The following is a 72,089-nucleotide window of genomic DNA, read 5'->3' as shown; positions in this document are numbered from 1 at the left end:
AGGTTGACAAGATAATAAAATTAATGGGTAATACCCCCTCTTACAAATGTTTGAATTTGTATACGCCCACACTATTGTGGCATACAAAATTCACGGTGTTTGGAGGTGTTAGTGAATTTAAATGATATTGTTTGAGGAATCAATATTATTTTAAGTTCTAAAGTTTTGACCAAATATTTTGTGATTCTTAGGATTTCAAATGACTTTCAATCCTCTTGCTATTATATTGAAAGAGAACAAACTTACTGGTCCCAATTACATTAATTGGAAACAAAACTTGGACTGTCCTCGCAAAAGGGAGAACAATAAAGGTGTATCTTATTCATTAGTTGTTGAAACATGTTTAGCGGTGTTATCTACCGGTACCTGGTGTGTAGATACGAGAGCCACTAATCATGTCTACAATTCATTGCAGGGGTTCCAGGAAACTCGACAACTATATGAAGGGGAAATCATCGTCTACATGGGCAATGCCACAAAAGTGACGGCTATTACAGTGGAAGATGTTTATTTATCCTTTGATAGGAATAAAATATTGATTTTGAGAAATTATCTTTATGTACTAAGTTTTAGAAAGAATTAATTTCATTTTCTTAATTATTTAAGGATGGATATTCTGTTTCTGTTGATGACAAAGTAGTTGCCAAGAAAAATAGAGTGGTTATCTGTTCTGGTACATTGGCTGACAATTTGTATACTCTTAATCCAATATCTCCCACGATGCAACAAATGGAAATTGATAACTGATGTGCGTAAATATTATGATCATTTACGCAGGTTTTAGCGCACATTCACGTACTTTATTCATATATATTTGTTGCATGATTGCCTCTTTCATCTTTTGTTCGGATATCTGCTCTTTGTTTGGTTTGTGTTGACAGGGACGACTTTCGGAGCAAAAATGGCGATTATCTACGCACCGAAACAAGCCAAGGAACACGACCGTGCAACACACGGCCATGTGACTAGACAGAAGGGAGCAGCGAACAGACGTGCACCCTTGCACGGCCATGCGGCCATGGCAGAGGTGAAGCAGTACATGGTCGTGCACCCATGCACGATCGTGCGACTATGGCAGAGGCAAAGCAGCACACGGCCGTGCATCATTGCACGGCCGTGCCACCCCAGGCTGAGACAAAGGAATGCCCAGTTGTGCATCCTTGCACGGCCGTGCCTCAGGGAGCAGAAGCCAGAGACCACACGGTCATGCCAATCGTCACGACCGTGCAGCTTCACCAAAAGAGAGGATGGGTGTGGTCGTGCCACGGGCCGTGCGGCACCCATACCCTAGCTTATAAAAGGGTCAAGAAACCTATTCTTGAGGAGATCTTTGGTTCGGGACTTCGTCCCTCTCCTTGGGAAAGGGTTTTCTCCTTCGGGGGAAACCCTAGAGCTTCATCCACCGCCGTCCCTTGACGTTCCGTCTATCTCCAGAGCAAGGAGGCATCCCCAAGACATCAGAAATCTAGGCAAGCATCGCTTCTTCCCTTCCTTCTCATATCAGGGGTTGTAAGTATGTTCTTCATTATGTTTTGGGGTTGTTCTTCCCCCACATTGGAGTAGAAACCTTCTTCTAGGATTAGGGAGTATTTGTAATATAATGGAGATGCAAAACTATGTAGATTCGTCTTGTTTATATTCAATGACTTGTTAATGCTTTTGTTCATATTGATGAGTTGTGTGTGTGACTATGTATGCTTCGTTGATTGTTGTGGAGGATTGTTGATCATGCAAGGGGATGCCTTAGAGTGTATTGACCAAGGTACCCTCATGACAGGGGTAACCCTTTCCGGACGTCTAAGACGTTCCCTTGAAAGGAGAAACAATCCCTTAGGAATTGCTGCTCTCGTAGAGAGAGTGCTCTAGATCATATACCCGAGGGGCCCTAATGACAAGGGTAATCCATTCACAGACGTCTAGGACATTCTCTTGAAAGGAGAGGTAATTCCTCCATAAGGAAGTAGGAACCCGTACCATCTACCTTTATCTTTATTTCTATTTACTAGAAACAAACTCCTGTGATCTACCAAGGCGCCCTAGTGACAGGAGTTAACCGTTACAGGATTTCTCAGGGATCGTCTCTATTCGATACTTAGGGATATTGATTAATCTAACTTCCTACAAGAGCATGGACATTGAGGGTAGAAACTAGGCAATCTATATAATATCTCCTAGTATTACAATGAAACCGAAATCCTAGAATCCATCTCCCGAAGCTCAACTCCCTCCAAGATCAACTCTCTCTCTCCTCTCTCTTCTTCTCAACCTTCTTTCCCTCTCTTTAATCACACTCGGTAGTTCGCAAGCGCCAAAGTCAACTTTCGACCATCTAGATAACTTATTTTGCAACATCTCTAGTGCTTAATCAACAGTCCCTGTGGATTCGATATTTTTATTACTGACGACAAAACTGTACACTTGCAGTTGCGTAACAATAACACATCTTCTAATTCTAATAAGAGAAAGCAACCTTCGGAAATAAACCAAATATATCTTTGGCATCTAAGGTTTGGTCATATTAACTTGAGTAGGATTTAAAGGCTAATAGCCGATGGACCATTGGGTTCATTAGTGGTGGAAAATTTTCTAACCTGCGAATCTTGCTTGGAAGGACAAATGACCAAGAGACCTTTTAAAGCTAAGGGGTATAGAGACAAAGATGTGTTGGAATTGGTTCATTCTGATTTGTTTGTACCTATGACTATCTAGGCAAGAGGTGGTTTCGAATATTTTGTCTCTTTTATAGACGACTATTAGAGATACAGGTACATTTACTTGATGCGTCGCAAGTCTGAGTGCTTTTATAAGTTCAAAGAGTACAAGGCTGATGTGGAGAAACATCATGGTAAAAGTATCAAGACACTACAGTCTGATTGTGGTGGCGAGTACCTCTTAGGAGAGTTTAGGAGTTACTTATCAAAGGTCAGGATTCAATCCCAACTGTCTGCACCTAGTACACCCCCACAGAATAGTGTAGCGGAACGAAAGAATAGGACTCTTATGGAAATGATTAGATCAATAATGAGTTATTCAGAATTACTAAATTCATTTTAGGGATATACTCTAGAAACGACAGTGTACATTCTGAACTTGGTACATTCTAAGTTAGTACCCTCTACTTCCACAGAATTGTGGAATGGGCGTAAGGCTAGTTTGAAGAATATTCGGATTTAGGGTAGTCCAGCACATGTGTTGAAGGGAGACACTGATAAGTTGGAATCACGTACAGAAGTTCGCTTATTTGTGGGTTATCCTAAAGGAACGAAAGGTGGTTTATTTTATAGTCCTAAAGATCAGAAGGTCGTTGTTAGCACCAATGCCCGATTTTTAGAAGAGGACTATGTAATGAACCATAAGCCCATGAGTAAAATTGTTCTTGAAGAAATAAGAGAAGACACACCTATTTTAGTACCAACAGTACAAGATGAGATACCACAAGAAACTTCAACACGTGTCACAAATGATGCACAATTACAAGTAGTGTGTCGTCGTAGTGGGAGGGTTGTTAGGCAACCTAATAGATTCATGTTTTTGAGAGAATCTTCGGACTTGATCCCTGGTGAACATGAACCTGATCCCTGGACATATGTTGAAGCACTCCAAGATAAAGATGCAGCATCGGTCTATCTATGGACAGGTGCAAGCTTCGAGATCTTGGAACATCCGGTTTAATCTTATGGATTTATTCAGTGTCCAAATGAGTCTTGTGTATTAGTTATTACAGGTGATCAAAAGTAGATATGTGAGACTGGCCATGGTTTAGTTTCACAATGTTGTTTGACAAAGCATGTTTTCAGGATAAGTAAACAGTACCTTGCCAATGTTGGCCTCTAGATCAATGGAAAGGTGAGTACGTGGAAGGTGGATCTTATTTTCTTGTTCTGTTTTGTGTTACTAACGCTTGATTCATAGGTTGGAGGAAGGGATATAGTTCTTATCGATGCATTGTCAAGGTACATTCCTCTTGTTAACGACCGAACAACTATAATATTTGGTGCTGATGTAACACATCCTCATCCTGGGGAAGATTCTAGCCCTTTTATCGCAGTTGTAAGTAATTTTGTCAATCTTCATTTCTTGATCTATGTATATTTGCCTTGATGTATCCTTACTATCTTGATTATATTTGGTTTGTGAGGTTGTTGTGACTCAAGACTGGCTCGAGGTGACAAAACATGTTGGATTGGTCTGTTTAAGTTGACTGGATATGATTCACTGGTTGCAATCAAACACATTTAAGTGTTTGACCACCTTAAAGCCTCAAGTTTATGCCCAAATCTTACATCAATTTTTGAATTGATTTACTACATTGTTTCCTATGTTTATTGTTAGGAAGTACAAATATGTTCCATTTGGCATACTTATAAATATCAATTTGTTGTTGGATCCGTTTATATGATTCTTGAAAACTGATTACAAGATTTCTTATAAACTTATATCTTGATGTTTTTCAATTCGAGGAGTTGCTCTAATCCGTGTTATAAGTTTACTTTTGGAAATTTGATTGTTGCTTAACTATTCTTAGTTTCCATTTTGAAATGATCTCACAACTGCTTAATTTATTTTCAGGAAAATGAATACCTCTATAGAATGGGGATCCTCTGAGCATCAAGTCCAGGCTGGGGTGGAACTCTTGGACTTACTAAAAGTCTTGTAAAGAAAGTTGTGAGACTAGATGTTCCTGTTGACAAGTATCCAAGTGTATGTTTGTGTTTTCTTAGCTTCAACTAGTTAATCTCTCAACATTAAACTGCTAGTTTCATGCGTTTTAGTACAACTTTGTTGGCCGTTTACTGGGACCACGTGGGAACTCCTTAAAAAGAGTTGAAGCTTCAACTCAATGCAGGGTTTATATAGGAGGTCGAGGTTTAGTGAAGGATTCTATAATGGTATGTGGATATCATGTAATATTTATCTTAATGAAAAATGAGTATATTCCAATCTCCCAAACCTTTATGTATCATCCTCACTATTAACTTTTTAAGGCCTACCTATATAAAACATAGATCTTTGTCTTTATGTTTGAAGGTAAAATAATCCATGTTTTTGAATGTGATATGAGTTTCTCTTCTCTTGTTTTCTGCTAGAGTATGTTGTTCTTTGTACAAGTTACACCGACATTAAGTTAACCGTGCATTTTAGAACTTATGTAATTTTTGATATTAGCATCCTATAATATGTCCTAATGGATTGTTATTATCAACTCAAAAGCTAAGGTGCATTATTTCTTGTCTTAATACTCAAGTTTTCCCCCCCTTTTTTTGAACAGGAAGAAAGTTTACGGGATAAACCTGGATATAAACACTTAAACAAACTGCTGCACACACTATTGGAGGCAGAATTTACACTAGACATAATTGATGCTCGCTTAAACCAAGCTGTTGCCACCCTTGAAGATCTTCTGAAACCTGTGGTAACAAAATCTTTCACCTAGGTTGCATCCTCCGCGTTGTTCTACAAGATGTCGATGCGAACGTTATTATCGAAACATAGTCACCATTCAAACTCCAAATCTTGCAGGACGAGTCAATGGACTACTACAAAAAGCAATAGCTCAGGGACTTGGCCATGCTCAACGATACGTTGAGGGAAGAGAGTCCACAAATGAGCCCACAAACGTTCAGGGAGTTGGCCCACAGGAAACAATTGTAAATGGAGTTTATTTGTTTATTTGTATTGGGATAAATTTTATTTGAATATGAGACATGTTTCTTCTTTTATGATTATAATTCTTGTATAAGTAACATTTTGAATGACATTGATATGGGGAATAATCTTTCTTTTGTGATTATGAGCTTTTATTATATATTTATATTAAAATCTGATATATTGGTATTAAAAGACAATAGTTTAAAAGACAACGGTTTAAAATTATTATTATTGTTGTCTATCGCCCTCAAAGACAACGGTTAAAAACCATTGTTGTAGCCCCAAAACCCATTATAACTGGCAGCAACGTTATTAAAAGTGCTCTAAACAACAAAGGTTTTAAACTGTTGTCTTTCCATTCAAAGACAACAGTTTTAAATCGTTGCAAAACTATTGTCGTTTTATTCTGCGACAACAGTTTTAAACCATTGTCATAGCCCCCACTTTTAACAACACTGTCAATTACAACAGTTTTAAAGGGCCTATGACAACGGATAAAATCCATTGTCTTTTAATATTTTTGTTGTAGTGAACGTCTTCATCGAGCCAAAAGTGACTGGATTCTGGTGCAGGATAGAACCGACGACCGCCCTAGTAGGTTAGAGATTAACCTTCGTGGCTGGCAACCATGTCTGTTATGGTTGCGTGGAGGCAACGGTTGAGCCAGCGTGAGTATCGTGCGACAAAGAAAGCGGATAAAGGATAAACACGAAGCATAGTGCTTTGTGAGAAAAAGTTTATTTTTAGAAAATAAATAATAATAATATTATTATTATTTTTATTATTATTATTAAATGTTTCATTACTACATGCATCTTGAAATTAAGAAACATAGTAGGTTTATAAAGTTAAACTTTATGTTTTTATCAATGCATGTTTTTTTTGCCAACACATGTATACTGTAGCATTAATTTTTGCATGTGGTGATTAATTGGAAAATTGGTTCAATTAATTTATTAGATTTGTTTGGTCCACTTAGACTCGGTTTAGATTAAATCATTAGTTGGTTTAATTGAACTAATTTGATCAAAATTAGAAAACATTTGGGTTGATTAATTGGGCTTGGACCGAATATGATCAAATGACCAAATTTGTTCTATTGGGTCAAATTTAATCAAAAGCATTAGATTTATTCTAATTGGTCAGACTTAAACCAATGAGCTTTGGTTTGATCAAACGAACCTGAGTTTGATCAATAAGTCTGAGTTTGACTGAAATGGACTTAGATTAAATAATAACATAGCATAGGTACTATATATCCCTGTCAAATTAGATTAGTTCTAATGAGGACAAAGGATTGGAGCTTAGAATTTGGATTCCCAATCAATCGGTCCAATGGGTCAGTCGACTTAGACTCCTGAAAATCGAGAATATTTGTTCTTTTTTGATTTATTATGTTGGTACTATGCCTGTATAAATTGAATTAAGTCAGTTTTGTACTGACTTATTTAATTTTAATTTTTCAGATGACACGGATTATTACCACATTAACTCGTCGCAAAGTGTGACGAAATCAGCTCAGGGAGGAAATTTAGGAGATAGAGTATAACTCTGTTTATGAAGTCGACGGACACGTTGGACGGCTTGATGATCTATTTTGGAAACTTGAACGAGAAGAGTTTCCAGTCCTGGATAGTTTTTAGATCTGAGATTTGATACGTTCATTGCTAGAGAATCCTAAGATGATAGCAAACTATATTTGGGGGCGTCATCAAGGACGTCTCACATATTCAGAATTATGTGAGGAACTGCTTCACCACATGACTGAAGAGGATCTCGAAAAGTTTAATGAGGACCCGTAAATTATTGAGGAGGATCCAGAAGAGGATCCAATTGGGGATCTGATAGAGAATCTTGAAGCTATCCCACCTGAGATTACCCCAAATGAATCTAAGTTGAGAGGGACAATGTTGGCCACTACACTAGGGTTCTGTCCTAGTGGGAGTGATAGTAGCTTATCTAGTTAATTAGAGTTCACTGTCATTATGTATGAATAGTATTAGTCCATTTAGTTCATGTTAGTTTGTTATATGTTAACAAACTGCAACATGTTTATGTTAATGATATGTTCAGTCATATGTTGATTGATCTACATGATGTCATGAAAAATAATTAGTTCCTTTAATTAAGAAATCATGATAGAATAATGATTATGTTTATTAGTTGGGATATGTGTAATAGTACTGATCAATATTGATTTGATTGAACCATACAAATTATGATGAGTAAAAACATAGTTATCACTTGATTTTGTAAACTAACTCAAGTTAACAATGAGTTAATCATAAATTGCATGCATGTGAATTACACTGAATACTAAATAATATATTTATTTATGTTAGATCATAGCAAATAAGAACATCATAGCTAAACTCAATAACAGAGAGAAATTATATGAGGATAACTACAAAATCTAGCAGCTCAATATACAATATGTACTTGAGGAATAAGAAGTTCTAGAGGTTGTAAATTAGGTTATGATAGAACCTGTAGATAGTCCTACTACAAAGCACAGACGAGATCTTGATACCTATAAGACATGGAAGAAAAAGGACTCCATTACAAAGGACATATTGATTAGTTCAATGGTAGATAACCTAGCTTTTGAGTATGAGTCTTATCTTTTGGCTCATGCAGTCTGAGTAGCCCTTAAAAAAAATACAATGGAGTAAGTCCGAGCAAGCTTCGACAGCTGACAATCAGGTTTGACCTCTACAAGAAGCGTCCAAATGTTTCAATGGTTCAACAGCTTAGGGAGATGTCGAGCATGATTCAGGAGCTTAAAACTGTTGGTCATGAGTTGACCGATGAATAACAGGTTCAAGAGGTTATTCATTCCCTTCCAAATTCTCGGGAGACCATGAAGTAGACCCAGACTCATAGTATGAGAGTATCAAGGCTTTCACTAATGTCTCACGCCATGTAGAATTCGAGGCGAAGAGTGTTGAATTCGTAAGGATTTCTGGACAAGCCTATGTGGTTGTCGGTTCTGTTGGATCATCTAGATCCATGAAAAAGAAATAATACAAGAAAGGGAAGGGAAAGAAGAAAGAAGCTACTACTATGGGATAGGGCCCAATCAAGAAGATATGAAAGAAGGCTGGAAAGAAACCTAAAAATAAGTTGACTTATTTTAATTGCGGCAAGCAAGGTCACTTCACTCAGGAGTACTGCACTGAGTCAAAAAAGATTTAGGAGCAATCAACCATGTAGCTCGGGAATGAGTTACATTTGTTGAGTACCATCGGGTACCAGCTGGCAACAAATAGATCTATGTAGAAAACAATGCAAGAGTTGAAGTAAAAGGAATCAGCACTTGTAAACTTAACCTTCGTGGTGAAATTTGACGGAATCTTGTTTCCATTACATGTCTTTTTGATTTAGGGTACTGTATTAATTTTTACAGCCAATGTGTTGAACTTAAGATTGACTCAGTGTTAATCGGATGTGATTTTTTAACAAATAGTTTTATGGTTCTTTTAGTAGAACCAGATGTCAATTGTGCAATTGAAGGTTATTTTTTGAACATTGCTCTAACTAGTAATGTAGATATAACTGATGAGGTTTGGCATACTAGATTAGGACATATAGGATAAGAAAATATGAATCGGTTGGCTAGAGAGGGTCTATTGGGCACTCAAACTATGATTCACTTGTCTATATGTGAGCATTGTCTTTCTAGAAAAGCAACTAGAAAACCATTTGGTAAGACTATTAGATCTGAATTACCATTGCAAATAATTCATTCGGATATTTGGGGTCCAATGAATGTGAAGGCTAGACATGGAGCTTCCAATTTCATGACATTCATTGATGATTTCTCTCGGTTAGGTCATGTGTATTTGATTTCTCACAAATTTGAAGCATTGGATTGCTTCATTCGTTATATGAATGAAGTTGAGAATCAAACAAAATGTAAAGTTAAGACCTTACACACTGACCGTGGAGGGGAATATTTGTCTAATATGCTCAAAATAATATGTAATGATAGATGGATTATTAGACAACTGATAATCCCAGGAACTCTAAAACAAAATGGGGTAGCTAAAAGAAGAAATAGGACTCTTCTTGAAATGATTATGTCTATGATGGCGCAGGCTAATTTGCAAATCTCCTATTAGGAAGATGAATTATTAGTTGCATTCTATATACTTAACAAGATGCCTTTAAAGTCAGTTTCATCTATTCTATATGAACGTTAGATAGTCAAAAAATCAAATTTGAGTAATCTGAGACCTTGGGGTCAGCTGCATATATTCATGATAGTTCTCACAAGTATGGAAAACTGAGGTCTAGGGGTAAGAAATGTATCTTTATTAGATATAATGAGACCTCTAAAGGCTTTATTTTCATAGGTGAGCAACTAGATGGAAGCATCTCCGAAATAGATTCGAGAGATGTGACTTTTCTTGAAACAGAGTTCTCAACCAGAGATGATGTTGATAAAAGTGTTCCTCTTTTAGAAGAGGATGATATATTATCAACAAGAAAGGTGTCAAATAAGATGCCAGAGTCTAGTCAACCCAGTGGGAGTGATTTGCCAAGTCATAAGTTGATTTCTCAACAACCCAACTTACGAATAAGTGTTTGTAAGATTAAACCTCGGGAATGATTTAATATTGATAATAAGGCATTAATAACACTCTCAATTGATGCAATGAACCTAGAACGATTGAGGAAGCATTAAGATTCTCAGTTAGAGAAAAAAAAGGTAAGTTGCAATGGATGAGAAAATTGAGTCAATGAGAAAGAATCAAGTTTGGGATTTAGTCGATCTTCCTCTAGGTGGAAGGGTCATTGGGAATAAGTGTTGGGATTTCGGGCCGCAAAAATCATTTTTTCGCGTTGCGGAAACCCCGATTCCCATGCCATCGGATTCGTGCGAAGTAAAAATTTTTGAAAACATTACGAGTACGAGTTTCTTATGCTAGTTCTAAACTAGATCTACAAGGAGAAGATTTTATACCTTTGTAGTGAAGCCCTTCGCAATCCCGCTCGTCCAACGGTTCACCGAATCTCGAGATCGTCAAGTGTACGATCCTCTAGAAGTATCCACATGAACAAACTAGGTGGAGAAGACCAAACAAAGGTGTGCTAGCACCTTAGATCAGTCACGACAAAGAGGAGGAGAGGGAGAGTAAGAAGAGAGGTAGAAGATGAAGAAGGAATGAATGCCTTGAATGAATAATCAAATTTTCATCCTTCCACACTTAGTGGCGGCCACAATTGTAACCCCCTCCATTTAATGTGGCCGACCATTAAAGAAGGGGATTTGTAACCTCCATGAGGTGGCACACACATGTGCCAACTATGATGATGTGGCACATCATCATTAGTCCTCCTAATGCCAACTCATAAATGAGTTTGCAAATAGTCAAGTCAAACTTAACTATTCCTCTTCCTCTCAAGTCAAGTCAAACTTGACATTATAACTCCCATGGTTGATCAAATCCAACCATTTGATTCAAGTCAATTTAATAAAATGAATCTAATTCATTTAATTAAATTGATTCAATGAGTCATAATCTAAATTAGACTCATTGAACACATGAATCAAATTGAGTCCAACTCAATTAGTTCAATTAGGATTACTCTTAATCCAATTTGGTTCATCACATGAACCTAATCCTCTTGGTTCATCATATGAACCTAATCTCCATCTAATTATCCTTTGTGTGTGACCCTATAGGTTCTTATAACATTGGCAATGCTCCTAAACCAATTTAGAAGCATAATTAATGAGCGGTATCAAGCAACACATCATTACTACCCAAGTTATAAGAATGTTGAGATTCAACATCACCTTGTGACTACTAATTATGACTCCTCACAATATATGACATTGTCCTTCTATCCTAGACATCTAGATTGATCAATGTGAGGCATAGACCGTGTCATCCTCTGACCAATCTAAATCTTGAACTCCAAGTAGACTCACTAAATCAAATGAGCTCAATATCTCATATTGACTCATTTGGGCATGGTCATGCACTTCGTGGTCTCACTCTATCAAGAATATCTATGTCGCTCCCGTCATATAGGAGGGATATATCCCATCTACATCACTCACATCCCTCTGCATAATTCGTTACATACCCAGTAATCGCCTTTATAGTCCACCCAGTTACGGGTGACGTTTGACGAAACCAAAGTACGTAACTCCTTATGTAGGGATCCATGGTGACTTCAGGTCCAAGGACTAGTAGTCATACTAATAGCCACATGAGAAAGTATATGACACTCATATAACAATCCATGATACTTTCTCAAGACGGGTCATTCAGTATACATTCTCCAATGCATACCCATGTGTCAACTTGATATCTCTATATCCATGACTTGTGAGATCAAGTCATCGAGTTGACCTACATGCTAGTCTTATTATATTAACATTTCCCCTGAATGTTAATACTCGACTAGGAATGATTAAGAGTAGTGTTCCCTATATCATCTCACTATCGATTCAACCAATCGATTGAAATAGGTAAGAACCTTCTACTCAAGGACGCTATTATACTTAGTTTATTTGGCACTAATACAAGTAAGCATAATAACCAAAACTAAATGCCTTTATATATAAGAATATGATACAATGAGTCCATACAACAATCATCAAATGATTGGCTCTGGGGCTCTAACTAACAATCACCCACTAGCACTAGTGCCAATCAGTATAGGCTCTAAGGCCTAATGACCTAGTGTGACCATCATGCTTTCTCTGTGCCAAAGCCTTGGTCAAGGGATCTGCGATGTTAGCCTCTGGAGGTACTCTGCAAATCTTCACATCTCCTCTATCGATGATCTCTCGAATGAGATGGAAGCGCCGTAGTATGTGTTTAGTCCGCTGGTGTGAGTGAGGTTCCTTCGCCTATGTTATAGCTCCATTGTTGTCACAATAGAGCTCAATAGGGTCAGCAATACTAGGAACCACCCCATGCTCAGTAATGAACTTGCGGATCCAAACTGCCTCCTTTGCTGCTTCTGATGCAGCAATATACTCGGCCTCTGTCGTAGAATTAGCTACTATGTCCTGCTTCGAACTCTTCCAGCTTACAGCACCACCATTTATGCAAAACTCGAACCCAGATTGCGATCGATAATCATCCTGGTCGGTCTAGAAGCTGGCATCACTGTAACCCTTTACAGCTAGCTCATCATCGCCTCCATATATCAAGAAATATTCTTTAGTCCTTCGTAAGTACTTAAGAATATTCTTGACCGCTATCCAGTGACTTTCACCTGGATCTGACTGGTATCTGCTCGTCATGCTCAAAGCATACGAGACATCAGGACGAGTACATAGCATGGCGTACATGATAGATCCTATGGCTGAGGCATAAGGGATCTGATCCATGCGGTCTCTCTCCTCTCTAGAAGAGGTACCTTGAGTCTTCGAAAGACTTACGCCATGTGACATCGGCAGAAATCCCTTTTTGGAGTTCTGCATGGCAAACCGTAGGAGTACCTTGTCAATATATGTACTCTGACTTAGGCCAAGCAACCTCTTAGATCTATCTCTATATATCTGTATGTCGAGAATGCGAGATGCTTCACCTAAGTCCTTCATTGAGAAATAACTCCCTAGCCAGGTCTTGACAGACTGAAGCAAAGGGATGTCTTTCCCAATGAGTAGTATGTCATCCACATACAATATGAGGAAGACAACTATGCCCCCTACAACCTTCTTGTAGACACAAGGTTCATCTTCATTCTTGATAAAATCAAATTATTTGATTGCATCATCGAATCAAAGATTCCAGCTCCGAGAAGCTTGCTTTAGTCCATAAATGGACCTATGCAGCTTGCATACTCTGCTAGTATGCTGTGGATCTACAAAACCCTCAGGTTGTGTCATGTACACATCCTCGAGCAGGTTTCCATTCAGAAACGCAGTTTTGACATCCATCTGCCATATCTCATAGTCATGGTATGCTGCAATAGCAAGCATGATCCGAATGGACTTAAACATCGCCACTGGAAAAAAGGTTTCATCATAGTCAATACCATGAATCTGCTTGAAACCTTTAGCTACCAAGCGACCCTTATAGATAAGTCCATCCATGTCAGTCTTTCTCTTAAAGACCCACTTACACCCAATGGGTTTTACCCCTTCAGGTGGATCAACTAAAGTCCTTACTTGGTTGGTGTACATGGATTCTATTTCGGATCTCATGGCCTCTAGCCATTTCTCATAATCTGATCTCATCACAGCTTCCTGATAGGTGGTAGACTCATCCTCTATGAGCACAACGTCATCATGGTCAGACAAAAGAAATGAGTATCTCTCAGGCTAACGATGTACCCTATCAGACCTGCGAAGAGGTATGCCAACTTGAACTGGTTGTTGTTCCTGAACTCCTTGTGGAACATCATCCACAACACTTTGTTGTTCCAGTTCAACTTCCATCAAGGCTTCAGTGCTATTGTTCGCATCTTGAACTTCTTCAAGATCGAACGTACTCCCCTTGTGCTGATTGGGAATGTAAAAGTAATATCCCTTAGTTTCCTTGGGATATCCAATAAAGTATCACTTGTCGGATTTGGGCCCTAATTTATCTGAGACTTGACGTCGAACGTAAGCCTCACAACCCCAAATCCTCATAAAAGACACCTGGGCAACTCTCCCAGTCCATATCCTATATGGTGTCTTTATCACGACCTTGGATGGAACTCGGTTGAGTATAAAAGCTGCCGTGTCTAGAGCATAGCCCCAAAGAAATGTAGGAAGATCTGTGTGACTCATCATTGACCGTACCATATCTAATAGAGTACGTTTCCTCCTTTCGGATACACCATTCCACTGTGGTGTTCCAGGAGGAGTGAGTTGGGATAGAATCCCACACTCAGCTAGATAGTCACGAAATTTATTGCTAAGGTATTCTCCACCTCGATCTGATCGAAGTATCTTAATACTTTTGCCAAGCTGGTTCTGTACTTCATTCTTGAATTCTTTAAACTTTTCAAAGGATTCAGACTTATGTGTCATCAAGTACACATAACCATATATACTGAAGTCATTAGTAAATGTGATGAAGTACCTATAACCGCCTCTAGCAGCGACATTGAAAGGGCCACATACATCACTATGTATAAGTCCTAACAAATCAGTCGCTCTTTCACTGTGCCCACTAAAGGGAGTCTTGGTCATCTTGCCTAGTAGGCATGACTCGCATGTCTCATAAGATTCAAAATCAAATGAGTCCAGCAAACCATCCTTATGGAGCTGGGATAAGCGCTTGTCATTTATATGACCTAAGCGACAGTGACAGAGATAGGTTTGATTCAAGTCATTTGACTTGAACCTCTTGGTATTTATGTTATAGATAGGGCTTTCAAGGTCTAGAATATAGAGTCCGTTCATCATATGTGCACTACAATAGAACATATCTTTTAAATAAATAGAACAACATTTGTCTTTTATTATAAAAGAGAAATCTTTCTTGTCCAAACAAGAAACTGAAATTATGTTCTTAGTTAAAGCAGACACATAACAACATTCATCTAATTCTAATACAAGCCCAGAGGGCAGAGATAGATGATAAGTCCCTACAGCAACAGCAGCAACCCGTGCTCCATTGCCTACGCATAGGTACACCTCGTCCTTTGCCAATGCCCTGCTATTTCTCAGCGCCTGCACATTAGTACAAATGTGAGAAGCACATCCGGTATCTAATACCCATGATGAAGAAATAGATAGGTTGACTTCTATAACATATATACCTGAAGTGGAAGTGGAAGTCTCACTTCACTTCTTCTTAAGATCTTCCAGGTACACTTTGCAGTTCCTCTTCCAGTGCCCGGTCTGACCGCAGTGGAAGCAAGTAGCATCCTTGGCGACCCCTCCTTTAGGCTTCAGTGCCTTGCCTTTGCCCTTGGGTTGGGACTTTCCTTTGCATTTGGGCTTGCCCTTGCCCTTGTGTTTCTGAACCATCAGAACAGATTGGGGCTTAACCTTCTTAAGGTTCAGCTCAGCAGTTCTTAACATGCTAAGCAGCTCGGGCAGTGGCTTGTCAATTTCGTTCATGTTTTAGTTTAGAACGAATTGACTATAGCTATCCGGCAAGGATTGCAAGATTAGGTCAGTGGCCAGCTCTTGGCCAAGCGGGAATCCCAACCTCTGTAGGTTTTCTATGTACCCAATCATTATGAGTACATATGGGCCTACGGGAGCCCCATCTGACATCTTGCACTGAAATAGTGCCCTTGAGATCTCAAATCTCTCGTGTCGTGCTTATCCTTGATATAGTTGACGAAGATGTTCAACCATATCATAAGCGCCTATTAACTCGTGTTGCTTCTGAAACTCAGAGTTCATGGTCGCGAGCATAAGACAGGACACATCTAATGCGTCATCTTGATGCTTCTTATAAGCATCTTTGTCAGCTCGCGTGGCATTGGCAGGAGGAGCCTCCGGAATGGGTTGCTCCAGAACGTACAGTTTACATTCCTGGGTGAGAACTATTCTCAGATTCCTGTACCAGTCTAGGAAATTTACTCCATTGAGCTTGTCCTTGTCAAGGACAGAACGCAGAGAGAAGGTGTTCGTGTTTGACGTCATGGTTATCTACAACAGAAATAAAAGCAGAAAGTAAATATCATATTCTTTTTATCATTTAATTAGGCCTTTATTTAAATGATGCTCCCACTGAATTCTATAATTCATGTGGGACAAGATCCACATCATACTAACCCTTGAGTTAGCTTTGGCTAATACGCCCAAGATTTAGTATGATTAGTAGGTAACGATTTACCAATTACATCTCTATGCAACTCTTGTTTATAGGATCATTATCCGTAGTTATATTAAAACTTGAGTTAGCTTTGGCTAATACGCCCAAGAATTAATATAAATGTGATTTATATCCTATCTTTCCAACCGTTAGAAGAATGTCTATAGTTAAACTCGATTTAACTAGTTGTACTCAATCAAATTGAGTCTCTACTCACCCATGTGTTGATAGGCGGGACCAAGATTATCCCTCCGTACCCTACCAATATAATATGTGTTGCTATGCTTTGGCAGATTCAACAACACATGTGATCGAGGTAGTGATAGGTATCACGGCATGGTAGACATTTTAGAGTTGACGCGATTGAGATCTAATTTAATCGTAGGGTGCATCTTGTACACGATTTAGATCTAATCTAATCGTTAAGGCGCTAATTAATTACTTTACTAGCATGCATCAAATACACACACACAAGCAATTAATTATACTATTTGTGATTAGTTATGGCCCTACTACGATCTTCTCAAGCCAATGAGAAGATCGGATGGTCAACCTAGGGTTAACAGCTTCTTAAGCTCTTCCCTTTGACCACCTTGTGTTGCTCGCGCCCTCCTCGTAACTCCGTCTCGAGTGGACCTTACACGGCTCCAATTTTGTATATTACAATTTTGAAGCTCAAGTTATATTCGAGTCTAAACTAATTTACAACAAGAATAAATGGAGAAAGGCACGACGCGCAGGTCGCGTATCAAGTATACAACACACAACACAAATGACGGCGCGCAGGCCGTAATATGAATTACAACACAAATTTTCAAATCCAATTTGGGTCTTTTGTGCTATGACTATCACAAAATAATACATAATTCTAAATTATGTATTTTCTATAATTTTCTATAATTTTTACTACAATTTTTATAATTTTATGAGTAAAATTCCCGGCGGTCCCGTTTAGCGGGTTTTCGGGCGCAATCGTGGAACGAATCCCCTTGTGGGGCCAGGGGCAGTACCCCTACCCGCGATATAACCATCGCGAGTGTTCCTTAGTGATCCTACAGCGCCTTATCCCACTGTCCCAAAATATTTTGGGGCGAAACTTTGCCGTTTCGGAAAAATCCTCTCGGTAGTCGAAGCCTACAAGTGTCGAAACACTTGTGCTTCGCTTCTACGAGAAAAATACCCATAAAAATCATAAAAACCATAAAATTACATAAAGTTACAGAACTGATATTTTTCTAAAAAAAATACAAATTAAACTCGTACAAGACTTCGCACGTGGCTCTGATACCACTGTTGAGATTTCGGGCCGCAAAAACCATTTTTTCGCATTGCGTAAACCCCGATTCCCATGCCACCGGATCCGTACGAAGTAAAAATTTTCAAAAACATTACGAGTACGAGTTTCTTATGCTAGTTCTAAACTAGATCTACAAGGAGAAGATCTTATACCTTTATAGTGAAGCCCTTCGCAATCCCGCTCGTCCAACGGTTCCCCGGATCTCGAGATCGTCAAGTGTACGATCCTCTAGAAGTATCCACATGAACAAACTAGGTGGAGAAGACCAAACAAAGGTGTGCTAGCACCTTAGATCAGTCACGGCAAAGAGGAGGAGAGGGAGAGCAAGAAGAGAGGTAGAAGATGAAGAAGGAATGAATGCCTTGAATGAATAATCAAATTTTCATCCTTCCACACTTAGTGGCGGCCACAATTGTAACCCCCTCCATTTAATGTGGCCGGCCATTAAAGAAGGAGATTTGTAACCTCCATGAGGTGGCACACACATGTGCCAACTATGATAATGTGGCACATCATCATTAGTCCTCCTAATGCCAACTCACAAATGAGGTGACAAATAGTCAAGTCAAACTTGACTCTTCCTCTTCCTCTCAAGTCAAGTCAAACTTGACATTATAACTCCCATGGTTGATCAAATCCAACCATTTGATTCAAGTCAATTTAATATAATGAATCTAATTCATTTAATTAAATTGATTCAATGAGTCATAATCTAAATTAGACTCATTGAACACATGAATCAAATTGAGTCCAACTCAATTATTTCAATTAGGATTACTCTTAATCCAATTTGGTTCATCACATGAACCTAATTCTCTTAGTTCATCATATGAACCTAATCTCCATCTAATTGTCCTTTGTGTGTGACCCTATAGGTTTTTATAACGTTGGCAATGCTCCTAAACCAATTTAGAAGCATAAGTAATGAGCGGTATCTAGCAACACATCATTACTACCCAAGTTATAAGAATGCTGAGATCCAACATCACCTTGTGACTAATAATTGTAACTCCTCACAATATATGACATTGTCCTTCTATCCTAGACATCTAGATTGATCAATGTGAGGCATAGACTGTGTCATCCTCTAATCAATCTAAATCTTGAACTCCAAGTAGACTCACTAAATCAAATGAGCTCAATATCTCATATTGACTCATTTGGGCATGGCCATGCACTTCGTGGTCTCACTCTATCAAGAATATCGATGTCGCTCCCGTCATATAGGAGGGATAGATCTCATCTGCATCACTCACATCCCTTTGCATAATTCGTTACATACCCAGTAATCGCCTTTATAGTCCACCCAGTTACGGGTGACGTTTGACGAAACTAAAGTACGTAACTCCTTATGTAGGGATCCATGGTGACTTCAGGTCCAAGGACTAGTAGTCATACTAATAGCCACATGAGAAAGTATATGACACTCATATAATGATCCATGATACTTTCTCATGACGAGTCATTCAGTATACAATCTCCAATGCATACCCATGTGTCAACTTGATATCTCTATATCCATGACTTGTGAGATCAAGTCATCGAGTTGACCTACATGCTAGTCTTATTGCATTAACATTGTCTCTGAATATTAATACTTGACTAGGAATGATTAAGAGTAGTGTTCCCTATATCATCTCACTATCGATTCAACCAATCGATGGATATAGGTAAGAACCTTCTACTCAAGGACGCTATTATACTTAGTTTATTTGGCACCAATACAAGTAAGCATAATAACCAAAACTATATGCCTTTATATATAAGAATATGATACAATGAGTCCATACAACAATCATCAAATGATTGGCTCTAGGGCTCTAACTAACAATAAGTTGATCCTTAAAATGAAGAGGAAAGCGAATGAATCGATTAATCGGTACAAAGCTCGGCTACTTACATTTTAGGAGTGACAATCATGAGAGATTGATTAAAAAAAGGCTTTTAAGTTTATCTCAAGAGCCTTATATCAATAAGATGTTACAACACTTCAATATGTTAAATTACAATATTGTATCCCAAGACTCCTGAAGAAATAGCTGTAAGAAAAAAAAATCATTTGTCAATGCTATTGGTAGTTTGATACGCACTATATTGTGTACTTATCCTGCTATAAGATCTGATGTTGGCTTAGTTAGTAATTTCCAGTTAAGCTTAAGATCGAGAGACTGGAGAGCGGTGAAGAGGATATTAAAATACCTCAAAAAGGATAACAGATTATTGTATCTGTTTCCAAAGATCTATGATGAACCTGAAGGGTTATACATATGCAAATTGGACAGGAGACCTTGATGATAGAAAATCCACATCTAGCTATACCTTCTTGCTAAATGGTAATGCTATCTCATAGAAAGAAGTAGGCTTATGTAGCCTTGTCGACAATAGAAACTATGTGGCTTGGGTTGTGTAGGCTTGTTGATAATAGAAGATATATGGCTTGTCTTGTGTAACCTTGTCGACAATGAAAGTTGTGTGGCTTACGCATTAGTTATGCAATAATCTGTCTGGTTGAAAAGATTCCTAAAGCATTTAAAGATTGCTGAAGATAGTGGGAGTCCTATTACAGTGTATTGTGACAATCAAGCTGAGGATCCCAAATATCATAGCAAAGACAAGTATATAGAATTATGTATAATTTGTAAGAAATATTGTGGACAAGAAAATAATAATTCTTGAGTATATCCCTACACATACTATGCTTGCAGATCCTTTTACTAAGCCATTGACTAAAGAGTAATTTCAAAGAATGGGAAGTCTTTGTGACTTCGTAAAATGTAACACGTTGTAAAATATCATGATCTATTATGTATAAGTTGTTACATTTTGGATTAAAGTCTCGATGATGTTGGCAGGTTGAGATTGGTCCACTCACATGGACAATCATTTCTATTTGTTAAGTATAAATAGAGGTAAGACCGTTACTTATGGGACAACTTATGTAGTTGTCAATAGAGACATACCTATAAGTTAAGGTTGTCTTGATAATTGTGTCAAGATAAGATCATTTATATAATGATCAGAGTAAATGTACCCACCATTTACTGAATATGTTTAAGGTCAGATTGGAATTCATATGTTGAATTCAGGATTAGACATTAGGTATGTCTAGATTGAAATATATACGATGTTAAAATTTGAGAAAAACATGCACTCTTTTTAGTAAAGAGAATAACATCGTAGCATATGATTCATACCACATGTACTATGGTGACAAGAAGGGTAGTAGGATAATATATTCCTATTTCTCTACTATGTGAGACCCTTGAGATTATAAATTAATCTCAATTTTACCCTCAGTGACTATTTAACCGTCTACTTAAAGTTATAATCAGTGTATGCTACTTTAGCATGTTTCCTATTAGCTATGGATGATTCAGTCTATGAATCATAACTAGGAAAGTGGCTAAATAAAATGAATAGATTTTAGCTAAAAAGGAAGACTAAATATATTTACATCTTTTGATGTTATTCACTGGTCGACCCATTTATGTTATGTATAGAAATGATTGTAAATATTGAATATGAAACATGCTCTTGACATAATAGTCATTATAAGGAATTAGAGATGTTCATATTGATGTAAATGAAGATTATTTAATCTGGATAAATAGCAAGACATAGATATCTCCTAGATAATGGTTGTGTGCCACTAAGAGATTGTATATTGTTGGGTTTTTCGGGCCGCGAAAACCGCTTTTCGCTTCGCGGAAACCCCGAATCACCCATGCCACTAGATCTCATGCGAAGGATAGATTTCAAAAATACGAGTACGAGTTTCAAACTATGATCTACAGTAGATCTAGAAAGGAAAAACCTTTTATACCTTTGAAGCGTGCCCTCGCAAATCCCGCTCGTCCAACGGTACGCCGGATCTCAAAGTTGTCAACGTAGACAACTCTCTAGTGATATCCACACGAACAAGAAGTATTCTCTAACACTCAAGGATGGAGATGTTGGGTTTTTCGGGCCGCGAAAACCACGTTTTCGCGTCGCGGAAACCCCGAAAGCCCCAAAGCCAACGGATCCGTGCAAAGAAAAATTTTGAAAACTACGAATACGAGTTTCTACCGAGATCTATTCCTAGATCTACATGAAAAGGGGTTATACCTTTGAAGCGAAGCCCTTCGCGTATCCCGCTCGTCCTCGGTTCGCCGGGTCTCGAAAGTGTCAGAGTAGACACTTCTCTATGTGTATCCACACAAGCAAGAGAAGAAGAAAAACCTCTAAGGATGTGCTAGCAACCTTAGAGATCAGTAGTGAAGGAGGAGAGGGAGAGAAGAGAACCAAGGAAGAAGAAGATGGAGTTACACATGAAAAATGAAACTCCTTTTCATGAATAAAAGTGGCCGACCACATTTTTTGGCTTGTAACTCCCATGGAATATCAAGAGTCACCACTCTTGGTAACTCCCATGAGGTGGCATTTGGTCAAGTCAAACTTGACCAAATGAAGAAGCCTTGATGATGTGGCATTGGTCAAGTCAAAGTCAACTCAAAACTTGACTCTTCATCTTCGTACTTATGTTAAGTCAAACTTGACCACTTCTCTCCCATGGTTGATCTAATCTAACCAATGGTTCAAGTCAATTTTAATTTAATGAATCTCTATTCATTGAATTAAATTAATTAAATGAGTCTAACTCTAAATTAGACTCACTTAACACATGAACCAAATTGAGTCCAACTCAATTAGCCTACCTTGGATTACTCTTAATCCAATTTGGTTCATCAAATGAACCTAATCCTTTAGGTTCATCAAATGAACCTAATCTCCATCTAATTGCCCTTTGTGTGTGACCCTATAGGTTCTTGTAACGTTGGCAATGCTCCTAAACCCATTTAGAAGCATAAGTAATGAGCGGTATCTAGCAACACATCATTACTACCCAAGTTACAAGAATGTTGAGATCCAACATCACCTTGTGACTACTAATTGTGACTCCTCACAATATATGACAAATGTCCTTCTATCCTAGACATCTAGATTGATCAATGTGAGGCATAGACTGTGTCATCCTCTAATCAATCTAAATCTTGAACTCCAAGTAGACTCACTAAATCAAATGAGCTCAATATCTCATATTGACTCATTTGGGCATGGCCATGCACTTCGTGGTCTCACTCTATCAAGAATATCGATGTCTCTCCCGTCATATAGGAGGGATAGATCCCATCTACATCACTCACATCCCTCTGCATAATTCGTTACATACCCAGTAATCGCCTTTATAGTCCACCCAGTTACGGGTGACGTTTGACGAAACTAAAGTCCATAACTCCTTATGTAGGGATCCATGGTGACTTCAGGTCTAAGGACTAATAGTCATACTAATAGCCACATGAGAAAGCATATGACACTCATATAACGATCCATGATACTTTTTCATGGCGGGTCATTCAGTATACATTCTCCAATGTATACCCATGTGTCAACTTGATATCTCTATATCCATGACTTGTGAGATCAAGTCATCGAGTTGACCTACATGCTAGTCTTATTGCATTAACATTGTCCCTGAATGTTAATACTCGACTAGGAATGATAAAGAGTAGTGTTCCCTATATCATCTCACTATCGGCTCAACTAACCGATTGATATAGGTGAGAACCGTCTACTCAAGGATGTTATTATACTTAGTTTATTTGGCACCAATACAAGTAAGTATAATAACCAAAAACCAAATGCCTTTATTTATATAGAATATGATACAACAAGTCCAAAATACAATCATCAAATGATTGACTCTAGGGCTCTAGCTAACAGGAGAAGAGAGCACCACAAGTGTGCTAGCACTTCTTGGGCTCTCGGGTAGGATTTAAAAGAGAGAAAAGAGAGAAAGCAAAAAGGAATCTTGTACACTCACTAGTAGTATCCTCCTTTGTGACCTTCACTTTCCCTTATTCTCTTGGAACATAACTCACACACCTTCTCCTTCCATGAAAGCTCACGGCAACAGCAAGCAAAGAGGAGGAAGAAGCAAGGAAGAAGAAGAAAACAATTACCACACATGAATGCCACCAAATGAAAACCCCCTCCTTACATTAGTGTGGTCGGCCACACAATGTAGCCTCCTCATTTAATGTGGCCGGCCACATTAAGTGGTATAAGATGTGTAACCTCCATGAGGTGGCACACCATTATGAGGTGGAAATGATGTGGCAAGGTTAGTCATGCCATGTAGGATGAGTCAACCTTCATGATGTGGCAATACATCAAGTCAAACTTGATGTTTCAACTTCTATTTAGTCAAGTCAAAATTGACCGATTATCTTCCTTGTTGAGTTAAATCCAACCTTTGATTCAAGTCAATTTTAATTTAATGAATCTCAATTCATTAATATAAATTGACTCAATGAATCAAATTTAAATTAGACTCATTCAACAATTGAATCTAATTGAGTCTAACTCAATAAGTCTAATTTGAATCCAATCTTTGGTGCATCATATGAACCTAATCCAATTGGTTCATCATATGAACTCAATCTCCATCCACTTGTTCTTTGTGTGTGACCCAATAGGTTCTTGTAACGTTGGCAATGTTTCTAAACTCCTTTAGAAACATAAGCAATGAGCGGCATCTAGCAATACATCATTGCTACCCAAGTTACAAGAATGTTGAGATCCAACATCACCTTGTGACTACTAATTGTGACTCGTCACAATATGTGACATTGTCATTCTATCCTAGACATCTAGATTGATCAATGTGAGGCATAGACCGTGTCATCCTCTAATCAATCTAAATCTTGAACTCCAAGTAGACTCACTCAATCAAATGAGCTCAACATCTCATGTTGACTCATTTGGGCATGACTATGCACTTCGTGGTCTTACTCTATCAAGAATACCGATGTCGCTCCCGTCATATGGGAGGGATAGATCTCATCTACATCACTTACATCCCTCTGCATAATTCGTTATATACCCAGTAAAAGTCTTTATAGTCCACCCAGTTACGGGTGACGTTTGACGAAACCAAAGTACATAACTCCTTATGTAGGGAACCATGGTGACTTCAGGTCTAAGGACCAATAGTCATACTAATAGTCACATGAGAAAGTATATGACACTCATATAACGATCCATGATACTTTCTCATGGCGGGTCATTCAGTATACATTCTCCAATGCATACCCATGTGTCAACTCGATATCTCCATATACATGACTTGTGAGATCAAGTCATCGAGTTGACCTACATGCTAATCTTATTGCATTAACATTGTCCCTGAATGTTAATACTCGACTAGGAATGATTAAGAGTAGTGTTCCCTATATCATCTCACTATGGGTTCAACTAACCGATTGATATAGGTGAGAACCGTCTACTTAAGGACGTTATTATACTTAGTTTATTTGGCACCAATACAAGTAAGTATAATAACCAAAAACCAAATGTCTTTATTTATATAGAATATGATACAACAAGTCCAAAATACAATCATCAAATGATTGGCTCTAGGGCTCTAGCTAACAGATATTTCCTGGGTAACGGATATGTTCAGCCAGGAGAGAGGCTATGTGCCATAATGAGAGTGTCTCTAATTCATTTGAAAGAGTGGCTAAGTAAAGTGTAACAATTTTGTTAGCATTGATTGCTCAAAGAGCAGTTATGTAAAGTGTAACAATCTTCTTAGTAATAATTGCTCAGTGTGCTTGCTCTCGCACGAACCATTTTTCCTAATGTGTGGAATGGATGTTCTTATTTGTTCTTTGTAACTAATTAATTTTGCTCCGGTCTTTGTGATTTAATCGTTAAATAGTCTATATGACTTAATCGGTCTTTGTGACCAATTAATGTTTGGTTTTGTTATTGTGGCATGATCACCTTGTAGTCTATGTGACTAACATGTTCTATGTGACTAGTTAACCTTTAAGGATTGACTTGGACGGATGGGAGATGTTGGTGTTAAGAAGGTGAAAGAGTGTCTCTTTCCCTTCATCTTCCAACCCTTTCACCTTCCTCCATTAATGGAGGTAGAGAAAGAGTCATCTTCCTCTATATAAAAGAACGTCTAAGGCAATTGATGGATGACGAGAAAGGAGTGCATGCATCAGGAAAAGGTTGCTGTGTTGTGAATGCAGATGAGATTGAAGCACAACAGAAGTGCTGTCAAAATTCTACCAAGACTATGTGTCTTGCAGAGAAGGAGAACATCCATTAAAGAGGGATTTGGTTTGTAAACCATAAAGAACTTTCCGATTTTGTGATCGTTCTTCCGACAGTAAGTCCTACCGTCGCCGATTATAGATCTATGGGAGATCGCTGTAAGTGTTTAATTGTTCTGTGCAATTATTATATAATTTCTACACTTTTGGAACTTTTGATGTTTCTATGAAGGCAAACAAATTTTTAATGTCTATGTGAAGGAAGGTTTTCATTCTCGCCTTCAAATGAGCAAAATCCTCCTAATTCAAACAGCAATGTAAACTCATATTTAAATTCATCTTCGAACCCCATCTTGAATATGATCCCTTTAGCATCGTGCCTTCTTGTGCCCCTATTTATAGCAAAACTCTCAAATCAACTAAGGCTACGTTTGGTAGGGTGTAATCTACCTTGTAATGTAATTAGGATTACATTACAAGGTTGATTATTTTGTTTGGTTTAATTTTAAACTTGTAATGTAATATAATTTTGATTATAAAAGGTAGTGAAGTTTTGTAATCTGGATTACAAAGCAAATACTATGTAATCGGATTACATTACGAGGTCACCGTTTAACCAAAAGTTAAATGTCGAATATACCCCTAGTCCACTGTGGCCGCCATCCACTGTCGTTGGCTGCCGCTGCCCACCGCCGTCGGCCCCGCCTACCGGTCGTCGCCGGGCGCCGGCGACCACCGCCGGGCGCCGGCGACCACCGCCGGGCGCCGGCGACCACCGCCGGGCGCCGGCGACCACCGCCGGGCGCCGGCGACCACCGCCGGGCGCCGGCGACCACCGCCGGGCGCCGGCGACCACCGCCGGCCGGTCGCCGCCAGCCGCCGGCGACCACCGCCGGCCGGTCGCCTGCGACCGCCACCGCCGTCGGCGACCAACGCCGGTCGTCGCCCACCGACCGCCACCGCTGTCGGCGACCACCACAGGTCGTCGCCCGCCGACCGTCGGCGGTGGCGATCGCCACCGGCGACCACCTTCGGCGATCGTCGCCGCCGACCACCGTCATCGATCGTCGCCGATAACCACCGTCGGCCCCCGCCGGCGATCGTCGGCGGTTGCCGATGGTGGTTGCCGGCGGAGGAGGCCAACGGCGTCGACCGTTAGTTGTCGTAAGCTCCGGTAGAGGTGTGGCGACCATTGGTAGAGGCCGCCGCCGGCCGCCCCGCCGGTCGCCGGTCGCCGGCCGCCCCGCCGGTCGCCGGCCGCCGCCGACGGTCGCCCGCCGCCGCCGCCGGCCACGGTCGCCGGTCGCCGCCTCCGCCGTCGGTTGCCGGCCGCCGGTCGTCGCCGCCGTTGCCACCGATCGCCGCCCTGGTCGGCGGCCGCTGCCGTCGGTCGGCGGCCGCTGCCGTCGGTCGGCGGCCGCTGCCGTCGGTCGCCAGCCGCCGCCGCCGCCGGTCGTCGGCCACCGCCGGTCGTCGGCCGCCGCCATCGTCGTCGCAGGTCACCTGTCTCCGACCGCCGGTCGACTGTCATCGGTCATCGGACGCAAGCTCCGACAGAGATGCAACGCCCATCGGTAGAAGTCATAGGATATTTTTGTCATTTTATAATAATATGAATTACATTTCTTATAAAAAATAATGGATACCAAACAAAAGAATGTAATCACCCTTGTAATCAAATATTACATACATTATATTACCAAACGTAATAATGTAATTAAGATTACATTACATTACATTACAAATTTAATTACATTACAAATTAGATTATATTACACCCAACCAAACGTAGCCTTAGTGTCTAGTCAACTGATGCTAATCTTCAATTAACTGCACGTTGTCTCAAGCCATTTACAATTTGAGTTAATGTTTACTTTCTGGCTTCCTTCGTTCCCCAAAGTGCTAACCCTCCTTGTTGAGTTGAACCTTGGTGCCAAGAGGCTTTCCAAACCTCTGTGACTTCCTCCATACCATGGATCATGTTGCCTCTAGGACTTATCATGGTTGGCATACAATCCTCGTCGACCCATTAGGACTAATTGTATTCGCCTAACATTATATTCTCATCCATCCACTAGGACTTCTTGCATTTGGTAAGCGTCTTGTCCTCATTGGCTCTCTAAGACTTGTTGCATTTGCCTAACATTCAATCCTTATTGATGCATTAAGATTTTTTAGTTACCTAACATCTGTTTGACCTCAATATGTTGAGGGGTTTTCTTCATGCCAAGTGTTCACTTGGACTTTTCTATGTCAAGAACTTTCTTAGAGTTTAGTTGTTACATTTGCAACTTATGTCAAATTTACCTATACTTGCACACTCAACAAACATTGAGATAAACCATATCACTCTTCACCGATCTCCCATGGACCTTGAGCCATTGGGTATCCATAACTTTGGCCACACCAAGTCATGTCCATGTATGCATAACTTAAATCTCTACATACATATATCGAACATAAATGTCCTGCTTAAATTAAACTTTTAATTCAAATTACAAAATTTACAATTATATCAGACCACACAATGAGTTTTTATTTACATGAGCAACTATTTACTCTCTCGGACTTTTTTGGAACATCCATCACACTAGTCATAACATTTGATATCTACCAATACTCAAGAATTCTATAAGAAAATCATATGTAGAAGTCTCTGCCTCTGCAATCATAGCAACAACAGTGCATAGTATGTTTGAAAATAATTCCAAAACTACAATATAAAATCAAATGCGAGAATAATTTGAAATAATCTTACTATTTCCTTTAAAATAAAAGATGAGAAGAATATAATTCTCATTGGCAGTCTTCTTTTCTGTCTTATTTATTTATTTTTTTGCTTTCCTCTCCTGTTGTTTTTTTTCGCCGTTCATTGCGTTTCGTTTTACTAACACATTCATGATCCATCGTTCTTCATTATACTCAATACGGCGTTTTGTTTTTCTCTCTAATCAGCCGCCGCCTCCTCCTCGAACGCCGACTCTTAGCATTCTGATGGCTTCTACATCGACAATAAAGCTATTGAGCAACCGCTCCTCTATTTTCTTCCACAACAACCCTACTTTCTCAAATCCCAAACGCATCCTTCCCCGTTTCTTTCATCTCCCCACCCAATCTACCTCCATCCCCCTTCCTCTTCTCTCCCAGCTCGATCGCTTCTGCTCCCTCTTCAAGAGCAAGCGCTATGCCGCCGCCAAGTCCCTCCTCACCCACCTCGCCACCTCTGACCATCCCTTGTCCACCTCCCTTGCTTCGGCCTTCGAGGCCTCCTGCCGAGCGGCCTCCATCTCCTACCCCACCGCGCTGGACATGCTCTTCAGAGTCTATGCCGACGCTGGCTTGACACACCCAGCCCTGGAGACCTTCGAGATTTTGCTCCAACGCTTCGGACGCGTCGAGGATCGCTCTTGCACCGTCTACCTCCAGTCGCTACGGAGATCCGGCCGCATCAACGAGGCGCACCAATTCCTTATTCGGATGCTTGATTCGGATGCTGTTGATGTGTCGGCGTTCTCGATGGCGATAGTGGTAGATGGGCTGTGCAAGAATGGTGTCTTGGAAACTGCACGGAAGCTAGTGGACGATATGTTCCTTCGTGGTCTAGCACCAAATGTCATGTCTTATAATCCTATGATTGAAATCTATGCCAAGAAAGGTGATTTCAGCTTAATGTATCAAGTGCTAAAGGTGATGGACGAAAGAGGCGTTGAGGCTAATGTTGCAACGTACACGATTTTAGTTGATGCATTCGCTGAAATTGGAGATGCAAACAAGGCTGAGAAGGTGTTCGAGGAAATGTCTACAAAAGGTTTTATTGGGGATATTTATTTATACACTTCATTGATCAATGCAAACTGCAGGGCGGGAAACATCAAGAGAGCATTTGCCCTCTTTGACCAGTGCTTCGAGAAGGGCCTTGAACCCAATGACTACACCTACGGAGCATTGATCAATGGGCTTTGTAAGCACGGACAGGTTCTGGCGGCGGAAATGATGATGCATGAAATGCAAAGCAAGGGAATCGACATTAATCAGATTGTTTTCAACACAATGATCGATGGGTACTGCAGAAAAGCAATGATAGACAAAGCATTGACTTTGAAAGCTATAATGGAGAAGAAAGGAATACAGCTCGATGTCTACACTTACAATACTTTGGCCTGTGGGCTGTGCAAATCCAATAACATCAAAGAAGCTAAGAGTCTTCTTCATGTTATGGTGCAGCAAGGGATTGTTCCCAACACTGTCACCTGTACGACGTTGATAGATATACTCTGCAAAGAAGGGGACATGGTTGAAGCAAAGAGGCTTTTCAGGGAGATGGTTAATAATGGTGCAGATCCTACCGTTGTAACTTATAATGTCATGATTGATGGCTATGTCAAGAAAGGTAGCATTACGGAGGCTGAGAGGCTTCAAAGGGAAATGGAAAAGAAAGGTATGCTGGTCGATGTATACACATACACATCACTGATTCATGGTCATTGTGTAGGTGGGAAGTTGGATGTTGCTGTCAAGTACTTTGCGGAGATGAAGCAAAGGAATGTGCAGGCAAATGTTGTCACATATACAGCACTGATATCAGGGTTGTCCAAAGAAGGGAAATCAGATGAGGCATTTAAGTTGTATGATGAGATGTTGAAGGCCGGAATCAATCCAGATGATTCTGTTTACTCCTCTCTTGTAAGCAGCTTCCATAATACAAAGGAAATGCGAGGTTTATCTCATGGGGAAGTGATACATGGTCGTTGAAAAGTGTTCTTTCCAGTGGCAACTAATTCAGGATTGTTTTATTGAAGATACTCAAATTGAGGGACAATCACAGTTGCATATAATCTGGAATTATGAGAAATGAGAACAGAAGATAATATATCGAGGTGACTTTTTAATGTAATTTTTGAGAGTCATTCTTCTTAAAATTGGTCACTGTTCATAGGTAGCACACCATCTCTTGAAGCTGATGGTGAGTCCCGAGTATTCATGCAGGGATTGTTAAGCATGTGTGGTGTAGAGCAAATTAGGATGGATGACCATTCCGAGAGCATTCAACTTAAGGAAGATATAAGGGAGCTATGCGGTTATGGTTAAATTCCACTTCATTCTTTGTGGCTTGCCTTTTGCAGAAAAACTATGCATGCATGCATGGTTCTTTGACCTAATGTTGAGGTTTAAGGTAGGAAGAAATTGATCCAATATTTTCGTTTCTCATAATAATTTTGTAGCATGTTTTTGATTTATTGGCATGGACCCTGATAGCTATTCCATGGTGGGAAATAACATATATTTAAGCCCCGGATTAGTGAAACGATGGCTTGTATGTTTCCGTTGGTTGTTGTTTAACATTTCATTGAGATATTAAAATACCATGGAATCTTTAATAACAACTTTCTATTAACAAAGATATGATCTAAGATAGGTTAGGGATTAATACTTTTACATTCTGCTTACTCGGAAACATGGATAAAGAGGAAAAGAATCTACAGTTAAAATATATCTTTGGGGGAAGGGAAGGGAAGGGAAGGGAAGGGAAGGATGGAGAAAAGAAAAAATGAAAGTAAACTACGGAAAAGAAGAGAAAGGAAATCCTCAGGTCGCTAACCTTCTCCTTGCGGCATTGCTTTAAAGAGTTCGGCGCTTAGTTAGTGTCAAATGAAGGCCCTCATTGTCAAAGCGACCTAATAGGTCCATCATTTTCTAATTTGAATTTAGGATTGTCAATTAACACTAACTACTTGATGTTTGAGATGTGCGCAACGAGGGCCTTTATATAGTGATTATCCTGCCAACTGAAACCCTTTCTCGGTCGCCTAGATGCGTTGTTATCAGATGCCCATTCTTTGTTCATTATCCTAATCTTTTTATTTGAATTTAGGATTTAACAATCCAACAATCCATTCTTTGTTAATTATCCTAATCCTCTTATTTGAATTTAGGATTTAACAATCCTAACCACATCTTAAAGAGTCGAGCGCTTTGTGTTAATAGACAATTTTGAATAGTTTTCCATCAATAAATTTAATCAATTTTTTTTCTTTGCATATTATATATATTATTTTCACTGTTTTTGTATTATTTACTACTACTTATCCAAGATTTTTGAAATTTCGTGTTTCTTGTCTTGAAGAATTTTGCTTGTATTTTTTATATTTATAATGTGCACACTTAGATGATCCTTTATTTTTAGATGAAAGGTAAACATATAGATCATTGAAAAATATACATTTTTGGATGAAAGGTAAACATATAGATCATTGAAAAACATACAGAACTAATGGTACCGTTGGTTCCCACTCGTCGCATCTGGATATATATCGGATTGGATGGGAGACTCACGATACCATCTAATGAGTTAGGGCATACACTAGGTGCAACCCCTATCACATGGATTGGTGTATGTGTGAGCATCATCATTGTCAAACATAATCACAAATCCAACACAATCTCAAACATGATCACAATCATACATCTCTCACACCGATCTCACAAAACGATGTACCCCATCATCGTCCGTCAATCATATCAATCGCAGCGTCTCATCTGCAGTCATCCATTGCCTCCCGACTTCCTCCCACATCTCCGACCAACCTCCATTGATCTGACATCGATTTCTAAGTGCTTTCCGATCTTAGTAGAGGTTTTGTTTATGCTCAAGCCCTTCTTCTTGTCCTATTTTTCAGCATATTTCTGGTCAGGTGGTCGGAGCTCTGGCCACCCCTTGAGCTCCCAAGTGAGGGCGCCAATTGCTAGTAGAAGTTATGAGTGACTATGTGTTGATGAAATGCAAGAATTGACTGTTCCCTTGCCACGACAGCCTCACAAAAGGCCTTCCCAATTTGTCCACAATTTGTCCGCAACTCCCTTCTCCCTTTTTCCTTCCTGGTAGCACCATCAACGGAAGGTTCTTCCAATTCCTCCCTCTATGTGTGCTCCATGGCTTACTTGCCAACAGGGAGCTTCCGTCTCCTTGAATTCCCAAGCAGAGGAAGCTCCTTCACCTCCCAATTGTGTGCTCTGGTTGATTGAGATGGCCGACTATTTCAGGTGTTATTGGAGAAGAAGCCTTTTGCCCACCGGCCGATTGTCTCATGGATGGTGGGGTGTGAACCCAAGCCTAGGCCCATCCCCACAGCCCATGAGGCTTGAGTTGATTCTTGGTGTTCACCGGTAGGGGGAAAAGTTCAAATGGTTTGAAATTTGAATTTTCAAACTCTACCCCCTTCCACCCAAAACAAATCTGCCACTTGCTTTTGAATTTTAAAACTCCCTCCCAAACCTTCAACTCTCTTCCCAAGTGGCCTCAAAGAAAGTGCCCTCGTTGACCTTGCCGATGTCTCCCCTTGCTTAGCCAATCGCTAGAGTTTTTGCCTCTGGCCAAAATCTCTACTCCGTTTGCTAAATAAGGTAGTGAACATGTTACGAAGCCATAAGTGCATGACCACGCCTTCAATAATAAAAATATATCAAATCATAGGGACTGTTGATTAAATATTAGTTAACTTCGCACGGTGAATTATCTAGATAATCAGAAGGTGGTTTATGATCACGAACACAAGAGAAAGAGAGAGAAAGAAAAAGAAAGAGAGAGAGTGTGTGTGGGTAGAGAGTAGAGAGAGAGGGAGAGAGTGAGCATAGGTGAGTTAAGGTGAAGTTAGATTTGGGAGTGAATCTTGGATTCAGTTTCATTATGACGCTAGTTAATATCCCTATATATTATTCATTTCCTGAACTCCTTGCCTACACACTTGTAGGAATTCTAACTAGAGTCTAACACAACACCACGAAGGTTACACTGGAGAGTTTACACCAAGTTCTAATGTCATTAATTAAAGAAATAACTCTAGAAAGTCTTGTTAAAGAGATACCCTAGGGCTCCTCGGTCATATAATCGCTAGAGTTATCTCATTTACTTTCTAACATTAGATTAATGGTGACAAAAAGTGATTCACTCACCCTAAGTGCCTCTACCAGCCTGTTTCTAGGCTAACACTGAAAAGATAAATCATGAGTGACTACTAGTCTTAGGCAGTTGAATACTGTATGGGGGAGGGCAGACACCCGACTACTAACTGGGATTTGACCTCCATATCTCATGGTAGCAATACCACCATACACTAGCCAACTATCCACCCCAAGGAGATTCACACATGAACGATTGAAATTTAGAGGCATATGTAACCCATAAAGTATGATATAGAAATTTAGGGCCTTAAGTGCCTCCCATCCATTTGGAAGTCGAAGCATTAAGTAAAAAGGTAACCTAAAAAGTCTAGTTAAAGGGATATCCTTTATCATAGGATCCCTTGATCATACAATCTCTAGATTACATAAGTCACTTCCTAACATTAAGTTGGAGAAAACCTATCTAACTGTAATTAACTTCCCTTGTAAAGAATTAATCTTCGATTCAATATGATACTCTAGAAAATCTGGTTAAAGAAATACCTTCTATGACAAGGCACCCTCGGTCGTACAATTCAGAATACCTCCTCTACATGGTGAGTGACCCTCTACATCTATGTATTGACCTCAAACACATTTTGTCTAAGGCTGCAAATGAACTAAACGTTTGTGAACAAGTTTGGTATTTAGCTTGATAAGAGCTTGTTTATGTTCGTTCAATATACATAAGATCAATTAAATAAATAATCTTGAGCAGCTCATTAAACTAAACAAACAAGCATGAACACATATGTGTTTAGCTCATTAATATTTGTAAACAACGTTCGTGAACAATGTTCGCGAACAACATTCATGAACAATCATGTTCATTAATAAAACTCATATCAACATGCTAAATAAATAAAAAATTAAAACAAATAGATAAGTTTGAATTATCAAGCTCAATAATCAATCAAATAAGTAAAAGTTTCAAACAATCAAATAAACTTGAATTAAGAACTTGATAACATCTAAACAAACCAAGCTCAGCCAAGTTTGAATTAAGAGTTCCATAATATCTAAACAAACTAAGCTCAAGCTAAGCTTCAAACAAACTCAATCCTATTAAAAATAAATCAAGCTAATCTTGAACAATCATTTTAAAGACTTGGTTAATTTTAAGCTTGGCTCGGCTTGTCTCGATTACCTTATCAAACAAGCTTGAACACCCTAAAGCTCAACTCAGCTTGGTTTGTTTACAACCCTAATGTCTTCAAACACATACATGACACAACACAATAGAATATGACATAAACATATCATTGAATGAGGAAATAAGCAAATACATAGTTCATACATCAACATCACATCATAACTACTCCCTACATCCTGAGAATCGGAGGACTACTCCATAGCAAAGAAGAAACAACCAAAAGACATGAAGAATAGCATTGTACAACTCAAATCATAAAGAAAGGAGAAGAGAAAGTTTAGCAATGCGTTGTCGGTCTTCTAGGTTAAATTTCTTACTTCAGAGGTGAACGAATCGTTAAGAAGATGAAGATGACGATTCTAGGATTTACGCTAGAAGGGAAAACTCTTCCCAAAGGAAGGGGAGGAGTCCCAAACCTAAGATAAGTAAAAAAAAAAGAAAAATCTCCTTTATAGGAGGGATATGCTATTAGAGTGTATACTAAAAGCCTAGCTTTTTGTAAACATTTATTTTGAAATAAAGAATCACATTGGTTAAATGTCTACATTTATTTGCTAAGTGTAGTTGTTCAATTAATGTAGATAACATGGTATATGGTGTCACACATAGAAGATCATGTTATCAGTTAATTATAAATTATAAACAGTTGCTCACGACTAAGATGGATAGGAACAAACCATTGGAATAGTCGTAATGTAATTTGATATTAGTTTATCTTGACTATAAAATTACACTAGTACACTCAGAGTGTATTGAGCTAGACCATTTAAGGTAAGTTCTTTTTATACTGACTTAATAAAAGAACTAGACCTTTGTTATTATGGAAATGTGTGCTCTTAATCCTAATATAATAACAAGCACATATACTTAATATTTATTTCTTTAATTTATCAAACGGTGCGATTTAGTTTGATAAATCAATAGGCATGATAAGTTGGAAAATAATATTATTCATAGTGTGTATTATTGATTATAGAAGGAAACTGTGTCCTAGGAATCTAGGTTGATGATGTCCCCAAGAGGAGCTCATAAGGATTGTCATGTAAACACTGCAAGTGGACTTAGCCTGATATGACGATAAGGTTGAGTGGTACTACTCTTGGAGTTAGATATTAATTAAAGTGAGTTGTCAGTAACTCATTTAATTAATGGACATTCACTATCTTAAACACAGGGAGACTAACACACTCATGATAAGAAGGAGCTCATATAGTAATATGGGATTGATGCGGTAGTTCAATAATAAGTCTTTAGTGGAATGAGTTATTATTGATGAACTCGAGTTGGGTGTTGGAGGCAAACACGGGAAGCTCAAGTTCATCAGGAGACCAAAACCAATTCCTCCTCTCGGTCCCTATCGTAGCCTCTTATTTATAAAGTCTTATACTCACCTAAACCCACCTTCTTACCCACCTTAAGGTGGTCGGCCAAACCAAGGTTAGATGGGTCAAGTAGGTGGTCGGCCCTAGCTTGAACCCAAGCTTAGGTGACCGACCACAATTAAAATAAAAGGATTTTAATTTAAAATCTTTTCTTATGTGAAAGCCATGGTTTTAAAAGAAAGTTTAAAATTTAAATCTTTCCTTTTATAGCATTCTACAAAAGATTAAGAGAAAGGTTTGATTTCTTTCCTTATTTATAGTTAAAAGGAAGATTTTAATTTTTGATAAAATTTCCCTTTTTTGTAATCATCCTCATGATTTTAAAAGAGAGTTTTAAAATTATAAATCTTTCCTTTTATAGTTTTCTACAAAAGATTAAGAGAAAGATTTGATATCTTTCCTTATTTGTAATTAAAAGGAAGATTTTAATTTTGGAGAAAACTTTCCTTTTTGAAATCATCCACATGTTTTAATAGAGAGATTTTAATTTATAAAAGTTTCCATTTATGACCAACCATGAAGGGAATTTTTAAAGAGAAATTTTTATTTTAAAAATTTCTAGAAATAAATTAGGAAGTTTTAATTTTGTGTTTAAAACTTTTCTTGTTTGGAGGACAATGAGGTGGTCGACCATTAAGGGTTTAAAAGGAAATTTTTTATTAAATTTTCTTTCTTAAACATTGGCAAGGAATATAAGGAAATTTTATTTATTAAAGTTTCCTTATTTGCCAAGACCAAGGAATATAAAAGAGAGGGTAAAGGTGTCTCACCTTATAACAATACATCTATTACTTCCTCTCCTCACTTCCTTGGTGTGGTCGACCCTCATCCTTGTTAGGATCGACGGTCGCGGCTAGAGAGGGGGGTGTGAATAGCCGACCCCAAATTCGCGTTTCTTTCTACAAATCAAGTTAGCGCAGCGGAAATAAAACAATAGAAATGAAACGAAGATGATCAAACCTTAGACACAGCGATGTAACGAGGTTCGGAGATGATATTCCTACTCCTCGGCGTGTTCGTAAGGTGGACGAAGCCTATCAATCCGTCGGTGGATGAAACCCCGGATAACCGACTAATATGAACTCCTTCTGGGTGGAGAAACCTCACCACAAAGTCTTTGCAACAGCAAAACAGAGGAGTACAACAATAGAGGAAACAAACAAGAACAATAGAAATTGTAAACACACTTGTTTGCCTTCTCGTCGGAGTCCGTTGATGAAGCAGCAGCTTCACGGCTCCAGCAGCTAGAAAACCAGCACGAAGCTCACGCGAAGCTTCAGCAAAGAGGAGCTCAGCAAAGCTCAAATCGCAGTAGTGAGGAAGAAGAAGTATATTTGCACCTTCACTGTAGAGGCTTTTATATAATCTGCACCTGCGAAGAAGACAAAGAAGACACAGAGAAATCTAGCCGTTGTATCGCAACGGCTAGGCCTGGACCGATCAGGCTCCAACCTGATCGGTCCAGGATGGCTCTGATCGGTCTGTGGACCGATCAGGCCCTAGGCTAATCGGTCCCCAGACCGATCAGCCAACTCTGTGTGAGTTGGCTTCGAGGCCTGATCGGTCTGTGGACCGATCAGGGTGCATGTGGATCGGTCCACAGATAGATCCCCTCCTTTTCTCTTTGCCTTCTGTTCGCTTTCTGATCGGTCTGCAGACCGATCAGATAACATACAGTAGCATACTGTTTGGTTACTGATCGGTCACCAGACCGATCAGATAACTCAGTGTATCACTGGATCGATCCACTGATCGATCCAGCTCTTGGTTTTTGCCCAAACCAAGTCCCACGCCTTCCAAACCAATATCCGGTCAACCTTGACCTATTGGTATCTCATGCTTAGCATCTGGTCACTCCCTTGACCTGCTAAGACTCCCTATCAAGTGTCCGGTCAATCCCTTTGACCCACTTAGACTTTTCTCTTCGTGCCAAGTATCCGGTCACTCCCTTGACCTACTTGACCTTCACAACACCAGATGTCCGATCAGCCTTGATCCATCTGGATTTTTCCTTGCCCGGCTTCACTCACTAGGACTTCCCAACTGCCTGGCTTCACTCACCAGGACTTTCCCTTGCCTGGCTTCACTCACCAGAACTTTCACCAACTGCCTGGCTTCACTCACCAGGACTTTCACTTTCACCTAGCTTCACTCATTAGGGTTTTCACCTGGCTTCACTCACCAGGATTTCCAATCTGCCTAGCTTCACTCACCAGGACTTTTCCATCTGCCTGGCTTCACTCACCAGGACTTTCCATCTTCCTGGCTTCACTCACCAGGACTTTCCATCTTCCTGGCTTCACTCACCAGGACTTTCACCTGGCCTCACTCACCAGGATTTTCACCTGGCTTTACTCACCAGGATTTTCCATCTGCCTTCCTGATCTAGAGAACGAGCTACCGAGCCCTCTCTGACATAGTCCGAAGAACGAGCTACCGAGCCCTCTCCGTCTTTCACTTCCGGTCCAGAGAACGAGCTACCGAGCCCTCTCTGACCTAGTCTGGAGAACGAGCTACCGAGCCCTCTCCGACTTCCACTTGCCAAGTTCCCATACTTGGACTTCTCCGTGCCAAGTCTCCATACTTGGACTTTCTCCCGTGCCAAGCTCCCTGCTTGGACTTTTCCCATGCCAAGCTCCCTGCTTGGACTTTTCCGTGCCAAGTCAACTCACCTCGGGTCAACCAGGTCAACCTTGACCAAGGGTTGCACCCATAACCTCCCAAGTTTCTGTTCTTATCAAACATCAAGATACAACTTGAGTCAGGTCAACTCGAGTCAGGTCAACCAGGTCAACCTTGACCTAAGGTTGCACCAACAATCTCCCATCAAAATACAACTCTTCTGTTCTCGTCAAACATCAAAATACATCTCGAGTCAGGTCAACCAGGTCAACCTTGACCTAAGGTTGCACCAACAATCTCCCCCTTTTTGATGTTTGACAAAACCATAACCTAACTTAGGTTTTCTAATGTTCTTCCTTGAACATTCTCCCCAAACCTACACTCTCCCCCTTTTTGACACACATCAAAAAGTGTGAATCAAGGTCAAGAGTTTCTTTCTAATAAAGGTCCCATACCTTTCATTGAAACCCTTAATTTCCCCCTTGATACTAAGGTCAACAATTAACTTAGTGATAATCCCATATCACTCAAGTCTTTAGGATTAAAAACTCCCCCTAAAAGTCAACTCCCCCTTGACTAATAGGTAAAACTCCCCCTAAAGGTCAACTCCCCCTTGACCATTGCACCAACAATGTCTTGGAGAGTTTCAAGCCTTTAGAAATCCAAAACACCAACTCCCAGCTGAAATTTCAGACAAAACAGTCGAAAATCAGCAAGTTGGCACGCGCTGATCGGTCACCTGACCGATCAGACCTTCCCTGGATCGGTCACCAGACCGATCCACACTTCCCTAGATCGATCCAGTGCCCTGGACCGATCAGAATCCCCTCTGATCGGTCCCCAACTCTGATATCAGAAGTTTCTGATTTTTCTACTTCCGAAATTCAGAAACCTCTCAAAATTCACATAAAATTTCAAAAATTATAAAATTTTGAGGATACATTCCTCATAACATATATTATCACGGAAAAATAATTTTCGATGAAAATAACTTCCATTTTTAAAACTTGATACAAAGTTCGAAAAACTTTGAAATAGTTCAAGTTTAACTCAACTTTGTATCAACTTGCTCAATGATGAATGCTATCACTAGAAAAGCTTCATCAAGGTTTTTAAAATCAATTTTAAAATGATTTTAAACCCTTTAATTTAGGACCATAATCTCAGGACTATATGTACATGACTTGTACACAAGTTTTCCCTATGATCCTTCAATTTTGAATTAGGCTCATCTAGGTACAAGAACTATGCACCTTGATCCTAACTCATCATCCTAATATCTCACACACATCTAAGGTGTATCAAACACATCCAAGTCAATTTTGATGTGAGATATGGATTTAGGTCATCTTAACTAGGTTCTCATGCATTTTCTAAACAATAATTTGATCTCCATATCAAATTGTGTTTTAGTCCTTAAATCAATTTCATTGATTATAAATGCAAGAGAAGATGACATGGCATAAAATAGTATCATAAATGGAACATGTGCCAATGTCATGATGTCATGGCATAAAGTATGAAACTTAAATAGAGCATGACATTTAACTAACCTAAGCATTATCATGACATTTCAAATGATAATAAATTAAATATGATGTCATGACATGGCATATGGCAAACAATATATGGTAAATAACATGTAAAGGTATAGAAGATACCTAATTCTAGCCTTAATTGCCATTTTTGATAGTTTTGATCATTTTGCCATAGGTTCTATATTCCTAAGTGTAATAGACCTAGCATCTTATACCAAAGATTTTTAGATCACTATGTGCCAATTAGATTGACTCTAGACAACTCCTCAAATATGATTGGCACATCCTAATCACCTTAGGAATAATTTTTAATTTCATTTTCAAGGTTTGATTACACCTTGAAAATTCCTAAAGTGCCACCTTTTGTCATGAATAGATTAACTACCTATTCAATTAAGGTTGGCACACTCTAATCCATCTAGCGTGATGGAATCATGCTCTTATGAACCCAATACCTATTGGAGCTCATTGGGTTCACTAAATATTCACTAGGGATGACTTCCCTAGCAACCCTCCTAATGACCCTCCTAGGCTTTAAAGCCTTGGTCATTTGAGACTCATCAAGATCAACTCTAGGGGTGACTCCCCTTGTAACCTTAGTGATGGTCGAAACTTTGAGCTATTTCAAAACTTTTCGAACTTTGTATCACTTGTTAGGATCGACGGTCGCGGCTAGAGAGGGGGGTGTGAATAGCCGACCCCAAATTCGCGTTTCTTTCTACAAATCAAGTTAGCGCAGCGGAAATAAAATAATAGAAACGAAACGAAGATGATCAAACCTTAGACGCAGCGATGTAACGAGGTTCGGAGATGATACTCCTACTCCTTGGCGTGTCCGTAAGGTGGACGAAGCCTATCAATCCGTCGGTGGATGAAACCCCAGATAACCGGCTAATATGAACTCCTTCTGGGTGGAGAAACCTCACCACAAAGTCTTTGCAACAGCAAAACAGAGGAGTACAACAATAGAGGAAACAAACAAGAACAATAGAAATTGTAAACACACTTGCTTGCCTTCTCGTCGGAGTCCGTTGATGAAGCAGCAGCTTCACGGCTCCAGCAGCTAGAAAACCAGCACGAAGCTCACGCGAAGCTTTAGCAAAGAGGAGCTCAGCAAAGCTCAAATCACAGTAGTGAGGAAGAAGAAGTATATTTGCACCTTCACTGTAGAGGCTTTTATATAATCTGCACCTGCGAAGAAGACAAAGAAGACACAGAGAAATCTAGCCGTTGTATCGCAACGGCTAGGCCTGGACCGATCAGGCTCCAACCTGATCGGTCCAGGATGGCTCTGATCAGTCTGTGGACTGATCAGGCCCTAGGCTGATCGGTCCCCAGACCGATCAGCCAACTCTCTGTGAGAGTTGGCTTCGAGGCCTGATCAGTCTGTGGACCGATTAGGGTGCATGTGGATCGGTCCACAGACCGATCCCCTCCTTTTCTCTTTGCCTTCTGTTCGATTTCTGATCGGTCTGCAGACCGATCAGATAACATACAGTAGCATACTGTTTGGTTACTGATCGGTCACCAGACCGATCAGATAACCCAGTGTATCACTGGATCGATCCACTGATCGATCCAGCTCTTGGTTTTTGCCCAAACTAAGTCCCACGCCTTCCAAACCAATATCCGGTCAACCTTGACCTATTGGTATCTCATGCTTAGCATCTGGTCACTCCCTTGACCTGCTAAGACTCCCTACCAAGTGTCCGGTCAATCCCTTTGACCCACTTAGAATTTTCTCTTCGTGCCAAGTATCCGGTCACTCCCTTGACCTACTTGACCTTCACAACACCAGATGTCCGATCAGCCTTGATCCATCTGGATTTTTCCTTGCCCGGCTTCACTCACCAGGACTTCCCAACTTCCTGGCTTCACTCACCAGGACTTTCCCTTGCCTGGCTTCACTCACCAGGACTTTCACCAACTGCCTGGCTTCACTCACCAAGACTTTCACTTTCACCTAGCTTCACTCACTAAGGTTTTCACCTGGCTTCACTCACCAGGATTTCCAATCTGCCTAGCTTCACTCACCAGGACTTTTCCGTCTGCCTGGCTTCACTCACCAGGACTTTCCATCTGCCTGGCTTTACTCACCAGGACTTTCACCTGGCTTTACTCACCAGGATTTTCACCTGGCTTTACTCACCAGGATTTTCCATCTGCCTTCCTGATCTAGAGAACGAGCTACCGAGCCATCTCTAACATAGTCCGAAGAACGAGCTACCGAGCCCTCTCCGTCATTCACTTCCGGTCCAGAGAACGAGCTACCGAGCCCTCTCTGACCTAGTCCGGAGAACGAGCTACCGAGCCCTCTCCGACTTCCACTTTCCAAGTTCCCATACTTGGACTTCTCCGTGCCAAGTCTCCATACTTGGACTTTCTCCCGTGCCAAGCTCCCTTCTTGGACTTTTCCCATGCCAAGCTCCCTGCTTGGACTTTTCCCGTGCCAAGCTCCCTGCTTGGACTTTTCCGTACCAAGTCAACTCACCTCGGGTCAACCAGGTCAACCTTGACCAAGGGTTGCACCCACAACCTCCCAAGTTTCTGTTCTTGTCAAAAATCAAGATACAACTTGAGTCAGGTCAACTCGAGTCAGGTCAACTAGGTCAACCTTGACCTAAGGTTGCACCAACAATCTCCCATCAAAATACAACTCTTCTGTTCTCGTCAAACATCAAAATACAACTCGAGTCAGGTTAACTTGAGTCGGGTCAACCAGGTCAACCTTGACCTAAGGTTGCACCAACAATCCTCTCCTCCTTTTCTTCTTCTTTGGCTGGCGGCATCAATTCTCTATGAGACTCTTGGTGGCCAGATTTTGCTTGGAGAAGAAGTAGAGAAAGGAGGATTTGTTTCTTTGCATCCCTTAGAGCTTGGTTGGTGGCCAAAGTTCTTCATCTCTAGGAGATAGTTGTTGGCCGAAACTTGCAAGGAGAAGGAGGCTTGGGTGGATTCTCGTCTCGGTAGATCGTCGCCCACACAACGTCTAAGATAAGAAGAGGAATACGACAGAAGATCGTGAGGTCTATAAGTTATAAAAGGTATAACTAGTTATTAGTTTCCGCATCATAACTAGTTTATCCTTGTGTTTAGATCTTGGAATACCAAACACAAGAGGCTAGTGATTTTAGGTTATCGAATTTATGTTTTCGATTTCGTGTTTCTTTTGTTTTTTAAACTTGTGATTCGATTGTTCTTGTTGGTTAAACCTAGGGTTACTATAAGGAAATTAAATATTGAATTTTGTTGAAAGGATTTATCTAGGAAGTGGTGGATGCTCTCATACCCAAGAACGCCTAGTACTTCGCCATGTTTAACCTGGAAGCTGATCTCTGAAATTAATATTTAATTGAATTTGTAACATGGGTGGATTTGAATCAATAATGTTAAGCATCGTTTATGATCCAAGTCTAAATCTCTAAGAACAAATAAGTTAAATTTGGAATCAATAATGTTATGTTCTATTTGTGATTCCAAATTTAATTTCTAAAGAACACAATAGGTTGTTAGTAAAGGTTCAGGACTTGTACAAAATTTTTATACAAGGGAACTTGTACGATATTCCGGATAGCAACCAACAATTGGTATCAGAGCTAGGGTTTGTCTTTGTGTGCTTGGTTTTCAATTTAATTATGCACATGTCATACATAATTTAGGTAGGATAATAGTAGGATATGCTAACTTTGTGGTTGCATGCTCCAACTATTATGACTTATAGTGATTGTGTGTGATTGGACCCTTGGACATGTCAAGGGAATTTTATTCGTGTGTATGATTGTATGTATTAAATACAAAAGGAGCTGTATTAGTTTTAGGATTTTACATTATTGTTCGATCTAGACTCTATGTACATTCCTTTGTGGAATAGATGATCGATATATGTAAAATTCTATTTTTGTCACGGATCGTATCCTTGCGAGGCGTGGTACTATTTGAGGACCAGAGGCGCAGCAGAAAAGGAAGCAAGATAGATGCGACAACAAGACCCGATGGCAGTGGTTAAAAATGATAGCAGCTAGGGTTGACAGCACATGGAGGACAGTGATGGAAGAGGCCATAATAGTTGGAAAATTATTTTTTCATATTTATTGCTTTTTATTTGTTGTGATGTGTGTGTGCATGTGATGTGTGCTTGCATGATAAAATTCCTCACCTTAAATAACTAAGTGGGAGAGGGATTTTAAATAAATTCCACAGTCTCTATTACTGGTTTGTAAGTGATGCAACAAACTTACACGTTGACTCTTAGTGCCTCCCTCCACAACGGATGAGTTTATTTGCAGATCACTAGATCAAACTTCCTTTATGGATGATTATAGGAAATTATTTAGGATGTGTGCGATCTTCTCCAACTGAAGGGGCACAATTATATTTAATGGACTAAGTATCAAGTAATGGTATACACTTAGGCGCATCTAATAGTATCCTCCCCAACGGAGTCACTATTATTATTTGTGTAACCAAAGGAATACCAACTATTAATTTGTCATAAAGCTAGGTAAAACCCCCTCTTACAAATGTTTGAATTTCTATACGTCCACACTAACGTGGCATACAAAATTCATGGTGTTTGAGTTAATTTTATTTGTCATAAAGTTAGGTTGACAAGATAATAAAATGGGTAAAACCTCCTCTTACAAATATTTGAATTTGTATACCCCCATACTAACGTGGCATACAAAATTCATGGTGTTTGAGGTAATTCAAGGTTGACAAGATAATTAATGGGTAAGACCCTCCTCTTACAAATGTTTGATTTTGTATACATCCTCACTAACGTGGCATACAAAATTCACGGTGTTAGAGGTGTTGGTGAATTTAAATGATATTCTTTTGAGGAATTAATATCATTTTAAATTCTAAAGTTTTGACCAAATATTTGATCGAAGACAGACCAACTATTAATTTTATTTGTCATAAAGATAGGTTGATAAGACAATAAAATTAATGGATAAATCATAAGGATTTTGAGGTGTTGGTCTTGACCAAATATTTTTGTGATTCTTAGGATTTCAAATATTTTTCAATCCCCTAGCTATTATACTATAGAATAGACTTAGTAGTCCCAATTATAATGATTAAAAACAAAAAACTTGGACATTAAGGTGGACTATCCTCTCAGAACTGAGAACAATAAAGGTGTATTTTATTCATTAGTTCTTGAAACATGTTTTGTGGTATTATCTACCAGTACCTGGTGTGTAGATACGGGAGCCATTGATCATGTCTGCAATTCATTGTAGGGGTTCCAGGAAACCTAACAACTATATGAAGGGGAAATTACCGTCTACATGGGCACTGCTGCAAAAAGTAGCAGCTGTTGCAGTGGGAGAAGTTTATCCTCTGATAGGAATAAAACATGGATTTTGAGAAATTATCTTTACGTACCATGTTTAGAAAGAACTTGATTTCAGTTTCTAAACTATTCAAAGAACTTGATATTCTGTCTCTTTTGATAATAGAGTTGTTATCAAGAAAAATAGGGAAAGTATCTGTTCTGATACGTTGGTTGGCAATCTAGATATTCTAAATCCAAAAACTCTCACGATGCAACAAAAAGAAATTAATAACACATCTTCTAACTCTAATAAGAAAAAATAACCTTCGAAAATGAACCAATCATATCTTTGACATCTAAGGCTAGGTCATATTAACTTGAGTAGGATTTAAAGGATAATAGCCGATGAAATTTTGGCTTCATTGGTGGTGGAAAACTTTCCAACCTGCAAGTCTTACTTGGAAGGAAAAATGACCAAGAGGCTTTTTAAGTCTAAGGGGTATAGAGCCAAAGATGTGTAAGAATTGGTTCATTCTGATTTGTGTGGACCTATGACTATCTAGGCAAGAGGTGGTTTCGAATATTTTGTCTCTTTTATAGACGACTATTCGAGATATGGGTACGTTTACTTGATGCATCGCAAGTCTAAGTGCTTTGATAAGTACAAGGCTGATGTGGAGAAGCGTCAAGGTAAAAGTATCAAGACACTACGGTGAGATCGTAGTGGTGAGTACCTCTTAGGAGAGTTTAGGAGTCACTTATTAGAAGTCAGGATTCAATCCCAACTGTCTACACCGGGTACATCCCAACAGAATGGTGTGATAGAACGAAGGAATATGACTCTTATGGAGATGGTTAGATCAATGATGAGTTATTCAGAATTACCAAATTCGTTTTGGTGATATGATCTAGAAATAGTAATGTACATTCTGAATATGGTACCTTCTAAATCAGTACCCTTTACTGCCATAGAATTTTGGAATAGGCGTAAGCCTAGTCTGAAACACATTCGGATATGGGGTAGTCCAGCACATATGCTGAAGGGAGACACTGACAAGTTGGAATCACATACAGAAATTTGTCTGTTTGTGGGATATCCTAAAGGAACGAAAGGTGATTTGTTTTATAATCCCAAAAATCAGAAGATCATTGTTAGCACCAATGCTCGATTTTTAGAGGAAGATTATGTAATGAACCATAAGCCCATGAGTGAAATTGTTCTAGAAGAAATTAGAGAGGACACGTCTAGTCTAGTACCAACAGTGCAAGATGAAATATCACAAGAAACTACAACACGTATCACAAATGATACACAACCACAGATAGTGCCTCGTCGTAGTAGGAGGGTTGTGAGACAACCTGAAAGATTCATGTTTTTGGGAGAGTCCTCGGACTTGATCCCCGGGCATATGACGAAGCACTCCAAGATAAAGATGCAGTATCTTGGCAAAGGGCGATGAATTCTAAAATAGAATCTATGTATTCTAATAAGGTCTGGGAGCTTGTTGAACCACCAAATGGTGTAAAAGCCATTGGATGTAAGTGGATCTACAAAAGGAAAAGAGGGATAGATGGGAAGGTGGAAACCTTCAAAGCAAGGCTTGTTGCGAAGGGGTATACTCAGAAAGAGGGAATCGATTATGAGGAAACCTTTTCGCCAGTAGCTATTCTCAAGTCTATCCAGAAAATCTTATCTATTGTTGCTCATATGGATTATAAGGTTTGGCAAATGGATGTCAGCACAGCTTTCCTTAACGGAAGTCTTGAAGAAAACATCCATATGAAGCAACCAGAGGGGTTCATTGAAAAAGGCAAAGAACTAAATCAGTCTATTTATGGACTGATGTAAGCTTCAAGGTCTTGGAACATCCGGTTAAATGAAGTAATCCAGTCGTATGGATTTATCCAGTGTCCGAATGAGTCTTATGTATACAAGAAGTGTGATGGAAACGTGGTGGTACTTCTTGTACTATACGTAGATGACATTTTGTTAGTTGGAAATAATATTAAAGTGTTGTCGGAAGTAAGGGTATGGTTGCCCAAGCAATTTGATATGTAGGACTTGGGAGAATGCACACATATTCTCTAGATCAAAGAATAAGGGATCGCAAGAAAAAAATGTTGTGCTTATCCCAAGCTTCATATATCGATACAATCCTAGCTCATTTTAGCATGCAAGACTCCAAGAAAGGTTTTCTACCTTTTAGACATGGAGTAGCTTTATCTAAAGATATGTCTTCGAAGACATCAAAAGAGATAGAGGACATGAAGGCAGTTCCTTATCTTCGGCTGTCGGAAGCCTAATGTATGCTATGTTATGCACGAGAGCGGATATCTGTTTTGCCGTGGGCATGGTTAACAAATATCAAAGTAACCCAGGACTGGGACACTAGACTGTCGTAAAACATATATTAAAGTACCTTAGAGGGACTAGAGATTATATGCTAGCTTACAAGGCAGATGATTTGCTCCCTGTGGGTTATACAGATTCAGACTTCCAATCAGATAGGGAAAATAGTAAGTCGACCTCGGAGTTTTGTGTTTACTTTAGGAGGTGAAGCCATAACAATGGAGGAGTGTTAAGCATAGGTGCTTTTTCGGACTCCATCATAGAAGCTGAGTATGTGGTAGCCTTTGAGACAGCCATAGAAGTTATAGATGTGATTCCTGGTTTGCCCAAAATTATTTGGTGTAGTAGCAAACTCGAAGGAACCACGAGCCCATAAGGCAAGTAAACACATAGAGCGCAAGTACCACCAAATATTAGACATCATATAACGAGGAGAAGTTGTTGCCGCCTAGATTACATCAGATGATAACCTGAGAGATCCTTTCACTAAGGTCCTTAAGGCAAGAGCTTTTGATGGGCATGTTAAAGGGTTGGGAATCAGATATATGGTAGGGTTTATGGCAGCATAGTCTTTTAGTATAAGTGGGAGATTGTTAGAGTGTATACTAAAAGCCTAGCTTTTTGTAAACATTTATTTTGAAATAAAGAATCACATTGGTCAAATGCCTACATTTATATGCTAAGTATAGTTGTTCAATTACTTTATATTGTAGATAACATGACGTGTGGTGTCACACACAGAAGATCATATTATCAGTTCTTTATAAATTATAAACAGTTGCTCACGACTAAGATGGATAGGAACAAACCATTGGAATAGTCGTAGTGTAATTTGGTATTAGTTTATCTTGACTATAAAATTACACTAGTACAGTCAGAGTGTATTAAGCTGGACCATTAAAGGTAAGTTCTTTTTATACCGAATTAATAAAAAAACTAGACCTTTGTTATTATGGAAGTGTGTGCTCTTAATCCTAATATAATAACAAGCACATATACTTAATATTTATTTCTTTAATTTATCAAAGGGTGTGATTTAATTTGATAAACCAATAGGCACGATAAGTTGGAAAATAATATTATTTATAGTGGGTATTGTTGATTATAGAAGGAAACTATGTCATAGGAATCTAGGTTGATGATGTCCCCAAGAGGAACTCATAAGGATTGTCATGTAAACCCTGCAGGTGGACTTAGTCTGACATGACGATAAGGTTGACTAGTACTACTCTTGGAGCTAGATATTAATTAAAGTGAGTTGTCATTAACTCATATAATTAATGGACATTCACTATCTTAAACAAAGGGAGATTAATACACTCATGATAAGAAGGAGCCCATATAGTAATATGGGATTGGTTCGTTAATTCAATAATAACTCTTTAGTGAAATGAGTTATTATTGATGAACTCGAGTTGGGTATTTGGGGCTAACACGGGAAGCTCAAGTTCATCGGGAGACCAAAACCAATTCCTCCTCTCGGTCCCTGTCATAGCCTCTTATTATAAAGTCTTATACCCACCTAAACCCACCTTCTTACCCACCTTAAGGTGGCCGGCCAAGCCTAGCTTGGAGCCCAAGCTAGGGCCGGCCAAACCAAGGTTAGATGGGTCAAGTAGGTGGTCGGCCCTAGCTTGAACCCAAGCTTAGGTGGCCGGCCACAATTAAAATAAAAGAATTTTAAATTAAAATCTTTTCTTATGTGGAATCCATGGTTTTAAAAGAGAGTTTAAAATTTAAATCTTTCCTTTTATAGCATTTTACAAAAGATTAAGAGAAAGGTTTGATTTCTTTCATTATTTGTAGTTAAAAGGAAGATTTTAATTTTTGATAAAATTTTCCTTTTTTGTAACCATCCTCATTATTTTAAAAGAGAGTTTTAAAATTATAAATCTTTCCTTTTATAGTTTTCTACAAAAGATTAAGAGAAAGATTTGATATCTTTCCTTATTTGTAGTTAAAAGGAAGATTTTAATTTTGGAGAAAACTTTTCTTTTTGAAATCATCCACATGTTTTAATAGAGAGATTTTAATTTATAAAAGTTTCCTTTTATAACCAACCATGAAGCGAATTTTTAAAGAGAAATTGTTATTTTAAAAATTTCGGGAAACAAATTAGGAAGTTTTAATTTTGTGTTTAAAACTTTCCTTGTTTGGAGGACAATGAGGGGTTGGCCATTAAGGGTTTAAAAGGAAATTTTTAATTAAATTTTCTTTCTTAAACATTGGCAAGGAATATAAGGAAATTTTATTTATTAAAGTTTCCTTATTTGCCAAGACCAAGGAATATAAAATAGAGGTTAGAGGTGCCTCACCTTATAACAATACATATATTATTTCCTCTCCTCTCTTCCTTGGTGTGGCCGACCCTCATCCTCTCCTCCTTTTCTTCTTCTTTGGCCGGCAGCATTAACTCTCTAGGAGACTCTTGGTGGTCTGATTTTGCTTGGAGAAGAAGTAGAGAAAGGAGGATTTATTTGTTGGGATTTTCGGGCCGCGAAAATCGTTTTTCCGCGTCGCGGAAACCCTGAAACCCCCGTCACCGGATCCGTGAGAAGTAAAATAAAACAAAAATTTATGAGTACGAGTTTCTTACATCTAGATCTACACTAGGAGAAGAGTCTTTTACCCTTGATGCGCGCCCTTCGCGAATCCCGCTCGTCCAAGGTGCCGGATCTCAAGATTGTCAAAGTAGATAATCCTCTACACGTATCCACATGAACAAATCAATGGAGGGAGAGCCTTAGAGTGTGCTAGCACTCCTAGAGGGTCTCGGCCAAGGAGGAGGAGAGGGAGAGCAAGAAGATGCAAGGAGGAAGATGATAGAATCAATTGGCTTGAATGAAAAATGAATTCCATTCACTCACAAAAGTGGCCGGCCACATGTGTAACTTCTTTTCATTTAATGTGGCCGACCACATTAAATTGAAAGGGGATTTGCAACCTCCATGGGGTGGCACACACATGTGCTAGCCTTGATGATGTGGCACATCATCATTGGTTCTCCTAATGCCAACTCACAAATGAGGTGGCAAATGGTCAAGTCAAACTTGACCTTTCATCTTCCTTCTCAAGTCAAGTCAAACTTGACCAAATCTCTCTCATGGTTGATCTAATCTAACCATTTGATTCAAACCAACTTAATATAACGAATCTAATTCATTTAATTAAATTGATTCAATGAGTCATAATCTAAATTAGACTCATTGAACACATGAATCAACTTGAGTCCAACTCAATTATCTCAATTAGGATTACTCTTAATCCAATTTGATTCATCACATGAATCTAATCCTCTTGATCATTATATGAACCTAATCTCCATCTAATTGTCCTTTGTGTGTGACCCTATAGGTTCTTATAACATTGGCAATGCTCCTAAACTCATTTAGAAGCATAAGTAATGAGCGGTATCTAGCAATACATCATTACTACCCAAGTTATAAGAACGTTAAGATCCAACATCACCTTGTGACTACTAATTGTGACTCCTCACAATATATGACATTGTCCTTCTATCCTAGACATCTAGATTGATCAATGTGAGGCATAGACCGTGTCATCCTCTAATCAATCTAAATCTTGAACTCCAAGTAGACCCACTCAATCAAATGAGCTCAATATCTCATATTGACTCATTTGGGCATGGTCATGCACTTCGTGGTCTCAATCTATCAAGAATATCGATGTCTCTCCCGTCATATAGGAGGGATAGATCCCATCTACATCACTCACATCCGTCTGCATAATTCATTACATACCCAGTAATCGCCTTTATAGTCCACCCAGTTACGGGTGACGTTTGACGAAACTAAAGTACGTAACTCCTTATGTAGGGATCCATGGTGACTTCAGGTCCAAGGACTAGTAGTCGTACTAATAGCCACATGAGAAAATATATGACACTCATATAATGATCCATGATACTTTCTCATGGCGGGTCATTCAGTATACATTCTCCAATGCATACCCATGTGTCAACTTGATATCTCTATATCCATGACTTGTGAGATCAAGTCATCGAGTTGACCTACATGCTAGTCTCGTCGCATTAACATTGTCCCTGAATGTTAATACTCGACTAGGAATGATTAAGAGTTGTGTTCCCTATATCATCTCACTATCGATTCAACCAATCGATTGATATAGGTAAGAACCTTCTACTCAAGGACGCTATTATTGTTGGATCGAGACGTGCTGGAGGGGGGGGGGGTTGAATAGCGCTCGCGGCTATTTCTTTTCGATTATCGAAATCATAAAAGCGTAAGAGTTAATGCAGCGGAATAAGAACAAACATACAAAGACGCAAGAGATTTTTACTTCGTTCGGAGCCTTGATCGACTTCTACTCGAAGGCCCGCGATCCTTGATCGCTTTGTGTGAGCAACAACTATAAGCTCTATAAAAGGATTACAAGATGAAGTATAATTAAATGTAAAAACTAATTATACCGACGACAAGAATAGAATCTCGGAGCTTCGGGTCGTCGTAAACTTGTAGCATCACTTTCGGGCGTCTTTCAGAGCAGCACGTTGGAGACAGAAGACTTGGAAATTCTTGTTTTGAGCTGCTGGTCGAGACCCCTTATAAAGGGTATTCAAGGTGCCTTCTACTGTTCACCAAGGCGCCTTGAATGAGCCGAGTCAGCCGCGGAGATAAGTGCTGAACTGGTCGAACCTTATCAGGTTCAAGGCGCCTCCAACCTCTCCAAGGCGCCTTCATCAAGCTGTCCAAGGCACCTTGGATTCCTTCAAGGCGCCTCCAAGCTTTCTTCGCAGCCAGCTCAGGTTTTGCACCCAAGGCGCCTCGGATACTGTTCATCCGAGGTTAATCTTTGCACTTTGGTCCCTGCAAGATACATTAGTCCCAAATATACCCTACAGCACAAAGTTAGCACATAAAACATAATAGATGTGATAATGATAGTCTTCGGACTGTCCGAGTCTGATTTCAGATTTTCAACCGGAAACCCTAGGTCGACCCGACGCCTACTGTTCCCTCTACGGGGAACGCGTCCTCACCTACTCCACTCAGGAGATTTACCTGTTGCCAGTGCGATCCTCCAGATCGACTGGACTTTTGCTCAGCACTCGACGCTTCCGGACTTTCTGCTGGACATCCGCTTCTCGGCTAGTACAGTCTTTCACCTGGTTCGCGAGACCAGGACTTTCCACCTAGGGTTACCACCCCCTAGGACTTTTGCCTGAAGCCATCGACCTGCCAAGACTTTCCACATAGGGTTACCTCCCCCTATGACCTAGGGTTACCACCCCCTAGGGTTTTTCCCTTTGCCTAACCGCAGCTAGGACTTTCCTGAAATACTCAAGCAGACTTGTTAGATCACAAGGTACCTTAACTTTGAATCCTTTTCCATTATCAAAACACGAGTTCGATCGTCGGATGCTTCCCGCATCAACAACCTCCCCCTTTTTGATTATGGCAACTCGAATTCAAAGTTAAGTAAACAGATATCAAACAACAAACATTTAAAGCAAGCTTAGCAAATTATTTTGCTAAGGTAAACTTTAAAAATTTAAAGTATAGGCTCCCCCTTAACTGTTGCTCCTCCTTTAATATTCATTATTTTACGTTTGAAGTATTTGAGTTTAAGTATTTGACTTTGCTACTTAGTATTTGAATTTGCTACTCTCCCCCTTTGCCATATATAAAAAATAAGCAAAAATAGTCATTTGATTTAACAAGATTTTGAAAAACATTTAATAGTTTAGCGAAGTGAGAAAATGATGTTAGCTTTTGGAAACTTAAAATTATAAAACTACTAGAAAGTGGATCTTTTTTGATAGTTTAAAAAGCTAGTAAAACTATAATTTGTATTTAGAAAAAAAGATACTTTTTAATTTTTGAAAACTGTGCTTTACTTAAGAAAACAAGAATTTATAAAGTTAGATTAAAGTGAGCTAAGTTTTAAAGTTTTGAAAATAAAGCGAAGCTCTTTGCAAGTATTGGATTTTGAAAGCTATAGCTTAGAAAAAAACTTAGCTTAATTTTAAACAATACTTATTAGATTTTAGAGCTAGGAGGGAGCAGAGTAGCTAAAAATTTAGTTTAGGAAGTCAGTTGGTCCTTAAGTCCAAGCATGAGTCAAGTTTAATAGATTGACTTTTAAGAGGTATCAGAGTCCTAAAGATCAAAACATGCTTAACCAGAAAACTGAGTATCCTTTACCAACTGTCTAACCTTTAGCTACTTGCTGATTGCCTACAGGGCAACAACTTTCATATGGTTAGTCAAGTTAAGTCAATTTGGTCCAGTTAGATTTGACTAGAGCTGGAAGACTTGACTTGATTGATGTATATTGCGTGTTTAACGCCCAGACTCATACTGATGCACAGATATAAGCATTCTTGAGTCTAGGCTATACCCTATGCATCTCACACCATTCTAAGTCTTTCAAACACAATCAAGGTCTACCTAGGTGTTTGTGAGATACTCTGGCTTAAGTCTAGGGGAACAAGATTTCTAGGGGAAAGCCTAAATTAAGTCAAACTTTTTGAAACATCTAAGAAAAGGGAATTTTGAAAATTATTTTTCCTAGAATTTGAAAAAAAAAATGATAGGTAAACCCAGATTATTTGAAACTGAGTAAGTTGTTGACTAAGCATGCAAATAAGTATATATCACTTCAAGAAGGTCTGACAAATAAGTAGATAGTGAAGTGAAGGTGTTTATAGGCAACAATCCATAGTACAATGCATAAAAGGGTCATATCAAATAGCAGGATCATCTACTCGAGGAGCATCAGCTGGCGGGTCATCAGTGGGAGGTGGTGCATGGGGCTGCTCGGGTGCTGGCTGACCTAGACGTCGTATCTCATCACGGAGGGACGTAAATTCGGCAGCCATCTCGGATCGAATGGAGAGAACTATTCGACGTGTCTAGATGGACTCGACCTCGAGTCGAGCAAGTCTGTCCTCGACGGAGAGTGATGCAGAGGTCAAAGGTTCAGTTGAGGTGGATGGTCCGGCAGACGGGGAGGGATCCGTGAAAAGATCCTCAGCTAAGAAATCAGCCCACTCCTCTCACTCGCCTGGTATATCTTCGGCTGCTGGAGCGATAGGGGCAGCCGCTGGCTGTGGTCGTCCTGTCCAGGCTAGAACTCCATCAGTGGTGATATTAGCACTGGCTAGTCTACAACTACGGGATCCTAGCTCGTCATATATAGTAAGAGGAATGACTGTCCCCCTGGTCACATCTATACCCTCTATGGTCGAAAAGAAGCGTGTCAAAATATGACAATAGGGCATGTGTACTATCCTGGAAGTGACTGTCCCAGATGCACAAATAATGTTCTGGAACATATGCAAGGCTATATCGATATCTAATCGATGGCACAAGGCGTACAAGAAAAATGAGTGTGAAGGCCTCATCTTCGGGACATCCCGAGATGAGATCGGCAAAATACATGTTGTCAGGACTCTATACATCACGTAATCCTGAACCAGAAGAGAGACTGACCTGAACTCAGTCAGGCCAAGAGGTCTCTCTTCCCCGAAGAAATACGAATAGATAGTATCTAACGTAATATGGGAGTAAGGATCGCCAAATGGCAGGTCCCTACTGGGGTAGTATAGGAAAGCAGACTCTGAAGCCCTAAGTCCTAGGGTGGTACGTAACAAAGAGGGAGTAAGCTCAATGTCAACACCAGCCACTCTGGTGGAATACCTACTATCATCAACCCTTTGAAGGTTGTGATAGAACTGTGCACATAATTCCTGATTTACTGTATCAATGCAGTAAACCAGTTGGTCCAGCTGATAGTGCTCTATCATCTGGATAGATGGCTAACAATACTGGGTAAAAAAGGTCCTATTTACATATCTAGGTTTGATAGGTTCAAAAGTGTAATTAGCAAAGGTATCCCTAAGATGTACAGTAGGGAATCTGATATCTGCTGATGGAAGTCTAGCTGGAGTAGGATCAACGTGACGACGCTTCCTATTTTCAACGATTTTACCAAAAATTGGCAAAAATAAGCAGAAATTTTATGTAAAATTAGATCGGGAAGGATTGAGATTATACCTAGGAGGCATTGCTAAGTGTTGAGGGAAGATCAATGGGTTGAAGGCGCCTTGGTTGCTAGAATTCGCACGCGGAAGACGTGCTCGGCATCGGTAGAAAACGAACAGAAAGAATCTGTTCGTTTCCTAAAGTTGGGGATTGAAGGCGCCTTAAGCATCTTAAGGCGCCATAAGTAGTTTTTGGAGGCGCCTCGGTTCGATCCGAGGCGTCTTAGATTAATGTGGCGGGAACTTTCCCGCTGTGCTTTGAGGCGCCTTCTCGTGTGGCAAGCGCCTCAATGAGGCGTCATGTGTCCTTTATAAATAAATATTATTATTATTATTATATTTTATTTTTTTTTAAAATTTTTAAATAATTTTGAAATGAATTTTGAAAGATTTTAAAATGATTTTGAAATGAATTTTGAAAAGTTTTTAAAAGATTTTAAAATGATTTTAAGTTAATTAATTTTGAAAAGATTTTTAAATAATTTTGAAATTGATTTTGAAAATATTTTTAAATAATTTTGAAATTAATTTTTGAAAAGATTTTGAAATAAATAATTTTGAAATTAATTTTGAAAAGATTTTTTAAATAATTTTGAAATTAATTTTGAAAAGATTTTTAAATAATTTTGAAATTAATTTTTGAAAAGATTTTTAAATAAATAATTTTGAAATTAATTTTTGAAAAGATTTTGAAATAAATAATTTTGAAATTAATTTTGAAAAGATTTTAAAATAATTTTGAAATTGATTTTGAAAAGATTTTCAAATAAATAATTTTGAAATTAATTTTGAAAATATTTTTAAATAATTTTGAAATTAATTGTTGAAAATATTTTGAAATAAATAATTTTGAAATTAATTTTAAAAATATTTTTTAAATAATTTTGAAATTGATTTTTAAAAGATTTTTAAATAATTTTGAAATTAATTTTGGAAAGATTTTTAAATAATTTTGAAATTAATTTGAAAAGATTTTTAATAATTTTGAAATTAATTTTTAAAATAATTTTTAAAATAATTTTTAAATTATGTTTTAAATCAATTTTAATTTCTTAGTCATCTCACCCGATCTAAATTTTCAATCAGGGAACCCTATAATTGTTGTGAGATGAATTATGGTTGAATTTTAGGGTAAGGTTTAACTTTGTGTTAGATTCAGGTTTAGCTTTGGGTTCAACAAGTAAGCATTTTTTGGATAAACTTCTGGGCTATGGTGAGTCACAAGGAACTCATTAAAGTAACCATGCATTCGAGGTTTTCCAAATAGTCCTACCCATTGAGCTTAATACTAAACCTTGGTCTAACTAGTAAGGATCCATTTAAGGGTAGCTTCGGTCAGTTCCACTTGGCCAAATGCACCAGGTTGAAGCCATATCTTCCTAGAAATGCGATGCCTAAGCTTCCCTAACGTACTATCATCCAAAAACTTCACCAGTACCGTGGGTCAAGTTAAACCTAGTCCGTTTTAATCTAACCTTAATTACCCTGCCGGGTATTCTACTCTTGTTTTACCCATTTCGGGTAGATTAAGTTCAGTTACCCTGTCGGGTAGTTCAGTTGGGGGTGCCAGCTATTCTGGATCCTCCATCTATCTTTTAAGTTCGAATATTTTAATTTCAAATTTTTAATTTGATTTTGAATTTTGAATTAATATTTTAATTTCGAATTTTTAATTTGATTTTGAATTTTGATTTAATATTTTAATTTTTAATTTTTAATTTGATCTTGAATTTTGAATTAATATTTTAATTTCAAACTTTTAATTTTGATTTTTGAATTAATATTTGAGTTTTGTTTTATTAAAATCGTTTTTCTTTTAACTCCTCCTGGATCATAGCCTCGATATGGCCTATCAAGGTAGTGTATTTGATCCTTCGGGACCCAGTATTGACCAAGTCCAATTTGAATGACCAATTTGAACTTGGGAACCCATGCTTAGACTAATGTACTATTTTGTTTGTTTATTAAGGATAAATAAGATTTATATTTCTTTTTTACTTTTATATCCTAGTCCAGTTCTATTGTAAACGGCTCTTTGTGTCCCAAGAATTAGGTCAAGATTCTTGGAGCCTAAAGAAAACCGTTCTAAGATATTTTTTAAATCCTTGACCTGATTTTTCAAACTTGAATTTTCTTCCTCAAGTTTTTGAACATGAGTAGAATTTTCAGTCTGAACTTGATCAGGTATGGATTTAATGTTAGTTACTTCTTTAAGGACAGCTACTTCCTTTAGAAGTGACTTTATCTTAAGGTTCGACTTAGCTAACTTGCGTAATAAATAATTGACTAAATTATTAAGTCTAGGAATACATACATTGGAGTCTGGCCCTTCGGAAATGGATGTGGATCCGTGGCTTCGCTCGAACTCGGCCTCCGACTCGCCCTCGCCCTCGCTCTCGGATTCGACGATTTGGTCCCGGGCCATCAATGCGTGTAAACTCGTTTGATCGAGTTCGTAGTCGTCGTCCTCCGAAAAAGATTCGTCCCAGGTTGCCTTCAGGGCCTTCTTTCTTCTTTGCTTTTTGGCTTCCTTTTGGTTGGGGCAGTTGGCTTTGATGTGCCCCTTCTGGTTGCACCCGTAGCAGGTAACTTCAAACTTCACTTTCGGACTCGGTTGAGCCTCCTTGGATTGCACTGCCTTCTTCAGGTCTTTCTTGTTGAAGCCCTTCTTCTCCTTGTAGAGCTTCTTCACGAGGTTCACTAGTTCGCTGGTCAGTTCATCTTCTTCATCTTCTGAGTCGGGTTCGTCTTCTGATTCTGGTTCAAATTTTCGCCGAGATCTCGATTCGCGCGTTCTACTGGTACCTGCAAGCAAAGCTACACCTCTCTCGGATGGCTGTGCATTAGTCTGCTCATGAAGTTCAAATTCACTAAATAATTCATCTAACTTTAAAGAAGACAAATCCTTGGAGACTTTGTAGGCATCTACCATTGATGCCCACAATGTACTCCTTGGAAACGAATTAAGAGCATACCTTATTATATCCCTATTTTCTACCTTCTGTCCGATTCCGTGAAGGGAGTTAAGGATATCTTGAATTCGAGCGTGTAACTGGCTCGCCGTCTCATTTTCCTGCATTTTTAAGTTATACAATTTATTAAGTAAAAGATCCCTTTTACTTACCTTAGTGTCGAAAGTGCCCTCGTGGAGTTCGATCAGTTTCTCCCACATCTCCTTTACAGAAGAGAACGGACCGACTCTGTTGAGCTCTTCCTTGGTAAGACCGCACTGGAGGGTGCAGGTGGCTTTGGCGTCGCCTTCCACCTTTTTGATAAGGTCTGGCTCCCAGTTCTGGCAGGATGTAGGCTTGCCGTCTGCACCAGTTGGTAGTTGCAGTCCCGTCTTGACTATCATCCAGGTGTCGAACTGGATCTTTAGATATGTCTCCATTCGTCCCTTCCAATACCCGAAGTCTTCTCCGGTGAATAGTGGGGGACGAACAGTGCTATATCCTTCTTGTTGGGCCATCTAAATCTTACAAAAACAAAAACAAAAAGATCTGTTCCAAGACTGAGTCTTGGATTAGTAATGCGGGAGGAATAAAAAAAATGTGCTCAAGTGGTTTTAACCAACTTTGAGCAACACCGATTTTGAAAAGAATTAGAATTTTAGCTACTTAGCTAATTTTCAATTGACTCCGAAAGAAAAACAAAAAATACCACGAAAAAAAATGTTTTGAATGGTGGTTGCACCAATTCAAAACAACCCCGCTCTGATACCAATTGTTGGATCGAGACGCGCTAGAGGGGGGGGTGAATAGCGCTCGCGGCTATTTCTTTTCGATTATCGGAATCGTAAAAAGCATAAGAGTTAATGCAGCGGAATAAGAACAAACATACAAAGACGCAAGAGATTTTTACTTCGTTCGGAGCATTGATCGACTCCTACTCGAAGGCCCGCGATCCTTGATCGCTTTGCGTGGGTAACAACTATAAGCTCGATAAAATGATTACAAGATGAAGTACAATTAAATGTAAAAACTAATTATACCGACGACAAGAATAGAATCTCGGAGCTTCGGGTCGTCGTAAACTTGTAGCAGCACTTTCGGGCGTCTTTCAGAGCAGCACGTTGGAGACAGAAGACTTGGAAATTCTTGTTTTGAGCTGTTGGTCGAGACCCCTTATAAAGGGTATTCAAGGCGCCTTGAATGAGCCGAGTCAGCCGCGGAGATAAGTGCTGAACTGGTCGAACCTTATCAGGTTCAAGGCGCCTCCAACCTCTCCAAGGCGCCTTCATCAAGCTGTCCAAGGCGCCTTTGATTCCTTCAAGGCACCTCCAAGCTTGCTTCGCAGCCAGCTCAGGTTTTGCCCCCGAGGCGCCTCCAAGCTCCATGGAGGCACCTCGGATACTGTTCATCCGAGGTTAATCTTTGCACTTTGGTCCCTGCAAGATACATTAGTCCCAAATATACCCTGCAGCACAAAGTTAGCACATAAAACATAATAGATGTGATAATGATAGTCTTCGGACTGTCAGAGTCTGACTTCGGATTTCCAACCGGAAACCCTAGGTCGACCCGACGCCTACTGTTCCCTCTACGGGGAACGCTTCTTCACCTACTCCACTCAGGAGATTTACCTGTTGCCAGTGCGATCCTCCAGATCGACTGGACTTTTGCTCAGCACTCGACGCTTCCGGACTTTCTACTGGACATCCGCTTCTCGGCTAGTCCAGTCTTTCACCTGGTTCGCGAGACCAGGACTTTCCACCTAGGGTTACCACCCCTAGGACTTTTGCCTGAAGCCATCAACCTGCCAAGACTTTCCGCATAGGGTTACCTCCCCCTATGACCTAGGGTTGCCACCCCCTAGGGGTTTTCCAATTGTCTAACCGCAGCTAGGACTTTCCTAAAATACTCAAGTAGATTTGTTAGATCACAAGGTACCTTAACTTTGAATCCTTTGCCATTATCAAAACACGAGTTCGATCGTCGGATGCTTCCCGCATCAACAATTATACTTAGTTTATTTGGCACCAATACAAGTAAGTATAATAACCAAAACAAATGCCTTTATTTATATAAGAATATGATACAACAAGTCCATAATACAATCATCAAATGATTGGCTCTAGGGCTCTAACTAACAATCTCCCACTACCACTAGTGCCAATCAGTGTGGGCTCTAAGCCCCAATGACCTAGTGTGACCATCATGCTTTCTCTTTGCCAAAGCCTTGGTCAAGGGATCTGCGATGTTAGCCTCTGTGGGTACTCTGTAAATCTTCACATCTCCTCTCTCGATAATCTCTCGAATGAGATGGAAGCGCCGTAGTATGTGTTTGGTCTGCTGGTGTGAGCGAGGTTCCTTCGCCTGTGCTATAGCTCCATTGTTGTCACAATAGAGCTCAATGGGGTCAGCGATGCTAAGAACCACCCCAAGTTCAGTGATGAACTTGTGGATCCAAACTGCCTCCTTTGCTGCCTCTGATGCAGCGATATACTCGGCCTCTATTGTAGAATCAGCAACTGTGTCTTGCTTCGAACTCTTCCAGCTCACAACACCACCATTTATGCAAAACATAAACCCCGACTGCGATCGATAATCATCCTGGTCGGTCTGGAAGCTGGCATCACTGTAACCCTTTATAGCTAGCTCATCATTGCCTCCATATATCAAGAAATATTCTTTAGTCCTTCTTAAGTACTTAAGAATATTCTTGACCGCTATCCAGTGACTTTCACCTGGATCTGACTGGTATCTGCTCGTCATGCTCAAAGCATACGAGACATCAGGTCGAGTACATAGCATAACGTACATGATAGATCCTATGGCTGAGGCATAAGGGATCTGATCCATGCGGTCTCTCTCCTCTCTAGAATCTTAAGTACTTAAGAATATTCTTGACCGCTATCCAGTGACTTTCACCTGGATCTGACTGGTATCTGCTCGTCATGCTCAAAGCATACGAGACATCAGGTCGAGAACATAACATGGTGTACATGATAGATCCTATGGCTGAGGCATAAGGGATCTGATCCATACGGTCTCTCTCCTCTCTAGAAGAGGGACCTTGAGTCTTCGAAAGACTCATGCCATGTGACATCGGCAGAAATCCCTTCTTGGAGTTCTGCATGGCAAACTGAAGGAGTACCTTGTCAATATATGTACTCTGACTTAGGCCAAGCAATCTCTTAGATCTATCTCTATAGATCTGTATGCCTAGAATGCGAGATGCTTCACCTAAGTCTTTCATTGAGAAGCAACTCCCTAGCCAGGTCTTGACAGACTGAAGCAAAGAGATGTCCTTCCCAATGAGAAGTATGTCATCCTCATACAATATGAGGAAGACAACTATATCCCCTACAACTTTCTTGTAGACACAAGGTTCATCTTCATTCTTGATGAAACCAAACTGTTTGATTGCATCATCGAATCGAAGATTCCAGCTCCGAGAAGCTTGCTTTAGTCCATAAATAGGCCTATGTAGCTTGCATACTTTGCCAGTATGCTGTGGATCTAAAAAACCCTCAGGTTGTGTCATGTACACATCCTCGAGCAGGTTTCCATTCAGAAATGCGGTTTTGACATCCATCTGCCATATCTCATAGTCATGGTATGCTTCAATAGCAAGCATGATCTGAATATACTTAAACATCGTTACTGGAGAAAAGGTTTCATCATAGTCAATATCATGAATTTACTTGAAACCTTTAGCTACCAAGCGACCCTTATAGATAAGTCCATCCATGTCAGTCTTTCTCTTAAAGACCCACTTACACCCAATTGGTTTTACCCCTTCAGGTGGATCAACCAAAGTCCATACTTGGTTGGTGTACATGGATTCCATCTCGGATCTCATGGCCTCTAGCCATTTCTCGGAATGTGGTCTCATCACAGCTTCCTGATAGGTGGTAGGCTCATCCTCTATGAGCATAATGTCATCATGGTCAGACAAGAGAAATGAGTATCTCTCAGGCTGACGACGTACCCTATCTGACCTGCGAAGAGGTATGTCTACTTGAACTGGTTGTCGTTCCTCAACTTCTTGTGGAACAACATCATCCACAACACTTTGTGGTTCCAGTTCAACTTCCATCGAGGCTTCAGTGCTATTGTTCGCATCTTGAACTTCTTCAAGATCGAACGTACTCCCACTAGTTTTTCTAGAAACAAAGTCCCTTTCTAGAAAGACCCCAGTCTTTGCCACAACTACCTTGTGCTGACTGGGAATGTAAAAGTAATATCCCTTAGTTTCCTTGGGATATCCAATAAAGTAGCACTTGTCGGATTTGGGTCCTAATTTGTCTGAGACTTGACGTCGAACGTAAGCCTCACAACCCCAAATCCTCATAAAAGACACCTGGGCATCTCTCCCAGTCCATATCCTATATGGTGTCATTATCACGGCCTTGGATGGAACTCAGTTGAGTATAAAAGTTGTCGTGTCTAGAGCATGGCCCCAAAGAAATGTAGGAAGATCTGTGTGACTCATCATAGATCGTACCATATCTAATCGGGTACGATTCCTCCTTTCGGATACACTATTCCACTGTGGTGTTCCAGGAGGAGTGAGTTGGGATAGAATCTCACACTTAGCTAGATAGTCACGAAACTCATGGCTAAGGTATTCTCCACCTCGATCTGATCGAAGTATCTTAATACTCTTGCCAAGCTGGTTCTGTACTTCATTCTTGAATTCTTTGAACTTTTCAAAGGATTCAGACTTATGTGTCATCAAGTACACAACCATATCTACTGAAGTCATCAGTAAATGTAATGAAGTACATTTAACCCCCTCTAGTAGCGACATTGAAAGGGCCACATACATCACTATGTATAAGTCCTAACAAATCAGTCGCTCTTTCGCTGTGCCCACTAAAGGGAGTCTTGGTCATCTTGCCTAGTAGGCATGACTCGCACGTCTCATAAGATTCAAAATCAAATGAGTCCAGCAAACCATCCTTATGGAGCTGGGATAAGCGCTTGTCATTTATATGACCTAAGCGACAGTGCCAGAGATAGGTTTGGTTCAAGTCATTTGACTTGAACCTCTTGGTATTTATGTTATAGGTAGGGCTTTCAAGGTCTAGAATGTATAGTCCGTTTATCAGAGATGCACTATAATAGAACATATCTTTTAAATAAATAGAACAACATTTGTCCTTAATTATAAAAGCGAAACCTTTCTTGTCCAAACAAGAAACTGAAATTATGTTCTTAGTTAAAGCAGGAACATAACAACAATCATCCAACTCTAGTATAAGCCCAGAGGGCAGAGATAGAAAATAAGTCCCTACAGCAACAGCAGCAACCCGTGCTCCATTACCTACGCGTAGGTCCACCTCGCCCTTTGCCAATGCCCTGCTATTTCTCAGCGCCTGCACATTAGTACAAATGTGAGAAGCACATCCGGTATCTAATACCCATGATGAAGAAATAGATAGATTGACTTCTATAACATATATACCTGAAGTGGAAGTCTTACTTCACTTCTTCTTAAGATCTTCCAGGTACACCTTACAGTTCCTCTTCCAGTGCCCGGTCTGACCGCAGTGGAAGCAGGTAGCATCCTTGGCGACCCCTCCTTTAGGCTTCAGTGCCTTACCTTTGCCCTTGGCTTGGGACTTTCCTTTGCCTTTGGGCTTGCCCTTGCCCTTGTGTTTCTGAACCATCAGAACAGACTTAAGGTTCAGCTCAGCAGTTCTTAACATGCTAAGCAGCTCGGGCAGTGGCTTGTCAATTTCGTTCATGTTGTAATTTAGAACGAATTGACTATAGTTATCCGGCAAGGATTGTAAGATCAGGTCAGTGGCCAGCTCTTGGCCAAGCGGGAATCCCGACCTTTGTAGGTTTTCTACGTACCCAATCATTTTGAGTACATATGGGCCTACGGGAGCCCCATCTGACATCTTGCACTAAAATAGTGCCCTTGAGATCTCAAATCTCTCGTGTCGCGCTTGTCCTTGATATAGTTGATGAAGATGTTCAACCATATCGTAAGCACCCATCAACTCGTGTTGCTTCTGAAGCTCAGAGTTCATGGTTGCGAGCATTAGACAGGACACATCTAATGCGTCATCTTGATGCTTCTTGTAAGCATCTCAGTCAGCTCGCGTGGCAGTGGCAGGAGGAGCCTCCAGAATGGGCTGCTCCAAAACGTGCAATTTACATTCTTGGGTGAGAACTATTCTCAGATTCCTGTACCAGTCCAGGAAATTTGCTCCGTTGAGCTTGTCCTTGTCAAGGACAGAACGCAGAGAGAAGGTGTTCGTGTTTGACGTCATGGTTATCTACAACAGAAAAATGCAGAAAATAAATATCATATTCTTTTAATCATTTAATTAGGCCTTTAACTAAATGATGCTCCCACTGAATTTTATAACTCATGTGGGACAAGATCCACGTCATACTAACCCTAGAGTTAGCTTTGGCTAAAATGCCCAACACTTAGTATGATCGGTAGGTAACAATTTACCAATTACATCTCTATGCAACTCTTGTTTATAGGATCAAGATCCGCATTTATATTAAAACTCGAGTTAGCTTTGGTTAATACGCCCAAGAATTAATATAAATGTGATTTTGACCTATCTACCAACCATTGGAAAATGCCTATAGTTAAACTCAATCCAATTGAGTTAACTAGTTACTCAATCTAATTGAGTTGTACTCACCCATGCGTTGATAAGCGGGACCAAGATTGTCCCTCCGTACCCTACCAAGATAATATGTGTTGCTCTGCTTTGGCAGGTTCAACAACACATGTGATCGAGGTAGTGATAGGTATCACGGCACGGTAGACATTTGAGTTGACGCGATTGAGATCTAATCTAATCGAGAGGGTGCATCTTGTACACGATTTAGATCGAATCTAATCGTTAGACACTAATTAATTACTAATTATGCATCACATACACACAAGCAATTAATTAAATTTTGTGATTTGTCATGGCCCTTCTATGATCTTCTCAAGCTAATGAGAAGATCGGATGGTCAACCTAGGGTCAACAGCTTCTCAAGCTCCTCCCTTTGACCACCTTGTGTTGCTCGCGCCCTCCTCGTAACTCCGTCTCGAGTGGACCTTCCACCGCTCCAATTTTGTACATTACAATTTTGAAACTCGAGTTACATTCAAGTCTAAACTAATTTATAACAAGAATATAAAAATAGAGAAAGACACGATACGCAGGTCGCGAATCAAATATACAACACGCACATCACATGACGGCACGCAGACCGTATTATGAATTACAACACATTTCCAATCAAATTGGGTCTTTTGGGCCATGACTATCATAAAATAATACATAATTCTAAATTATGTATTTTCTATAATTTTCTGTAATTTTTACTATAATTTTTACAATTTTTATGAGTAAAATTCCCGGCGGTTCCGTTTAGCGGGTTTTCGGGCGCAATCGCGGAACGAATCACCTTGCGGGGCCAGGGGCAGTGCCCCTACCCGCGATCTAACCATCACGAGTGTTTCTTAGCGATCCTACAGTGCCTTAGCCTGCAGTCCCAAAAAGATTTGGGGCGAAACCTTGCCGTTCGGAAAAATCTTCTCGGTAGTCGAAGCCAAAAACTATCGAAACACTTGTGCTTCGCTTCTGAGAGAAAAATACCCATAAAAACAATAAAAATAGGAAATTTACAGAATATTACAGAACTACTATTTTTCATATAAATACAAAATAAACTCATACAAGACTTCGCACGTGGTTCTGATACCACTGTTGAGATTTTCGGGCCGCGAAAATCGTTTTTCCGCGTCGCGGAAACCCTGAAACCCCCGTCACCGGATCCGTGCGAAGTAAAATAAAACAAAAATTTATGAGTACGAGTTTCTTACATCTAGATCTACATTAGGAGAAGAGTCTTTTACCCTTGATGCGCACCCTTCGCGAATCCCGCTCGTCCAAGGTGCCGGATCTCAAGATTGTCAAAGTAGATAATCCTCTACACGTATCCACATGAACAAATCAATGGAGGGAGAGCCTTAGAGTGTGCTAGCACTCCTAGAGGGTCTCGGCCAAGGAGGAGGAGAGGGAGAGCAAGAAGATGCAAGGAGGAAGATGATAGAATCAATTGGCTTGAATGAAAAATGAATTCCATTCACTCACAAAAGTGGCCGGCCACATGTGTAACTTCTTTTCATTTAATGTGGCTGACCACATTAAATTGAAAGGGGATTTGCAACCTCCATGGGGTGGCACACACATGTGCTAGCCTTGATGATGTGGCACATCATCATTGGTTCTCCTAATGCCAACTCACAAATGAGGTGGCAAATGGTCAAGTCAAACTTGACCTTTCATCTTCCTTCTCAAGTCAAGTCAAACTTAACCAAATCACTCTCATGGTTGATCTAATCAAACCATTTGATTCAAACCAACTTAATATAATAAATCTAATTCATTTAATTAAATTGATTCAATGAGTTATAATCTAAATTAGACTCATTGAACACATGAATCAACTTGAGTCCAACTCAATTAGCTCAATTAGGATTACTCTTAATCCAATTTGATTCATCACATGAATCTAATCCTCTTGGTTCATCATATGAACCTAATCTCCATCTAATTGTCCTTTTTGTGTGACCCTATAGGTTCTTATAACGTTGACAATGCTCCTAAACCCATTTAGAAGCATAAGTAATGAGCGGTATCTAGCAACACCTCATTACTACCCAAGTTATAAGAATGTTGAGATCCAACATCACCTTGTGACTACTAATTGTGACTCCTCACAATATATGACATTGTCCTTCTATCCTAGACATCTAGATTGATCAATGTGAGGCATAGACCGTGTCATCCTCTAATCAATCTAAATCTTGAACTCCAAGTAGACTCACTCAATCAAATGAGCTCAATATCTCATATTGACTCATTTGGGCATGGCCATGCACTTCGTGGCCTCACTCTATCAAGAATATCGATGTCTCTCCCATCATATAGGAGGGATAGATTTCATCTACATCACTCACATCCCTCTACATAATTCATTATATACCTAGTAATCACCTTTATAGTCCACCCAGTTATGGGTGACGTTTGATGAAACCAAAGTACGTAACTCCTTATGTAGGGATTCATGGTGACTTCAGATCCAAGGACTAGTAGTCATACTAATAGCCACATGAGAAAGTATATGACAATCATATAACGATCCATGATACTTTTTCATGGTGGGTCATTCAGTATACATTCTCCAATGCATACCCATGTGTCAACTTGATATCTCTATATCCATGACTTGTGAGATCTAATCATCAAGTTGACCTACATGCTAGTCTCGTTGCATTAACATTGTCCCTGAATGTTAATACTCGACTAAGAATAATTAAGAGTAGTGTTCCCTATATCATCTCACTATCGATTCAACCAATCGATTGATATAGGTAAGAACCTTCTACTCAAGGACGTTATTATACTTAGTTTATTTGGCACCAATACAAGTAAGTATAATAACCAAAAAAAATGCCTTTAATTATATAAGAATATAATACAACAAGTGCGTAATACAATCATCAAATGATTGGCTCTAGGGCTCTAACTAACATTATTTCTTTGCATCCCTTGGAGCTTGGTTGGTGGCCGAAGTTCTTCATCTCTAGGAGATAGTTGTTGGCCAAAATTTGCAAGGAGAAGAAGTAGGCTTGGGTGGATTCTCGTCTCCGTAGATCGTCGCCCACACGACGTCCGAGATAAGAAGAGGATTACGACAGAAGATCGTGAGGTCTATAAGCTACAAAAGGTATAACTAGTTATTAGTTTCCGCATCATAACTAGTTCATCCTTTTGTTTAGATCTTGGAATACCAAACACAAGAGGCTAGTGATTCTAGATTATTGAATTTATGTTTTCAATTTCGTGTTTCTTTTGTTTTTTGAACTTGTGATTCCATTGTTCTTGTTGGTTAAACCTAGGGTTACTATAAGGAAATTAAATATTGAATTTCGTTGAAAGACTTTGTCTAGGAAGTGGTGGATGCTCCCATACCCAAGAAGGTCTAGTGTCTCGCCATGTTTAACCTGGAAGCTGATCTTTAAAATTAATATTTAATTGAATTTGTAACATGGGTGGATTTGGATCAATAATGTTAAGCATCATTTGCGATCCAAGTCTAAACCTCTAAGAACAGATAAGTTGAATTTGGAATCAATAATGTTAAGTTCTGTTTGCAATTTCAAATTTAATTTCTAAAGAACACAATAGGTTGTTAGGAAAGGTTCAGGACTTGTATAAAATTTTTGTACAGGGGAACCAGTACGATATTCTGGATAGCAGCCAACATTTGCGACCCCTCGCTTTCTCCACCACACTACCATGCTTCAAGGCATGATTGTGGCGTGTGTATCATGACCCAGGGTATACACGACCATGCCATAGGGCACAACCTACCCATGGGTATCTTTGGAAAAAGGGGGAATGACAATGCCTCTAGGCATGGCTAGGGCATGTCTTGCTCTAATTGAAGAAACACAGTCATACCTTTGGCCACAACATGACTGTGTGTTCTTCTTGGAGACCTAACACGGGAGCGAGGCATGGTCGTGCCTTGAGGCACGGCTAACCCATGAGAACTTCTAAGGTTGTGCTCTAGGGTGACACGGTAGTGTTAGTTGGTACATGGATGGCACAACCCTATTTTGCTGTTCTTTCTCCTCCGAAGTCACTCCCAACATGCATTATTTATCCATTTTCACTCTCAATTGCTTTCTATTAATAAAAGCATATAAAGACTAGTTCTTTGAACAAAACGAGTGAAAGTATGCCATAATAATAAAATAAGGTGCAATAAATATAAATTATACTAAAAAAATATAAGTAGATTTACGTCAAATAATATTAGAACCATATATAACCTATTCATATCAAAACAGCGCATTCTCCCTATGCCGACACATGAGCCCTGCAGGACACCTCTTGTTTCTCTCCCCATGGCCCCCCCTTCCCCAACAATGATAATCCTCTTGCCAGCGCACTTCATGGTCCATGTTGGCAAAAGTGCTCTTTGTGATTTTGCATCTATCCATTGCCCGGAACCAAAATCTGGCTAGACAGAACATAGCAACGGCTCCCAAGATTCCTCTTTGGCGCATAAGCATTGCAGGCTACCTCCTGCTGCTCCCCCCTCCATCATGCCTGGTCTTCTCGCCAATGCACTTCATGGTCCTTGCTGGAGAAGTGTTGTATTAGATTTCTGCCTCTATCTTGTGCAAGAACTAGCTCTAGGCTGAGCCTTGAATGAACTCCAACCAAGCTATCGAATGAGCCCCTTCTTTCTCTCTATTAACCTCTCAAAAGATCAACACCTTTTCTGGCTTTGTTGGCTAGTTGTTGAGACTTACCCTCCCCTGCTTTCCTCCTCCCTCAGGCACTCCAGGGATCTTTTCACAACTCTTACTCGATTGGGTTAGAGACCTTACACAACCAAAGGAATTCAGCTTCCCAAAGATCCCTCTCCTTGAGGTGTCACTAGAGTTGTGTTCCTTTGACTCTAGCATCCCACCTAGATGACCAAAGGCTACATCATCATCCTCCCTTTTTTATGGTAATAGTTTTTCTTATTGGAAAGGGAAAATGAAATACTATTTGATGACTCACATAAAAATGTGGTTCATCAATAAAAATGGATTTTGAGTTGCCTAAAGATGAATTTGGAGAACTATTGGACTTTGGCAAATGAACCAATATCACAAAAAAAGGGAGCTCAAGTAATGCTAAAACAACTTGGCACTTCAATATGGATTTTAGCAAGAGCAATGCAGGAAAGTAGGTCCCTTTAAAAGTACCAAAGAGCTATTGGAAATGCTAATTGAGCTTTATGAGGAAACTCATGACTTAAGAATAACTAAAAGAGAATTGCTACTGAATGAGTTCTAGAATTGTCAAATGAAAGAGGGAGAATCAATAAGTCAATTGCATGGAAGGTTCAATGAGATCTTGAATGAGCTATAAGCAATTCAAGATTTTCTAAATAAAAGAGGGAGAATCAATAAGTCAATTGCATGGAAGGTTCAATGAGATCTTGAATGAGCTACAAGCAATTGGGGAATGAGTTAAACCATGACCTAATTAGAAATGCACTAAAAGTCTTCTCCTGAATCACTTTATGGATATTTTTCGTGGATGCTTATAAAGTGTCTCAGAATTTATCTTTCATAAAATTAGAGGAATTATTTTACACATTGAAATTGCATGAACATGCTAATTTTGTTCATAAAGAGAAAGACATATCATTTGTTTGGAAGTAAAACTAGGAGCAAGGAGCCAAAGCTCAAGTTAAAGCAAAAGCTAAAGATTGAGTTTGAAACAAAGTTTGGATCAGAGTTAGAAGTCGATGATGAACACACAAATTCAAAGATAGCTAACTTAGTGAAAAAGATGGTTAGGGAGAACAAAAACATCACCAAGAAGAACATCACGATTGTGTTCCAAAATAAAATAAGAAAACCACTCAAACTTGGAGCATCTAAATGAAGTCAATGGTCACTTGATTCGTTTGTAACAAAAAGGGACACTACAAGTTAGAATATCCTCAATTCAAAGACAAAGGTGAAGATATAACCAAGAAGACAAGGAGAAAGAAAGAACTCAAAGCTACTAGGGATGAATCTTCATCAAAAGAATTCGAAGAAGATGAACCAAATTAAACCAGACTCTTGGATTTCATGGCTAAGAAGCTCATAGGTATGAGTCTGAGTTTGGAGTGTCCACTTGATAGTAAAGACTTACTTAATGACTCAAACGAGTTAGATGATAAGGTAAATGATTCTTTTGTTAAAAAAAAATTATCAAATAATTGTCTGTCTTACAAACAAGCTAGCTAAATCCAAGTAACAAGTTAAGTCACTCCTTAAGGAGGTTAAAAACCTTGAGGGAGACCAACTCCGGCTCTTCAACTAAGAAAGTTAAAAGAGGAACCTCAACTCAAGTTAAAAATTTGAGGAAAAGACTCTGTGTTGAAAACTCCAGTTGAAGAATTAAAGATAGTATTGAAAAAGTTTAGTATTTGAATATGATATTTGGATCTCAATGAATTATGTCCAACAAAGCTAG

At 39.5% G+C, this 72,089-nt stretch overlaps 2 protein-coding genes and 1 pseudogene across 2 annotated transcripts; 2 read left to right on the top strand and 1 right to left on the bottom strand.

The window, feature by feature from the left end:
- Positions 1–1,071: 1,071 nt before the first annotated feature.
- LOC122038620 lies at positions 1,072–5,652 on the top strand (annotated as a pseudogene).
- A 20,755-nt stretch (positions 5,653–26,407) lies between these two features.
- LOC122038618 (translation initiation factor IF-2-like) lies at positions 26,408–27,271 on the bottom strand. The gene has a single exon (XM_042598437.1). The coding sequence runs from the start codon at positions 27,269–27,271 to the stop codon at positions 26,408–26,410; it is 864 nt and encodes a 287-aa protein (XP_042454371.1).
- Positions 27,272–28,657: 1,386 nt separating this feature from the next.
- On the top strand, positions 28,658–30,895 carry LOC121967436 (pentatricopeptide repeat-containing protein At2g32630-like). Its single transcript, XM_042517668.1, has 2 exons — positions 28,658–30,661; positions 30,771–30,895. Exon 1 carries the CDS (start codon positions 28,683–28,685, stop codon positions 30,534–30,536), a length of 1,854 nt encoding a protein of 617 aa, XP_042373602.1. The 5' UTR covers positions 28,658–28,682; the 3' UTR covers positions 30,537–30,661; positions 30,771–30,895.
- The last annotated feature ends 41,194 nt before the right edge of the window (positions 30,896–72,089 follow it).

Source organism: Zingiber officinale, chromosome 1B, assembly GCF_018446385.1.
Source record: "Zingiber officinale cultivar Zhangliang chromosome 1B, Zo_v1.1, whole genome shotgun sequence".
Classification (NCBI taxonomy): domain Eukaryota; kingdom Viridiplantae; phylum Streptophyta; class Magnoliopsida; order Zingiberales; family Zingiberaceae; genus Zingiber; species Zingiber officinale.
The sequence above is the reverse complement of the archived record's forward strand: the minus strand, read 5'-3'. Positions and strand labels throughout refer to the sequence as shown.

Coding starts and splice junctions, on each gene's coding strand:
- LOC121967436 (XM_042517668.1), top strand. CDS start 28,683: ATGATCCATCGTTCTTCATTATACTCAATACGGCGTTTTGTTTTTCTC.
- LOC122038618 (XM_042598437.1), bottom strand. CDS start 27,271: ATGGCGGCGGCCGACGACCGGCGGTGGCCGACGACCGGCGGCGGCGGC.